The sequence below is a fragment of the Rosa chinensis genome, chromosome 5 (genome assembly GCF_002994745.2).
Source record: "Rosa chinensis cultivar Old Blush chromosome 5, RchiOBHm-V2, whole genome shotgun sequence".
Classification (NCBI taxonomy): domain Eukaryota; kingdom Viridiplantae; phylum Streptophyta; class Magnoliopsida; order Rosales; family Rosaceae; genus Rosa; species Rosa chinensis.
Window position 1 is genome coordinate 26,801,699 of NC_037092.1, and position 57,292 is coordinate 26,858,990.

Sequence of the window (57,292 nt, forward strand, 5' to 3'; positions counted from 1 at the left end):
TCTAGAAACAACCAATGAGGATTTTGGTTGAGCCATGAAGTCACAATGGACTTTAGAAGTCGAATTTTGAGTCAGAGGAGCAGAGGTGGCGTCAAAGCCACCCTTGAGCCGCAGGGGGATGGCGGCGCCGGCTAGTGGTGGCCGGACTTGAAGGGGGAAGGCGCCGTGAGGCGCAGGTGCTCCTCCTCGATCCAAATTTCGAGTTTTACTTCCTTTTGTTCTGAAAAAGGGATGTCCGTGTGAAGTCTTTAATATTCGGATCATCATGTCACGACCTGGGTGTCCCAAACGGTCGTGCCAAAGCCTATACGTGTCGGAATCCCATAAATCATCTCTCATGACATGGTTGGATTCAATGACTCGAATAGTGGTTGCATACAACCCACTAGAGCGACACATAAGTTTCTCTAATACTCGTTTATGTCCGTAGTCATTAGAGGTGATGCAAAGGAACTCTTGTCCATTCTCACAATGTGTTTCTACACGAAAACCATTGGCTCTTATATCTTTGAATCTCAATAGGTTTCTTCCTGCCCTAGGAGCATAAAGAGCTTCGGTGACATTCAAAGTAGTGCCATTAGGCAACATAAATTGAGCTGGTCCGCGACCATGAATCAATTGAGATGGTCCAGCCATCGTAGTCACAGAAGATCGAGTAGGCGCCATCCATAGGAATAGCTGTCTATTTCGAAGGATGGTATGTGTAGTGGCACTGTCCACGAGGCATTCGAGCTCTCCGGGAAACATACTGAAAAATAAAGTTCGAATTTAGAATATGTCCAAGACATTTGAATAAAATAAGTCGACACTTTATTAATGATAGCCAATGATTACATCAAAGTTTCTTGACTAAAATCTAATCCAATATAAAATCAAATAGTAGACAAATCGTAGTCACTTAATCCGTTCGGTAATTTCAATTTGGTTGTGACCAGGTAAGGTAAGGCGAGATTTTGGTGGAGCGTTGCTCACTTTTAAAACCGTTCTCTCAGATCAAACCTTGCCTAGACATCACAAGTACTCTTGAGTACGCCTAGAGGGAAAAAGTTAATACAATAAGTCATTTTATTGATTTAAGGCATAATTGCCATTACATGATTCTTGGAAAAGTAAAGGACTATACTAATCAAAATCTGCAGCATCCTTGTGCAATTCTTTGTCAGATTTGAAGTCCGCTATGGTGAGATTGGCGTGTGCATCATCACCTTCTTCTTCTACATCTTCGGCAAGATAGGTCTCATGTTCTCGAAATTCTCTATATGCCTTGTAATGTGCAGCCAATTGTTTGCTTGCATTGCATTGCTTGAACCAATGTTCAATAGATCCACATCTATGGCATGCATCATTACGATTTCCTCCCTTGAATTGAGATGCATCTTGTGCATGAGGACGAGATTAGCGTCCGTGTTGGACATTGGAGCCACCCCTACGGGCGGCGGCCTTGTGTCCCCCTCTCCCACGTTGGCTTTTGTTGCCACGTGTTCCTGCTCCATTGTGGCGGTTTCCTTCCTTTGTAGGGCGGTTATATGGACCAAAACGTCCGTTATGTCCCTTATCGTTAGGGTTCCGCTCCCTGCGCCCTCCTTTGGGTGCATGATTATAATTCGTCTCATGAACGCTCTTAGTTCCGATAGGTCTTGAATTATAATTTCTCACGAGGATATTATCATGTTTTTCAGCTACAGACATCACAGTAATGAGCTGATGAAATCTCGTGATCCGTCTAGTATCAAATTCCGTTCGATATTGCTTTGAGAGCAAAATTGCTGAGACGGGGAAGGTGGAGAGAGTTTTCTCAATTAGTTCTTGCTCTGTGACGGGTTGTCCACAGAACCCCAACATGGTTTTGAGGCGTAGAACTTCTGAATTATATTCAGCTACAGACTTGAAGTCGGCGAATCGTAGATTGCCCCATTGAACTATCAAGTCAGGGAGGAGGGTATCCTTGATATTACCAAATCGCTCTTCTAGCGCGACCCATAATTCTCTAGCATCCTTGATTGCCATGTACTCCAATCGGAGTGATTTATCCATGTGGCGCCTCATCAAGATGAGGGCGGTGGCATTATTCGTAGCCGTACGCTCAAATATGAGAGTAGGATTAGGAGCTTGAATTAAGGGTAGGATCCCTTTTGAAGTGAGATGGTGCTCAACATCCGTGGCCCAACTATGATATTCCGAGCCAGTTGAGGTAAGTGCAGGAAAGTCAAGTTTCGACATCCTGAAATAAGAAGAAGAAATATATTAGTTTCGGAGTTAAAACTTCCACGACAACTAAATATTAAGATTTCCGAGCTATGCTACCAAGAAATCGATTTCCAAGAAAATTGGATTAGACCGAAACAATGATGTTTGTATGGTCGTAAATCGATGCTTACGGACGCTCTTAGTCTGAAGTCTTACGAACGCTCTTAGTTCGTTAATTGCGTGAATCCCCACGATTCCGCTTTTCAATGATCGAACCCACGTTATAAGAAAGGTGGGATGTAGAAGAAGGGAGGTTTTCAAGTCCCCGAGAAAAGAAGAAGAAATATAAATTCCGAATTATAGGAACTTCAAAACTTACTCTTTTGAATACTTACTTGTATTTGGATCACGCGCGTGTCGATGCAGGCGTGATGGAGCAAAGCAATCCTAGTAGAGGCGTGCAGCGAATGCGGGGCAGCAGGGGCTGCGGTGGTAGTAGTGGTGCAGGAGCAGCGGAGGCAAACTGCAGGGGCAGCAGCAGTGGTGTAGGGCTGCAGGTGCACGGGTGCGTAGGCGGGGCAGCAGCGTGCGCAGGTGTGCGCAGGGAAGCAGGGTGCGCAGGTGTGCGCGGGGCAGCAGTAGGCGCAGGGGCGCGCAGACAAGCAGCAGGCGCAGGTGTGCGCGGGGCAGCAGCGAGCGCAGGGGCGAGCAGGTGGGCAGCAGGGGCTGCGGTGAAAGGCTCAGCCTAGAGGGCTGTAGGGGCAGGCGGGCTAGCAAGGGGCTAGGTGCTGCGGCAGTTTTGATGAAGAGGAATTCGGGTTTTGTTTTTGGTTTTTGCTTTGTGGCTAGAGTCGTGCTGATAACGTGTTTAAGTATATTGGTATTGAGAGAGATTGATGAGAGAAGTGTATTTCATTATAGAGAATAGGAGCCCTATATATATAGGGATTACAAAGTGCATAATCTAAGAGTACAAGGATTCCTATTCTAACATGGAGTAGGAAACCTCTCCTATTACAACTATAGAACTTATCCTAGTTTGACTAGGCACACTAAGTGTCAATATCCTTCAACAATATCCTTATTTTTTTTATTTTTAATAAATTAATGTAGTACAAACTTATTGAACTGGTTAACATGTTATCCAATTAAATATTGACATGTGTCATTTTAAAAAATAAAATTTACCATATTAACAACACATTCTATCTTGAATTGATATGTAATATTGTTCAGAAACATGTAATAAATATTGTCAAAATAATAAATTATACCTAGTAGAACTAAAATTATGACTTATGACCACACTTATTGTGGTTATGGTAATTGAGTAATGAAAGGTGTAAATATCATAGTTGGACAACTTTTATCAAATGGAGAACATCCTTACAATACTGAGTACTTACATATTTTTTGGTCTATATTAATTTTACCATGTTCACAACACAAATGTTATCGGAATTGTAAAATGTTTGATAATCTTGTAAATTAATGATATAGTTTTTGAAGTAATTACTACAAATATAACAAAAGTTGCCACTTTTACATCAATTGTTGGGGGTTGTGGTAAAATGTACGAGTAGTCAATGTAGTAATCATTTCATTAATGATAAAAACATAAAGATTTACCACTCTGACAATAAATTTGTTGTCACACTTGTTAAAACACTACACCAATAACCTCAACAAACAACACTTTTTGCACAACGAATTTTTGTTGTTGTTGTGTGATGAGTGAAATTGAATCATACAACACATTTAAAAAACTTTCGTTGTATAAGGCTGTTAAAATTTTGAAGTTTTTAGCTAGAAGGTAATTGCACAACACTTATAAGAATAGTTTGTTGTGTGAATGAAAAAAAAAGAGTGGCACATTTCCCTCCTAGCTCGACTCAAATATGGCTCTAAATTGGAACTACATAGCACAACAGAATAGTTATATCTGTTGTATGAGTGTAACTTACAAAATATCATACAACAGTTTTTTACTTTCTGTTGTATGATAAAGGAAGATATATTGGGAAGATTTGCCCCAAAATGGCACCCATTCCCTCCTAAAATCTCCAAATTTTGATCGAGATATATCTAGTGATTGCATGCTCCCACAACCAAATTATTTATTTGTGTTGTGTGAATGAGTAATGCCTAAGTGCCAAACTACATACTTTGATTGCATATAGCGGGAACTTTCTCTCTTTTTCCAAACTCAAGTTTAGCTTCAACACTTAGACGAAAGAGTCTTCTTCCCTTTTTTTGGAGCTGTCTCCTCAAGGGATCAGACCCATCTCATCAATCAACTTTTCCCCAATTGAATCAATTTGAAATCTCAAATCAGTAATCACCAAACAATTGATTCCTAACTGCGTCAGGGTTGCAACTGCCTCTCCGATCTATCGTCGTCTCCACCACCTTCTCCTTCGTCAACATCACTACGACGAGCCCAGACCAAAAGAGGGAGAGAGAGTTCCTCTCGTCTCTCTAGTCACCTAAATCTCTAATCTTTTCTTCCCCCAATTTTTCTTTCTTGGAGAATCAAGGGTTTCCTTGATGCTACAAAAGATCAAAAATTGCAAAATTGAAGAGGAAGAGGAGGAGTGAGTGTCCGTTATTGAATTGAAGTTTGGAAGTGTTTTGAGTTTCGTTTGATGGAAGGGGGGAGGAGGATATTGGCAAATCCTTGGCCGTGTAGTGGTCGGAGGGTAGCAGCTGTGAGGAAACGACCCCGTATTGGCGGTGTGAATGGGGTTTGTTAACAGCGTTAAGAAGCTTCAACGACGTGAAATCAGTTCCAAGCGTGACCGAGCTATCACTATGAGCGATGCCCGGGAGAGGTTTTACAATATTAATCTCCAGGTACAAATATATAGTTGCTTTTGATTTTAATGGAGGTGAAAATTTGGGGCGTTCGATGGTTTGGTGGTTGGAGTTTTATGAAGAGCTCTGGGGTTTGTGCTGGTTTGGATTTAATTCAGTAGAAAAAATAAGTGATGGGATTTTGTTGTTAATATGCTTATGTTACTTGTTAATTGTTAATTTTTATTCCTGTGCTGAATTCTTAGTGGTATTAACTTGTTACAGGCTCTACTTAGGATTTGTATTTGGAGCTTTTTTTGTGTGATATTGATACCAATACTTGGAAAGCATGTTATATAGTAAGGCTTAGGTGCTAGGTTGCAGTAGGAAGTTGTAAGTTTGAAGATTGAAGTTTGGAACTTGTATTTGGTTCTTTTAACAATCTTTGCTGAAAATCTTAATGCACTTAAGCTTCATTAGTCATAAAAATCATTGTAAACTTTGATAGATATAGACTACCTGTGCCATGGTTATGCCTTTTTTGCAAAAGATGTAAAAAATTATTGAAATTGTAGCAGCACATGACATTGTGTTTGCTCTTGTGCAGTCTAGTGTTTTTGCAGCATTTAGCCGAGGTAGTAGCTGTTCTATTTGGATTTTCAATGTTATATGGATCTACTGAAATAAGTTTTTACTTCCGGGAACTTCATGGAGGATATGCTTTTTGAATGTTAATCCCTGCGAAGTTATAAGAAGCTTGTTTTATAATAAAAACAATGACACTCCAATCACAATTTTAGTTCTTTGAAATGTAGAAACACTAGGATTGAGTACGTGAATACCTCCACCCCCTGCCACTAACAAACAAACACAGTCACGTGAATACCTCCAACCCCCTAATGATCAAAATTGAATCACTAGTTGTACACATAGGTGGGTGGGTGTGTGTGTGTGTGTGTGTGTGTGTGTGTGTGAACTTTGTATGTTGCTAAGTAGAAGAAATTTTTGTCTTTGCTTTTCTGATCTCATTGTGATTCCATTACTCTAATGGGTACGATTAGGCCTAACTACTTGCATATTTTTCTGGGATGGGTTTTATTCATATTTTTAGGGAGAGAACAATGACTCACTTTTGTAAAATTAAATTGATGATATTGTAGTTATCAGGATTGCAAATCTCATTTCGTCCTATATATAGCATGTGCTTGGTGAACTACTTTTGTTGTTGCCTCAAAAAAATAATTGGTTGAAAACTTGAAACAATTACCATATCTCATAGAAGTATATGGTGATACTTCCAGTTTTACATTGTCAACAGATTGTCGAGGTAGTTACTAGCACTGAGTTTAACTTTTTACTTGCTGTAAAATCATATTGGATCTCCAAAAAGAACAATTCTTAGGTTCACCCCTAGGGTGAATGAGCATATTCACCCCCTCTTGCGATTAATGCATACTAACTTTATAATTTTCTAATCCAATCATTCATGTTATATAACGTAATACAAATATTAGCTCTGTAAAAAATCAATCAAATTGAAGACCTTTTAGTTATTCATTTCTATGAAATACATGGACGGTTTATCATATTAGTAGTAAGTGTTGTTAGAACCATCCATTTGTTTGATTCAATTAGATAATTAAACGACTTCCGATTCGATTGATTTTTTACAGAGATGATCTTTAAAGGATAATTTAAGATATAAACCGTTGGATTATAAATTTATTAAGTAAAAATATGTTAATCAACAAGGGGGGTGAATATGCTCGTTCACCATAGGGGTGAACCTAAAAATTGTCCCTCCAAAAATGAATGGAATTGTGGTGATTTCTGTAGCTTTTTGTTTATCTTTGATGTGGAGTAGCATGTCCAGATCTGGCTTCCATAGCTGGCTCATTCTCCCTTCCAGTACTATCACAGGTACCACAAACTGTAATGTCTTTATCGATTTCGATCGGTTTTGAGTGAAATGGCTTTCTTGTTCATATAATTAATTTTCAATATCATGTTTATAAAGGTGTGTAGTTTCTTATGTAGTTTCATAGTTTTTTTTTTGTTTCAATGTGTAGTTTCATAGTTCAATTGGTCCATAATTTAGTACTGTTCACTTCCATCTACTAGTTTTGGCTTTCTTGGTTGCTTTCTCTTGTACTTGGCATACAAATTGTAATTTAGTGCAGTCCTAGAAACTAATTTTCACATGAGTTGATATTATTCTTGTGCTTCAATTCTTGTGAGTTAGAAGTTAGATCAAGTAATCTCTTTTTTTTTTTACAAATCTGGCTCCTCTATTCCATCGCTTGAAGAAGTTGAATTGAAGTGTCAACAATCACAATGTAGTAGTACTTGGCCTAACTTCTTTGTGACTAATAATAAGTTTTCTTTTTCTATACAGGGTCGAGTCACAAGAGAGGGGAAATATTGATCCTATGGGCGCACCATTTTCTGCTTCTGCTGGCATATAATATTCACATGCAACATCTGCTCATGTTTTTTTCATTAATCATATTATTTTTTGATGGTTTATGGATATATATTTATAATGGCATGGCACTAGAATGCTATCTTGTTTTGGAACAATATGTATTTGTATCAACTTTTGATGTCCCAAGTAGATGGGCATGTATTATAGAATGCTTTTCTTCTTTTAATGGCTTGGATGATTGGGGAATGCTCCCTTTTTACATTTGAAGTTTATAGTATGGGTTGGATTACTCATTTGATGGTTTGCAATCAGTTTTGTTCCCAATTAATCACTATTCATTAGGTACAATGGAGCTATATATGCACAAAATAGAGCAAATGAAAATGATCGTACAATACTATAAAAGTAGCAATCCAACGTTGTCTGAATACAAAAAATTGGGTCATTCACTCAATGCATTCTTTACATATCACACAATGGTTTTTTTTTTTAAAATGTCTTCTGATTTACAATTACACAACGATAAGAACTAAACAATGTTGTCCAAAATCAATTCACACAACAACCATTGTGTACAACTGAAGTGTGATGCTATATCAGATGGTGGTGAAATTATAGAACACGTTGTCTGACTAGGCTTTCCAACAACAGCTTGGAAACAAGTTCTGTTGTATGAATGATGCACTTGCCATGCTGTGCGGCAGCTGTTCCTGGCATCTGCGGAGAGAAGGCACAACGGTGATAACAAATAGATGTCGGGTGTTTGTATATCATACAACGGTGCAACACCGTTGTGCAAATTTTAATCACACAACGTGCCGATACACAATGGTTATCAGCCAAATCAGACAATGATTTTTACCCGTTGTGTGTTTCGTTTTTTGGTGTAGTGAATTGTCCATAAACTAGTACATTAGTTTAGGTGGAGTATTACTACAAATAGAACAAAAATTACCGCTTTTACATCAATTGACGTGGATTGTGGTAAAATGCATGGTCATTGAAGTAATCGTTTCATTAATGATAAAAACATAAAGATTTACCACTTCGAAAACAAATTGGTTGTCACACATGTTAAATTGTCCATAAACTAGTACATAGGTTGTAGGTGGAGTAATTACTACAATTAGAACAAAGATTATCATTTTTATATCAATTGTTGTAGTTTGTGGTAAATTACTTCGACTAAAATTAATTATGACTTTGGCGATGAAAATTACATAATATATTACTTTAGTTATGCAAGGGAGAACTTCATTACACAAATGAGGACATATGTGGTTTTAGTCAAAATATAATGGTTTACCTGTATGATAACTTAGCTCAGTGGTTAGAGCACCCAGTACTTAGGATTCAGGTCCTGGGTTCGAGTCACCATGGAGGTAGGAGTGAAATCCTTTGATCCTCTTTATTAAAAAAAAAAAAAAAAAAAAAAAAACACATTGTGGTAACATTTGTAAATTAGTTCAAAAAGCAGTAATAACAAGCTATACATGAGGTAGTTACTACATCTAAAACAAAGATTATCTATTTTTACATTAATTGTTGTGGTTGTCGTATTTAACAAATAGTAATTCGGTGAGCCTATGTTAGAAGTTTTTTAAATTTTTTTTTTAAAAAAAGGAAAAAAACGTAACGGTGAGTCTAGTTAGACCTCCCAATTTGCTATTTGGAACTCCTCTAATTTTTGTAAAAATTTAATTACTGTTTTACCCCTCTTCTTTTGGCCCTCATATATCCTAAAAAAAAGAAAATTACAAGTGAATATTGTAGCCCTGTGCAATCCCAACAGAGAAGTTCCGATGTGATATGTTTACACTATTTATTTACAGATCCAATATGTTTTTTCCGTCGTCTCTCTCTATCAAACTTAAGGAACTATAAATTATTTATATTTAATCTTTCATTCAGCAACTATAACAAAGACAATCTAATGGGTTATTTCTGAATAAATCTGAGGAGCAATAGAGGCAGCGAAAATCAGTATTCTACAATCCTTTATTAAAGAAATATAATTTCTTTTCTCATTATCAACATGCAAGCGTTGTTATGCAACCAAACAATTGACTCAAACCAATTCCTCTCTTTTTCTTTCTTTTCTCTGATAATATTTGTTTATGGGCTTTCGTAGCCGACCAAATCACGGAAGTTTTGCGGTGAACCTTGGTACCCGGCAACCAACTTGAGCTGAAGATATAAATAGATGGAATAGGAGGTTGATAAAATGGTATTCAAATATGTAAAATATAAATAAGGGTAAGTTAGGAAATTTGGTGGACAAAAATAAAGGAGGTATAAAAAGCAAATTGGGAGGTCTGAATAGAACCACCCGGAAATTGTCAATTTTTTTTTTTTTTTTTGAATCAATCAATCAATGATTGTAATATCCATCACAAGCCAGAATAGACCTTTACATACCCTTCCGCTGCCATTTAAGGGCATATGTAGACAAGAAGATAGTGGTAGTATACCCACAGTGGTACATAGAAATAGACCTATTCATTATACAGTCAAATACGTAGAGATAGCGGAATCCTCCTTTGGTACTACTCCAGAGGCACTAGAGGTACATAGAATGCATAGAAATGCATAGCTTCCTAATACAAGGAAATTATTGTAAATTGATAAACTAAAAACATAGGAAGGGCCTAGGGCAAAAACACCCCAGCCCAAATTAGAGCCAAGAGAGCAGCCCCAAGAACATGGGCCCAGCAGCAAAGGGATGACTTAAGCCCGCCACACCATCCCCAACCTCCAGCCGTCGACCAGGCCGCCCAATCAACAACTGCCATGACCTTTCCCACGGAACCGCGCAGAAACCCCTAGCCATGCCGCTACCACGATCCAAACAGATTCACCATAGCAATGCCGCCCCAGTCATCCCAGAACACCAAAGCCCCGTCGCTACACCAAACCGCCAGAAACCGCCATAGCCACGCCGCCACAGACGCTGGAAATTCCATGCTGAGGATGCCCACTGCTACGTCCTGGAAACTGTCGACAACCACAGTACCTGCATAATCAGACTCACCAGGACTACATCACCACCCATTCTGCTCAAAACCTCGAGCCACAAGCACCGCATTCATGAGACTGTAGGCATAGCTTTCAAATACCTGCCCGACAGCTACCCAATACCAGCACGGTGAACCAACGCCGATCTCGAGCGCCGCCGGACGAGAAGAAAATTGCAAAACTGAGGCGCCGAGTCCGAGTTTTTTGGAGAGAGAGAAAAAACCGTATTAGTCTGGACTGTCTAAGATTAATTGTCAATTTTCAATTGATAATCAAACAATAATTGGCTAAGAGCTAAAGAGGTTACCAAATTTTAAATATTTTAGATCATTGGATATATTACTAATCCAATGGTCCAAAATATTTAACAAAATGAGTGTATGGCAAACACCCGAGTACCTAAGAAAATTTCCATAAATATCACACATGCATCTGAATTATGAGTTAGAGAAGTTTTAAACATACACCCCAAATTACTTAATACACACTCCATACTAAATATGCCACCCATTTAATTTCTCATTCTAATTATTTATTAAATACACAATCCAAAGTACCTAAAATATCCTTAATCTCAAAAATCATGAAATATCCTATTATTTGACTATATTAAGCTACGATTTAATATGATTTGTATATTCTATTATATTAATTGACGTTTTATAAATAACCATATTGATTACTTGTGTTAGTTATTAAGAAATCCATAAAGATTTGTTATTGTTCCCTTTAAATAGATGCATATAAATAGGTTTTTGTTTTAGGGAATCAGAAATTGAGAGAAATTCGTTGTGTGTTCTCATTGATAATAGGGGCCTCTTTATATAGAGGATTACAATGCATAGAATCTCAATTATACAAGGAAAGTAATCGTACATTGATTAGGAATCTAGATCCTTCTAATTGAACCCTATTACCACTAAGTCAAGTAACCTAGAGTTTGGGCTAAACACAAATAGAGATATCCTTAAACACTCCCCCTTGTGTTGTCCAAACGCGGTGCTTCTCTCGTTGCCTCGTTAAAAACCTTGCCGAGTAACAAAAACCCAGTGGACAAAAATAACCTTGGTCGAAGTGGAAAAAGAGCACAACACACCCTTCACATTCTGAGACCATACATGTAGACATCTCCCCCTGATGTCTGCATCTCCCCCTGATGACAACGGTCATGGGAGTTCGGATGACTTCCGTAATCGATGCTACCAACATGTTCCTCGAAAGTGGAATTTAGGCAATGACTTAGTGAGCAAGCCTGCCACACTATCCTCAGATTGAACGTAGTTCACTTTGATCTTGAGAAGAGTCTGTTGTTGCTGATTATGCTTGGTGTTGTCGCTTTTGATGTAGCCTTTGCTTCTTTATTCAAAACAAGCAGCATTATCTTAAATGCTCATAGGCTCATATATGGTAGACTTCAAACCACAATTGTTCGAACATGCGTAATTATGGATCCAATCCATATACATTCACGAACCACTTCATGAAGAGCAATGATCTATGCATTGTTCGAAGATATAGCGACTAGGGTTTATTATGTAGACCTTCAAGATATCACGGTTTTTTCCCACGGTGAACACTTAACCGGATTGGGAATGACCTTTGTGTGGGTCAGAGAGATACCCAATATCAGCAAAACCTTCCAAAACACATGTTGTTTTGGGATGGGGATAATGGACGCAGCCAGTGTTGGCGGCGTTCCTGGTGTGTGATGGGTCCGAATCCATCATCTTTTTGTAGGGATAGAACAAGCCCATATCAATCATACATCTTAAGTATCGAAAGATATCTTTTACACCAATCCAATGGCGTCGCGTTGGCGCACAACTATATCTAGCTAACAAGTACATTGTAAATGAGATGTCCGGTCTTGTGCATTGAGCTAAGTACAATAATGCGCCTATTGTACTCAAGTAAGGCACTCCTGCCTCTAGCACATCTTCGTCATCATCCTTTGGACGAAGAGGATCCTTTTCAGGATCAAGACTACGGACGATCATGGGGGTGCTTGAAGGTTTGACTTTGTCAAAATGCCAAAGCATCTATCTAGATGATGCTCAAGTTCCAAACTGAGACATAATCGTTTTCTCCCATAATCCTTCATCTCAAAATCGGATTTCAAGTGTTCAGCGGTTTCCCTTAACTCTTTAAGGGCTTCTAATAAAGATCATGTCCAACATGAACCACGATGGAATCCGAAACTTGTTATGGAAACGCGTGGGCATATCCCTTCCCAATCAAGTAGTCATTTTAGTGAGCGTTTCAACCTCTTTGTAAACGCGCTCTGTGGTTTAGAGCCACTTGACTTGGGTAAATGAAGTTCACCATGAACCTTCATGTATATTCCGTATCTAGATCCCCATAGAGATACGTAGTGACCACATTTGTAAGCTGCATGTTCAGTTATTCGGAAACTACCAAACTGACAGGTAGTGGAGTGCAATGACATCCATTACGAGAGAATATGTCTCATCGTAGTCGATTCTAGGGCGTTTTATGAGAAACCCTGCGCCATAAGGCGAGAATGCCATCTCTTTTTCTCATCACGCTTTCTAACGAAGACCCATTAGTCAATAGATTTTATGTTAGGAGGTGTTGGCATCACTGGCTCGAAAATCTTCCTCTTCGTTAGAGAATCCATCTTAACCTGGATCACATCTTTCCATTTAGGCCAAATCTCTCTACATTGGGATTCATTCATCAACGGAGCGTGGTTCGATATAATCTGACTCAACAAACTCATGCGCAACGAAATGCGCAACTACATCATCAATTATGATGGAGTTTCTATCCCACGTCTCGTGTACACTAGTGTAATTTTCATAGAGCTCTATATTCTCAGGAATAGGTTCTGACGTTAAGGCGTCCCCCAATGATAACCATAACCCAGAAGATACTCATGAGATGGATTTTGAGTCTTGATGATCAAAGGATTGGAATGTGCCAAAGTATCATTCGAACCTTCAGTCCTCCCACGCATCCTAGCTGAGGTCATGGCCTGTAATGCTAGAGTGCCACTCTCTTTGACGTTGGCGTCATGCCTACCTCCTTGTAGGGTGGCGCTACGTCCTCTCGTAGGGACGTCCTTCCTTGCAGGCTTGTTTGCAGCATATTTGTGTGATCTCGTCACTTTAACAGGGATCGAGATGAGACATAGTGGGGACAGACTACGACAATTCCTGTCGTTCCTGTTGAACATTCATGTTCTTATCTCCCCCTAAAGACGGGAATGTCTCATCAAAGTGACATCCGCAAATCTAGCGGTAAGGAGATCGCCTTGCAAGGGCATTTAAGTGGCGGACGATTTGTTGGAATCTCAAATCCAACATAGTTGCCCATTCGTCTGTAAGGACCCATCATAGAGCGCTGTGGTGGCACAGTTGGCACATAAAGGCACACTCAAATATGCGTAAGTATGATACTTGTACCCAGTCACTAGCTGTAACGCAGAGGTAGATTGAGTGGCGGTGGATCGTAAACGAATTAGCATAGCTGCATGCGATATTGCATCACCCCAAGCGGATGTAAGAAGATTGGTGCGCATTACCAATGTTCGGACTACCATCGTAGTTGTTTCCGCGAGACCAATTGGGTGTGTTCATGGGAATATAATGTCCAACATTAGTCCTAATGCAATAACCATCGAAATTCTTCAATGTAAACTCTCTAGCACAGTCAAATCCAATTGACTGAATAGGATGATTCGGGGAGTGAGCCCGTTGTCATATGATATGCTCTAGGAGTGTAGCACAAGCAGTATTTACAGATGGATAATGGCACAACACGTGACCAGCGTGTTTGCATATCAACCAACCTCATGAGATATTTAAACGTCCGCAAGTTGGTTATATCAGTCCACAGAATCCCTACGGATTCTTTGTAAGAACAGAATGAGTATTGTCATATCCTTTGCATAGGACGGTCTCAGTCCTAATTACCTTAAGAAATGGGCTTTGTAAAACGAGCGAGAGGCTTTAGAAGCAACCAATGAGGATGCCGGTTGGGCCCGAGCGTCTGTAGCGCTATTAGAAGCAAAATGTGTGACTACATCTCCCATTATGGCGTTGGGGCCATAGGAATGAGTATGTATGGCGTCATTGCCATTGGGAGGAACAACCATGGCGTCATGCTCATGGTTGGCACCTTTTATGGCGACATCATGAGGGACTTGGGCGGCCCTATGGTGTCCCAAGACAGCTGCAGCGCCAGATGCTGCGGTGGATGCTGTCTTACTAAGTCCAAGAATCAATTTTCGATTCTTGCTTCTTCTCACTCTGAAGAATGGATGTCCGTGTGAAGTCTTTAGTATACGGATCATCATATCATGACTAGGATGACCTATCCTGTCGTGACAAAGCCAATCTGTGTCTAAATCCAAGAGATCTTCTCTCATAACTTCATTGGATTTAATAGCTCGAATAGTGACATAGAGTCCACTAGAGAGACACATAAACTTCTCTAAGATGTGCCTTTATTTGCAATCGTTAGAGGTATTTGCAAAGGAACCCGTTCTCTATATGCGTTTTCGCATGGAATCTGTTGGCTAGTCATAGATGCAATTTGCCCTAGAAGCGTAGAGAGTTTCTGTGACAATAATCAAGGTGCCATTTTAGTAAGGGGAACTTGGGCTATTCCATGTCCTTGAATTTATATCGATAGCCCAGATATCGTAGTCACAAAGAATAAAAATGGAATCATAATGAAAGGAACTTGAAATTTTATTCATAAGCCAACGGATTTACATCTTTATCTCTTTGTCCAAAGAAAATCTAACCCAAAAACTAGCTAATGCAAAACAATGGTAGTCTTCTAACTTCTTTCGGTAATTCCAATGCAAATGTGACCAGGTGAGTAGAGAGATGTTGGTGGAGCAAAGCTCTCTTAAGTACCACTAATCTCAAAACCTTCCTAGACATCACATTTGTATTGAGTACGCCTACTTTGAAGAAAAACTAATACCATTGGCATCTACTACAAAAATAATATGGCAATTGCATATTACATCTCTTGGAAAATAAAAAGACTTAATCAAAATCACCAGTCTCTGGATCTTGGCCTTTGAAGTCTTCAACCCTTAGAGCGAGATCGTCATCTTGATCTTCTTGCTCCATGTAATTTGCTTCCCTTGCTTCACGATACGTCTTGTATGCGTTAGCAACATTCTGGGGTGCATTACATGATTTAGCCCAATGTCCGGACGCTCCATACCGAAGTCAAGCATCATTGTGGTCATATTCCCTTGATCGAGGCGCTTTAGGAGTGCTTTGGGGATGGCTATTCCATTTGGTGGCGTCACCACCATAGCCAGAGGCTTGGCCTCTCTCTCCCTTCACACGTTTACCTCTACGGTTCCGTGCACGCCTATCTTGGCGATTTCCTTCCTCTTTAGGGCGAGAATATGGACTAGAACGTCCAGAATAATCCCTTTCCTTAGGGTTTCGCTCCTAGAGCCCGCCTTTAGGGGCGCGACTATAATTAGACTCCAGAATTGGCTTTTCTCCCACGGGTCTAGAGTTATAGTTCTTCACAAGTATGTTGTCGTGCTTTTCAGCTACGTTCAAGGCCCCAATAAGCTCATGAAATCTTGTGAAGCGTCTAGCATTGACATCAATCCGATAGTTTTTGGCTACCATCAATGCAGAGACGGGGAAGGTGGAGAGAGTTTTCTCGATCAACATCGTATCAGTGATTTTCTGTCCACAGAATTCCATCAAAGACTTGATACGAAGTGCTTCTGAATTGTAGTCAAGTACAGACTTGAAATCACAGAAGTGGAGGCTATGCTATCTCACTTCTAAGTCTGGAAGCAGGGAATCACGGATGTTGCCAAAACGCTGCTCGAGTTCTCCCCATAGTTTTCTTGGGTCTTCCTTATTGAGGTACTCATTTTGGAGCGCGTCATTCATGTGCCTTGTCATGAGAATGATGGTTTTTACTTCATTAGCCTCTCTCGTAGCTCTATTTGCTTCAAAAGCAGCAGCTTGTTGAGGAGTAAGCACGTCATGACTTGGCTCTTGGATCGTACTCAGGATCCCATCAGCCTTAAGATGCTGACGCACATCACGGACCCACTTGTGGTATCCTGCGTTTGTTGTCTCTAGTGGAGCGAAGCTCAACTTGTTCAGGTTACTCATCCTGAAAAACAACAAGAAAGTAGGGTTAGTTTCGGAGCAAAATAAGCTACCACGAAAGCAATAAAAATCTCTGAGCGTAATCGCTTCCAAGAAATTCAATTCCAAGAGGGGTTGGATTAGATCGAAACAATGATGTTTGTGGTCGATCATATTCTTCTCAACAAACTCTAAGTTTGGAGGACTCTACAAGCTCTAAGCTTGGAGTGAGAACGAACCCCCACAGTTCGGCTTTTGGTCTCCCCTATGAAGAAGAAAGGGGGGGGGGGGGTAGAAGAAGGGAGGTTGCAAGTCCCCGAGAAAAGAATAAAAGAATGAAAAAAAATTCAAAAACGGGAACTTTTAGAAAAGTTTACCTTGAAAATTGGCCGGAAATTTTGACATGAAAAAGTTACTGTAGATGACAGGAAAACTTTGCCAGAGGTCACCGATGGCCGGAGCTGAGCTGGTGGTGACTGCAGGCGGAGGTGGCAAAGCCCTACAAGGCTTGTGCGGAGCTGCTGCAGGGCTGCTGCGCTGCTCTTGCAGGTGCTAGGCAGGGGCTGTCGGCAGCTGTCGATGGTGTGCAGGGGATCTGTCGGCAGATGTTGACAGATGCTCGGCAGGTGTGCGCGGGGGCTCGGCAGGTGTCTCGGCAGGTGTGTGCAGGGCTATCGGCAGGGGCAGGCATGCACATGTCTCGGCAGGTGAGCGCTGGGCTTCTCGGCAGATGTCGGCAGCACTCAGCAGATCTTGGCAGGAAGCGTGCAGGGCTCTCAGCAGATGCTTGCAGGGCTGTCAACAGAGGGTCGGCAGCACTCGGCAGATCTCAGCAGGAAGCGTGCAGGGCCCTCTGCAGGACTCGGCAGGTGCTTGCAGGGGCAGGGGCCGGTCCGATTTTTCAGATGGCCGGTTCAGGGGCTTTCCGGCAGGTTCCGGTGGTTCCGCCGCAGTTCTAGGTTCCTTGAGGCTAGGGCTTCAATATGTGGGGCGGTGGATGTTGGAATTTGAGGGCTACGAAATTAGGGTTTCAGGGTTAGAGCTTCGTTCTGATAACGTGTTTTAGGGAATCAGAAATTGAGAGAAATTCATTGTGTGTTCTCATTGATAATAGGGGCCTCTTTATATAGAGGATTACAATGCATAGAATCTCAATCATACAAGGAAAATATTAGTACATTGATTAGGAATCTAGATCCTTCTAATTGAACCCTATTACCACTAGGTCAAGTAACCTAGAGTTTGGGCTAAACACAAATAGAGATATCCTTAAACAGTTTTGTATTATTTGAGTTCTCCACTACACCAATAACTTAAACACACAACACTTTTTGCACAACGAAAAAAAAAAAGTGTTGTGTGATGAAGAAAAGTGAATCACACAACACGTTTACAAAACTTGCGTTGTATAAGGTGGTTAAAATTCTGAACTTTTTAGCTACTAGATCATTGGACAACAGTTATAAGAATAGTTCGTTGTGTGAATGAAAAAAAAAATAGCGGCAGATTTCCCTCTTAGCCTAACTCAAATTTGGCTCTAAATTGGTACTCCAAAGGACAACAGAATAGTTATATCTGTTGTATGAGTGTAGCTTGCAAAATATCATACAATAGTTTTTTACTTTGTGTTGTCCAAGTAATGAAGATATATACTGGCAAGATTTCAATGCATCCAAAATGTCATTCATTGCCCCAAAATGAACAAACTTTGATCAAAATGTAGGTTACATATATGTACTCCTACAATGTAATTTCTTATTTGTGTTGTCAAAATGAGAGATACCTATCCCTAGCACCAAAACTGGTACTAGGATTGCACATAGGTGGGAACTATATATCCCTCCTTGCTCCCTCAGCTCAAATTTAAACTATGTATAATCAGACAACATAACTTCATATATGTGTTGTCTGATTCAAATAATCTATTGTGACTGGGCGGCAACATTTTGAGCCAAAATGCTGTAGGTGCCATGTTTCCCTCCATAATTTCACATTTTGATTTTTAGTGCTGCATTCAGACGACAGTCGATGAGATGTCAGTTGTGTGAATAACTTTGAGAATTTTTAGTTAGGTTTAATTTTGCCACATCGTGTCCAAAAGAAAGGGAAAAGGAAAAAAACATAGCCTGGCCTCCTCTCTATACTCGACACTCATGAGCTTTCTCTCGACCTTAGACCTACAAACCCATCTCTTTCGAACCCTTTTCCAGCGAATGGCTTCGATTTCATATAAGCCTATTCCTTCCCCTTCCTCACACCCTCTTCTCCCTCGTTGTCACCGTCCTGAACAGCCTTAGCCTCCTCCTGGTTTTGGTTTTTCTCCGCCTCCCACTCCATCTCTCTCTCCCACGGCTCGCATTCCGCCGTCAAAGCTTCCGTCAGTCCTCTTCAGCTTCGTCATCGGTACCTGAAGCTCGTCGGTTATCGGTGCCGAACAACCTGTTAGCAACTTCTCTTCGCTTTCTCAGATTTCCTTTTCGTTGCTCCGGTTGTTGCTTCAACCAGATTCGAAGCCTAAACGTTAAATCCTTGAAAGATCTAAGCGCCTAAACTTGAATTTTCAATGAATTAGTGTTTTCTTCGTGTCATTGTAGGGTTAGACAAGTGTAGAGAATCAATCAATTGTTACATACTAGAATTGGATGGGTCGTGATTGTTAGGGTTTTACCAATTGTTGATTTTTTCGTTCTCTGCCTATTTGATATAGTTAGGTGGTTCTCGTTTTATGTTCACATTGATTTGGAGCTGATTATATCATCAATTGAGCAGTTTCTGAAATTTATACCATGTTTAGTTGGCCAGGAAACTAAGAATCAGCTTATCATTTATTAATATTCTATCGGATGCTTCATGTTGTGTGTTTGTTTTCTGGGTGTTTTGGGTCAGAAGTGAATTATCATGATATTGAGTTTCTATTGGTTTCATATCACACATTTGTTTTTCAGCACATAAATACAGATTTAGCCCCTTACTTTCTATAGCTCTCTTTGTTTCTTTAACTAAATTGTTCAAGTTACAATTGTGACTGTTCAATTTGCTTCTGTGTTCTCTAGGTGGAGGTTGGAAGACAAAAATATATGCGAGATGTAAGCATTCACAACTTTGAAATCTTGTAGTTGTATAGCTAATTGTATAATGTGTAGAAGCTTTCCTGTTACACTTTTGCCTTTTCTTTTCTTATTTGTTGGATGGTCCATAATTTGTAACTCTTTCCAATTGCACTTTTGGACTTTTGGTGTTCCTTTTTCGTTAGATGGTACGTGGTTTTTCTTGCTTTGTTTTATGGTTATAGCGAGTTATTAATTTATAATGGAACATTAACAGAGATTAATTTGATTTACTGAACCTTGCTTTTGAAGTATCTAATTAACGGTGATAATCTTGGCAGTGGTATGAAATGTGTAAAAAATGATGTAGAATTTGGTGATGCTGATGGTAATTATCATAAGGGTACTGATCTGGATACTGTAAAAGATAGTGTATAATGTATTCATGATAACAATATTGTTTGTAGGTGTAGGCAGAGATATACATTTGATCGAATTCTATCTGTTTTTCTCAAGGATATTGGTCATAGATATGTTGTTATACCCATGTCTGCAGTTTTTAGTAATAGGCAACATGTAGATTTGTTCAGATTTTTCTCTGTTGTGAGACATAAAGATTAGTATGATTTAGTTTCGAAGAAGAGGCTATGGTGTTTTGTGTCCAAAGAATTGGACTTGATTGGTGGAGCAACAATGACTTCTATAAAGTTGATCTACTTTAACTATTTGAATGACTTGGAGATATGATTTAGGGAGAGTTTAATCCATAATTGACAGAAACCTGATTGTTGATAGTGTGGAGCAGTTTCTATATTGTATTTCTTTATGTAATGTTTCATTGAAATTGTATTCAACAGAATACAGTGGATGATCATGACACAGGCTTTTCTAATAAGGAAGCCACGCTGTTGAAATCACAGAAATTCACCCCTGAATTTGGTTTGTTTTTTATTCCTATTTGTTCTTCAATTTAGTTTCCGCTAACCTCCTTATATGGATTCATTAGTTTACGCTGTTCTCCTTATCAAAAATTAAAAAAATCTTACTAATAGTTCACTAAATAACCATCTGAAAATTGTTTAGTTGCTTACCCTATGAAAGAGCTATTGAGAATAATATCCTTATTTGTGTTATATTGTTTGTCTGTTAATGGCATAGATATGTCCATAATGGATCTATAGGCTGCAAAAGTACTTGTATAAATTAGGATCTTACTTTCATTTCAATTTATATGCATTATCCAGACTATTGCATAACATAGGGTTGTTGGTTAGTTGAGCTTTTCTTTTTTTAAGAGATTTCTGTATCTTCATTTTTTTTCTTTTTCATTGCAGATTTCACAAACCTTATATTTTCCAAACATTGTAAATGTTCCTCTCTTCAAGGGATGCTCAACGGAATTCATCAATCAGATTGTATGTCCTTTGTTTTTTTTCTCTTCCATTTATATAATTAATGTTCAAATGAAAAAGGATGGTTGACTGCTACTTTGTACAAAGTTGAATTTGTTTGTAGGCCAGCTGGTAGTTCATCATAGACAATAAAAATAAAATAAAATAAAATTTGTAATTAATTGCACTTATGGAAACATTGTAAATAGTGTTTACTATCTTGCATGGAAATGACTGTGACCTGGAACCTTATCTCAAAGTCAATAACGAATGTATAAGTGTGTACTGTAATGTCCCTGTTTGTGTGTCATGTCAATTAGTCCACCTTAAAGAAGCACCTGGTGGTGTAATTGTGTCAAACATTCAGGAGTTTTCATGTGTAACGCCACATATATTGTCAAATAAAATCTTCCTTGGTTCATGGATATCTCTGCATAATGTGTACTAATGAATTTGGTATTCTTATTCTTTTCATTTTGCAGGTTATTAAACTACACGAGGAATTTTTTCTCCCTGGAGAAGTGATAATGGAACCTGGAAATGTGGTAGATCAAATTTATTTTGTCTGTCACGGTGTACTGGTATGTTTCAGTTTCTAGACTCACCGGTGGATCTAATTTAGTTAGTTCAGTAAACTTATGTCAGTTTGCTTTTGAATTGATCTTTGGGTTTGCTTACATTGCCTTCATGTTGGTTTGTTAAGTCGACCAATTCCACAGTGGTAGACTGGCTGCAATCAGTGTTAGGCTAGCTCAGCTTGGTCTCTAGCTAGTTTATGCTTTCATGGCATGGAGCTTGTCTACTAGTGTAGGGGGCTGGTCTACTATTGATGTATGGATACGTTAGTGTACCGTAAATATTTCCCTAATTGTTTTACCCCCAAAAGTTTAATTTATTTTCAAGGGTTTACCAAACAACTAAATTTTTAATTATTGATTTATTTATTATTTTAAGAACCTGGCTTTTGGAAACCATCTCCACTGCATCAGCCTTTGTGGGTTATGGGACTGAATTGGGTTTTGATCAGGTGGGCATGCTCCAGGATGGCAAGATGTGCAGCCTCATGATCCTCAAGTTCAAGATGCAGCCAACCATGTTGTGAAGAGCCTTCAACAAAAGTCCAATTCATTGTTCCCTTATGAGCTTCAAGAGACTGTCCATGTTAAGGCAGAGGTCAGTAGTGATTTCCTTCAATGTGTTTTTTTTTTGTTTTTTGCTTATCTATCATTGATATGTTGAGCTCGATAGTTGGGGTAGCTATTGGTTATGTTTAATTAGCTGTTAGCTCCATCGAGTATTGGGTGATATTTTGTACACTTGTTCCTTTCTCTTCTCCCAGGTATTTATTTCCTCTATCTATAATATCTGCTTTTCGTATAATTCAACCATGTTTTTTTGAGGGTTTAATCTTGTAAGAGGGTGATCCTAGGGGCCTGGTCATTTCTATTTTCTGCATGATTTTAGGAATTGTTAATTTGCTGAGCATTTTTCTTCTAGTATTACCGATATTGGCTTATTGTCTCTAGGTTCAAGTATCTACAAGCATTTGATATGAGTGGCTAAGCCTGTTTTGATATTTTGACTCTTCCCGCATTTGACACCCAAGCTGAACCAGTGGGGCATTTCATGATTTTCAAAAAACCTATACTTCTTGTTTTACTCTCAGTTTTTGATATCTTAAAGGAGACTCTTCAATGATCATTTTGAACATGGTTTTGTGAAAAAAGGAGTTAAAATGAGATACTTATGCTATTTTGAAGTTACTGCACTGTTTCAGGATTCTGCAGAATTCAGCATTTCCGTCACTTTGGATTCTTGTTTGACCATCCATTTGAACTGCGAATAGCATGAAACTATGCAAAATAGTAGCCTTGCATGTCTACTTGAAATCTGGAAAGTTGTGATTAAAATCACTGAAAAAATAGTTGTTGGTGAATTTTTCTTTCTTGTTACCAGTTTTCTGAAACTGTCTCAAGCTTGCAGCTTATTGTTACTCTTAGAATGCTTATGAGTATGTTTGTAGGATTTTGGGTATTTCCGGCAATTTTTATGGTTTAAGTTCATGTTTTTTTTTGACTTGGAAATCAAACCCTTTTGATTATTTTCTGTATAATTGTTTTAGATTTGAAAGTGGTTTTCTTGGTCTTCATAGATGCATATAAACACGGTGCATTTTTAGCTGTTCTGGTGCTATACTATGGGAGTTCAGTTTGTTTTCCAAATTATCCTTTGTACTATAAATGAAATTTTAATCATTCATGCTCTTGTTTTCCTAATGAAATTACCTTCTACTAATGTTTACCTTTTAATATCTTTTGGTGCATTTTTAGGCTATGGATTCATTTGAGCCATATGGAAATGGAACAAATGGATCAAATGGAGAGAATGGCGCAAATGTAGAAAACGATGCAACTGGAGAAACCAGGGCAGATGGAAAGGGGGCAGAGCATGCATTGCTACCCCCCACCCCCTGTTATCCCACCAGATGTTGTTCCATTGCATGCTCAAGTAGATATTACACCTGAACCTTTAAAGAAGAAGATTGTGCACCTACCAATTGCTAGGCGAGGCCTTGGAACAAAAGGGCAAAAGATTCCTCTGCTGACTAATAGATTTAAATCTCTTACTATTTGAACATATATAGGCAACAACTATAAATCTTGTGGGGTGAGGATGCATTCAAAGATGGGCATACAATCAGCTTCTACATGAAGCCTAAAGTGTTTAGATTACTCATTTGATGGTTTACAATGTTTGTATTTGATGAACTACTATTCATTTCGTAAATGGACCAAATGAATGCACAATCTAATTCCAGAATATGCATGCACAATCTAATTCTAGAATGGGATGTTCAAATGATCACACAACAGATTAGATATAATGATCACTAACTGTTGTCTGAATGGCTAAAAATGGGACAGAAACACATTGTAATCAATCATATCACACATCGGTTTTTAACAAATTAGTGTCTTCTAATTTATACTCAGACAACAGAATTAATTGAACTATGTTGTCCTAAAAGTTAATCACACAACAGAATTAATTGAACTCTGTTGTCCTAAAGTTAATCACACAACAGATATAGTCCAAGAACTGAAGTTTGAAGATCAAACAGACAACAGACAAAATAAAAAAATATTGTCTGACATGCTTAACATACAACAGCTTAAAACTGGCACTGTTGTTTGAAGACAGCGCCTCAACTGTTGCGCAGCTGCGCTTGGCATCTGCCGAGCTATCACACAATAGTTATAACACATACCTGTTGTCTGTGTGTTTGTCACACAACTGTGTTCCACCGTTGTCTGATTTTTCATCAGACAACGGCTCACTCTACAACAGTGGGTCTCCAAATCCCACAACGGTTTTCTGTCGTTGTCTGATAAGATTTTTGATGTAGTGCTCATCTACCAAACACCATGTTGATCAAGTATATATATATTTTTTGAGTTCAAATGAATTCCATTGATTGAACAGCCAGAACGGCACTTACAAACTGTCCATATGGACACCCAGTATCATTTACTGTTACAAATCATGCTCAATTATTCAAAGAGCTTGCCAAGACTAAACTTAAACTAGGCTTACAAAAAATACTTTTGACTTGAGCCTTCCTTTGCCAATGCACGCAAATGTGGTGCTCCAGAAGGATCAAATATCTAGTGCAAAAACATAGCAGAGTTTAGAGAGTAAGCTAAAAACCAACTTACAAATTACTCAATCTCTTTCCCCTTACCCTTACTCGAAGGGCTAGAGGAACATGGTGAATAAGTGAAACTCAATGGAGGAGCAGGTTCTTTGTCATTCTTGGTCTTTGGTGGATTTTGATTTCAGGCTCCAAGAGGACGCCCCATTTTCTTCTTCATCTCTGCAGCTACAACTGGCACCATTAGACCTCCTGGAGTTTCCTGAAGCCCCAAAGATTTTGCAGTAAATTTGGTGATGAATTTAGGCATCTTGAGCTTCTTTGGTTGAGCTAGGCCTCGTCATATGGCCCTTGGACCCAAAGCCCGCCCGGCCTGACCCTTCCAATAGGTTGAGCCGGCCCGACCCTTTCTAATATAAGGTAGGGTATGGGTCATACAAATGAAGCCTGACTTGATTGAGCCCGTAAGGGCTAGGCCAGGCCCGATCCTAACCCGGCCCTAAAATTTAATATTATATTTTTGTTATTTTTTTCTTACATGTGTATAAAACTATAGAAGTATAGAACTTGTATTAAATTATTTGAATATATAGATTAGAAAATGGGTTTTTTACATTGTGTCTGTCCGTTTGAGGCCCAAACTTATTATCAGGTATGAAGCCCAACTCGAAGAGTCCAAACATCCAAGTCCTAGTCTCCAAGATGGCAAAACCTAGACGCTAGACGTCGTAGTCTTCAGAAGCAAATGGACTATAGCCGCCTCTCTCTCAAAATACTATCTTCCTTCTCAGCACACCAGCGACACCGCCAGTGCCATCATGCCTTTCTTTCTGTGCCAAACGGCAGCACAGGCATAGCAGGCAGGCACAACAAGCCAGCGCCAAGCTCATCAGCTCCGGCAAGCCCCATCATGGTCGGCGTCGTGATCTGGACACAAGGCTTGGTTGTTGGCTCCTAGTTAGCATATCTGGGCACCCATAAATTCGATTTGGACACCCAAAACACTCCTTAGCTTAACTCGCGCGAGAAGTTTACCCTCCGACGGTACAATCACCCCCAAGCCGTCGTCGTCGACCTCGTCTGGGCTCAACTCGCCGGATCTTACTCAGTCGTCGTCGACCTCACCTGGGCTCATCGACCTTGGTTGGTTCAGACCCTCAAACACATCCTACTCTGTCGTCATCTACCATCTCGGATTCTTTGAAATCAAATTCGTTCAGACCTTGCAAGTATATGGTCTTATCCTTCAATAGTAACCGAAGCTAATAGTCGATCTGAACGTTGGGACAGTAACGACACGACGGAGACAGTGACGACACAATGGTAAAGGTGACAGTGACGTCACGAAATCTGAACGTTGGGACGACACGACGATGACGGCTCTGGAGTCTGGAGCTAATAACCGAAGCCTTGATGTAAAAAGTTGCAAGAGCTTTGCAAAGTCTCTCCCTTCTCTCAGTTTCTGAAGTGTAGAATATGGTATGAAATTTTTACTTATTGTTGAGTGTTGAGTCATTTGAGTGTTGTGTTGAAATATCTAACATATAATATGCATTGAGAATTATATAGAGAGATTTGGCCGTTGTTCACAGACTCCCAAATATTTAGTTACTGCTACAACAAAAGTAGATCCATTTAGACTATAATTGTTGATGTGTCTGGCATATAAACAAACCTAAACATCACTTTATTTTGATCTTGAAACTCAGTTTTGAACTAAATGCTGGTGAGGGTATGAATATCAGTTTCAATATATGCTTCCTTGATTGCATTACAAATTTACAATTCAGCAAGTGTTAAATTTCTTTTGTTTGTGTTATAACAGTGGAAGAGATGGGAGCGGTAATCAGTGGAAGAAATGGGAGCAGTAACAGATTACTAGGAGGAGGAGATGTGTTTTGTGTGAGTTAAACAAAGGCCCGGCCCGACGACCCTATTCAAAAAGGCTAGCCCGGCTCGGCCCTTGCGGAATGGGCCTTAAGGGCGGGTAAGGGCTTACGTATTGAAACCTCGACCCGGCCCTAAGTTTTGTTGACTTGGTCAAAGCCCAGCCCGGCCCTACCCTAAGCGCTAAAATTTAGGGTAGGGCTGGCCCTAGCCCGACCCATGATGAGGCCTAGGTTGAGCCACTTGTTCTCTGTTTTCATCAATCAGAACTGGGGTTTGGACTTTCTAAGGTGAAGGGGTAGGAGTGCGCCTATGTCTCTTGCTGGGCATCCAATAGTATAGCAGGTTTAGAGGGATCTTTTCAATTGGTGTCACAACATCATATTCCATCAACACCATTGGAGCTCAAGCAAAGTTCCAAGGCCCTCCTCTAATCACCTTGCGCAAGTCGCCACAGTGATCAAAAGAGAAGAGGAAAAGGGAGTTTGATCTCTCTTGGATTTTGAAGTTTTTTTCCAACACCCAAATCTGACGAAAGTGACAGCGAAGATCATTGATCTCCACAGGCTTCGGTGAGAGGGATCTTCCCAACAAGTATGCTTGAGAATTTCGTCGAGTTTTTCCATGGGACAACATCGTGATATCAATCACATCATCTCCTGCAAGTCCAAGAGATGCTTGAAAGCTTGCAGTAACTTCCTCAAGAGAAGCCATTTGAGAACAAAGATGGATGAGATGAGGGGGAGGGTCGCTAGATGGCTGCGGGGTGGTGCACAAGGCACTAATATGGCGGCTTTGGAAGCTTGGAGGTGCGGCTTAGAGAGCACGCTTAGGGTTTTTGTTATTAGCTTACCTACTAGGTACGTATATCATGTTGATCGATCAAGTATAAAATTATGAGTTAAACATTTAACCAAAATTATATAAGTAGTTTCTCGACAATGGTGGAACTACAAAGTTGCCATTAGAGGGGTCAAACAAATTAACAATTATAAAGTTTTTTCACCCGTGATGTTTTATATTAGAAAATAAATGGATTAATCATATCTCTTAGGAAAAAAAAAGGAAATTAACTAAAAAATGGGAGTAAAGCGATCCATTTTAACAACATCTAATGCCATTGATTTTGAAATTCTGAATATCATGGTTTCTAACCTCACTTAATTACAATGTATTTAAGGAAAAATTAAATTAGATAATTTCTAACTTTATTCTTGTATTAAATTAGGAGGCCATGTATAGAAATTTATTGTGTTTATCTAACTATTTATACATAAATAGTGTTATAAAATATTGACTTACTTTGTAGAGAGTAAGGAATGTATAAAGAGAGATGAGGGGAAAATAGAGAAGTATGTTATTCAGTCTCAGAGGCCTCCCTTATATAGAGCTAGGGTTTACATGATAAGTGTTCAGACTATTAAGATATTACATGTAGGTCCCTAACTAATAACGTGGACAACCACATAAAAATTAATATTTACAACACTCCCCCTTGGATGTCCACCAATTGATGATGGTGTTGGACGCGCTTACTGTTGCCTCGTTAAAAACCCAGTGAGATAAAAATAACCCTGGTCGAAGGACAAAAAGAGCACAACGCTCATATGTCCTAGGTAGCATGTTTCTTGATGCTCCCCCTGATTGAAATCTCCCCCTGATCTTTGCATGCATCGCTTGATAGCTTCGAGAGTCGTCTCAATCCGATCCCTTCCACTAACTTCTGGAAAGTACACTGAGGTAGAGATTTGGTGAATAAATCAGCCAAGTTTTCATTGGATCGAATTTGCTTCGCTGCATGCAATTTCTTGATTCTTTTGAAGCTCATGAGTGTGAAAGAACTTTGGTGAGATATGCTTAGTCTTGTCACCTTTGATGAATCCTTCTTTAATCTGAGCAATACAAGCAGCATTGTCTTCATACATGACTGTTGGTTTGTCAGTTACTAAAGGTAAATCACAAGTGCTTCGAATGTGGCAAATCATGGATCTTAACCAAAAACAATCTCGGCCAGTCTCATATAATGCAATTATTTCTGAATGATTAGAGGAAGTTGCCACGAGTGTTTGCTTAGATGATCACCATGAAATTACAGTGTCTCCACAAGTAAAAACATATCCTGTTTGAGAGCGACCTCTATGCGGATCAGAGAGATATGATCAGAGAGATATCCTGCATCAGCATATCCAACAATTGTGGGATTATCAACAAATTTATTTGTATAGAATAAACCCATATCTGTTGTACCACGAAGGTAGCGTAAAATGTCTTGTACGCCTTTCCAATGTCGTGATGTTGGAGCAGAGCTATATCTTGCCAATACACTAACTGCAAATGCAATGTCTGGTCTTGTACATTGTGCCAAATAAAGTAGGGCACCAATAGCACTAAGATATGGTACTTCGGGACCGAGGATAATTTTGTCATCTTGTCTGGGACGAAATGGATCTTTCATAGTGTCAAGAGTCCGAACAACTATTGGGGTACTCAGTGGGTGAGCCTTTTCCATACCAAATCTCTTCATAATTTTTTTTTTGTATAAGCAGATTGGTGGACAAGAATCCCACTATCCAAATGCTCAATCTGCAGCCCAAGGCAATACCTTGTTTTTCCAAGGTCCTTCATTTCAAATTCTTTCTTTAAATATTCAGCAGTTTTTCCAAGTTCTGAAGAACTTCCAATCAGATTCATGTCATCGACATAAACTGTGACTATTGCAAAACCAGAATTTGATTTCTTAATGAACACGCAAGGACATATAGGATCATTGACATATTCTTCCTTAAGTAGATACTCACTGAGGCGGTTGTACCACATTCGTCCAGATTGCTTCAATCCATATAAGGATCGTCTCAGTTTGATTGAGTACATATTGCGTGGTTTTGTAGTTGCTTCAGGCAACCTAAGTCCTTCTGGGACTTTCATGTAGATATCAGTATCTAACTCACCGTATAGGTATGCAGTAACAACATCCATAAGTCGCATATCAAGTTTTTCCGAAACTACTAAACTTATTAGATAGCGGAATGTGATAGCATCCATTACAGGAGAATATGTTTCCTCATAATCTATCCCAGGCCTTTGTGAAAAACCTTGTGCAACAAGTCATGCCTTATATCTTGCAATCTCATTTTTCTCATTACGCTTTCTTACAAATACCCATTTATATCCAACCGGTTTGACATTGGGTGGTGTTTGGACAATAGGTTCGAAAACACTGCATTTTTCTAGAGAATTTAATTCAGTTTGGATTGCGTCTTTCCATTTGAGCCAATCATGTCTCTGTCTACATTCATTAACAGAGCGAGGTTCAGTGTCATCGCCTTTTATTATTTCAGTAGCTACTGCGAATGAGAATATATTGTCTATGATCATATGTCGACGATCCCACAACTCATTGGTGTACACATATTTTACGGAAATTTCCTTATTTTCAGGTACCTGAGCCTCTTCATGGGCTAGTGTCTCACTGATGTCATTTTCCTCTTCTGTAGTCACAGAATCATGAATTGTGGATCGGACATTAATGTCTTGCCCAATATTCTCTTCAGGGGCGATTTCATTTAGATTCAGATGTGCCTTTGATTTCCTCTTTTTGGGAACTGAATCTTTTGAACCTATAGGTCTACCATGCTTCAGGCGTGCAACAGATGGCTCATTGGCCGCCACATTAGTTTGTCCAATTTGGACATTAATTCTTGCCGGTGCATTTATTGCTGGGATATGTGATCTTGTCACTTTTGCTGTGTCAGTGAATGCATCAGGCATTGTGTTAGCAATATTTTAAAGGTGCAGAATCCTTCGTACTTCAATTTCACTTTCTTTAGTACGAGGATCAAGATGAGATATAGTGGGTACAGTCCACATTAATTCACGACGTTCATTTGGAACAGTCTTATCTCCCCCTAACGACGGGAATATTGTCTCATCAAAATGGCAATCTGCAAACCGTGCAGTGAAGGTATCACCCGTCATGGGTTCTAAATACCGAATAATGGATGGTGAATCAAAACCAATGTAGATTCCCAATCGACGTTGAGGGCCCATTTTTATACATTGTGGCGGTGCAACAGGCACATAAACAGCACAACCAAATGTTCGAAGATGGGAGATATTGGGCTGGCTCCCAGAAACAAGTTGTAATGGGGAATATTGATGGTTGGCTATGGGCCTCAACCGAATTAAAGCTGCTGCATGAAAAATTGCATGTCCCCATACAGAAACTGGCATCTTTGTTTTCATTAGCAAAGTGCGAGCTATTATTTGAAGTCTCTTAATAAAAGCTTCTACCAAATCATTTTGTGTATGAACATGAGGAACCAAATGTTCAATTTCAATTCCCATAGACATGCAATAATCATCAAACGTTTGAGATGTAAATTCACCAGCATTGTCTAAACGAATGGACTTGATAGAGTAGTCCGGGAATTGAGCTCGTAATTTAATTATCTGAGCAAATAGTTTGGCAAATGCCACATTACGGGTAGCAAGAGGCAAACATGTGACCATCTTGTAGAGGCATCAACTAGGACCATAAAATATCGAAATGGTCTACAAGATGGGTTAATTGGTCCACAAATGTCCCATTGAATTCTTTTTAGAAAAGATGGGGATTCGATATCTATCTTTGCATAAGATGGTTTAACCACCAATTTCCCTTGTGAGCAGGCTTTGCAAGTGTTGCTTGGCAAAATAATATGTTTAGTCATCAATGGATGTCCATTGGAATTTGTAATGATCCTACGCATCATGGTGGATCTAGGGTGACCCAAACGGTCATGCCAAAGCATAAATGTATGTTGATTTTTGAACTGCTGGTTCACAACATGGTATGCCTCAATTGGTTGAATGGTTGTGTAATACAACCCAGATGATAGGGCAACCAATTTTTCCAATATCTGCTTTTGACAGTTTTTATTGGACGTAATGCAAAGATATTCCACATGGTTATCATTTGTGGTCTCAATGTGGTATCCATTTAAACGGATATCTCTAAAACTGAGGAGATTTCTTCTGGATCTCGAAGAGTATAAAGCCTATTGAATGAACAATTGAGTTCCATTTGGTAGCCTAATGTGGGCTCTTCCAGAGCCTTCAATCAGGTCTGCAGGACCTGAGATAGTAGTCACATTGGCTTTAGAAGGTGTTAAACTGGAGAAATAAACCCGATCGCAAAGGATCGATCGTATGTGTAGTGGCACTGTCAGCAAGACATATTGCTTCTCCATCCTTCATAAGTTGAGAGCATCCAAAATCCATTTTCATGCCTTCATAAAAAAAAAAATTAATTATCTGACTAAGGCAGTAAGGCATGATATTATAGATCATTTATAGATAACACAATTTAGTCATTAATTTTGGACGAAAATAAAAAAAATATAGTTCTCCTTTTCGCAAACTGACATAAAAAAAAATAAGGAGACTAGTTATAAGTAGTTTCGTATATAATTTCCTACTAATAGATAAGTATAGTCTCAAAAGTCAAAGTTAACTTGAAGTAATCCAAATATATAGTTTGATAACTAATGATGATGACATGGACAAAGACCACATTGAGATGTTTATCCATGTAGATATAAAAAATAAGAGCATATCATATTGAATAACTAGTTATATACCCATCATAATTACGAATGAGTAATTATCCGTGAAGTAATTAAGTTACTTAGACACGTGAGTTATATACATGAGTAGTTAAAACATATGCAATTTAATTAGTCGCAGCATAGACCACATGATATAGCAAAAAAATATCCAGCAAAAAAAAAAAAAAAAAAAAAAAAAAAACTTCTTTTTATTGCCTTTCAAACTAGCTAGGAACAAACCAAACTAAAAAAATTTAGAGGCCGAAACAAAAGGTGACTAATGTAGAGAAAAAAAATGCCTAAACATAGGCTGACAACTAGATGTCGTCAAGAATTCCACCACTGGTCATATCATCAAAATTGCTTCCATTGTTCGCAAAAAAATCTGAGACATCGAGCGGTGTAATGTCCATAGGCTCAGATGAATCCCAAGGGTCAGAGTGGTCAATGTAGTTTGTCTCCACATGTTTCTTTTTCAAGGGAGCTTTGTAAAGTGCCACCAAATGGTCTTCTGCACGACAGGTGCGAGCCCAATGGCCTTTACCACCACATCTAAGACAAACACTGTCTTCATTTTTATGAGGTTTGATCATCTGACCATTTCCTTTAGTAATCTTGGCATTGTTCGTTGGGCCCAACTGTTGGTTGTAGCCCCCACGAGCTTGACCATTTTGTCGACCCTGACCACATCTATGACCACGGTTACGGGCTTTGCCATGACCACTAGTAAAAGTAGCATTCGCTTTAAGGAATGGTTGTGATCCTGTAGGGCGAGACTGATGGTTCTTCATTAAGAGCTCATTGTTTTGCTCAGCCACCAGAAGACAAGAGATGAGATCAGAATATTTGGTGAATCCTCTTTCTCTGTATTGCTGTTGTAAGACCATATTTGAGGCATGAAAAGTGGAGAAGGTCTTTTTAAGCATCATGGCCTGAGTTACAGTTTCTCCATAAAGATTCATTTGGGAGGTGATCCTGAACATGGCAGAAGTATAATCTATCACAGAACTGTAATCTTGAAGGCGCAGATGCGTCCATTCATAACGTGCTCTAGGGAGCACAACAGTCTTTTGGTGAGCGAACCTAAGTGGGTCTTTGATAGTTAAGTACTCGTCCTTCAATCCCTGATGGAAATGGTGGTGCAGAAAAATCATAGCCTTAGCTTTATTCTGCGGGGACGCTGAGTTTCCTTCCTTGATTGTAGGCCTAAGGTTTTGGGCTTCGAGATGAATCTCGGCATCAAGGGCCCAAGACAGGTAGTTCTTACCAGAGATGTCAAGGGCGACAAAATCCAATTTTGCCAAATTCGTCATCTTCCTGCCACAATGAAGATGAGGTATGTTAGGATCCATATATAGTGTTAGAACCACATGTTCTTAACAAATAAGTAATTAATATCAAAACTTCAGGTTCGAAAAAATTAAAGTTAACATTGGATTGCAATTATATGCACGAAGCTTCAGGTTCGTGTTCTTATGATTAGAACTTCAGGTTCTAAAATTCTGTATTTTTGAACTTCGGGTTCAAACGGATATGTACTCGAAACTTCTGGCTCGAGTAGCAGTAGTGAAACTTCAGGTTCACTTATATTATGAATATTAAGTATGCTTAATTGATAAAACATATAAGATAAATTTAATTAAATAAATATCAGATATGCGATAAGGAATGAAACAGCAAAAATATATCCATTATGTTAACAACATATACCTCATATATATATATATATATATATATATATGTATATATAAAGGAACGTGTTAAAGCAACATATGAAACCATATCTATATATATATATATTAAACTATATATATACATATATATATATATATATATAAAGGAACGTGTTAAAGCATCATATGAAACCCTACCTATCTATCTATATATATATATATATATATATATATATATATATATATATTAAAGTGCGATCAGAGATCATATTAAACTATATATATATATATATATATATATATATAAAAGTTTGCTCAGGTGCGGATATCCGCACCGAAGAAAAAGATACGGATTTCCAGTTTTGACCCACTTTCTGATCACATTTTTACATCTTAGCCGTTCAGTTTTTAGATCCTAATGTATAGATCATCTCTACAAAATTTCAGCCAATTTGATGATCGTTAAGGCATCCAAAATAGCAATTTACACGAACGGACAGAATCTGTCGAACCGGAACCGTTCGTATTTATAATGGTAAATTGCAGTTTTGGATGCCTTAACGATCACCAAATTGGCTGAAATTTTGTAGAGGTGATCTATACATTATGACCTAAAAACTGAACGGCTAAGATGTGAAAATGTGATCGGAAAGTGGGTCAAAACCGGAAATCCGCACCTAAGCAAAAAGTGCGGACGTCCGCACCGGAGAAGCTCTGTATATATATATATATATATATATATATATGTATATATATATATAGAAGCAAAGTGCAGTTGGAGATCATGGCCCATAGTTAGCAAACAGAAGAGAAACCATTGACGCATGCTTGCCAATACAAAAATTGCTGCAAAAAGTAAATTGAAGTATAAGACTCATAGATCTTGAGTAATGGTTAGAAGCAACAGAGTTGCACCATAAGGACTCATGGATCATCATAGCGTTTTAAAGAAAAGAATAGAGCATGCTGATAACGTGTTATAAAATATTGACTTACTTTGTAGAGAGTAAGGAATGTATAAAGAGAGATGAGGGGAAAATAGAGAAGTATGTTATTCAGTCTCAGAGGCCTCCCTTATATAGAGATAGGGTTTACATGATAAGTGTTCAGACTATTAAGATATTACATGTAGGTCCCTAACTAATAATGTGGACAGCCACATAAGAATTAATATTTACAACAAATAGAATAATATAAGGAAAATATGACTATTTTTTTTGTCTTCTAATGCATGGATGTCTGTTTTGGTCATTTAACTTACTTACAAAATTTAATTTGAAACATAAAATAATAGGAATGTGTATTAAGTGATTAGGGGTGTGTATTTAAAATTTCTCTATGAGTTATCAAGTCCTCTATCTAAAATGGAAAATGGGAGTGGTATGACTTTCGTCCTGAATTTAATGCTTCTATATAGCTTGTTTGAATCCAGGACAAGAGTCATTCAGCCTCTGGTATGGGAGTGGTAGCTTGTAATTTACTTTATTAATCCCTCAACCTAAAATGGAAAATGGGGCAACTGATGATAAGAAAAAGGCTACACAAGGAGAAAGCTAGCTTTCCCTCTCTTAAATCTCATTCCTTGATTTCTCATTGTCTGCACTTTAATTTGAGAAAAACAAGAAAAAAGAAACTGAGACTTGGAATCCATGAATACTACTACCACTACTAATAGTAGTAGTACTGTAGTACTATACCATTACTACGGGAAGGTAGTGGTTGTCATGGCCATGGAGAAGAAGGAAAGTGGTGGAAGAAAGTATTGGGCGTGGAGGAGGCCAAGAATCACGTCTTGTTTTCATTGCCGCTACTCTTGTGCATGTGGATTGATGTTCCAACTTCCAACTACCTTATACTTGTTATTAATTTATGTATAGTAAACTCACTTAGAGCACTTGAATTAATTTATGTCTGCTTATTCAAACCCACTTGCTATTAAATTCCCAACCAGTTTGAATTTAAGTGATGAGTCCAGGTGCGATAAGTCCATGGCAGAGAAACCAAGTTGAATTTGCATTTCCCAAAGAAGCTGACTTTGTTGTGTTCAGTTTGGTCATGTCTGACCAATTTTCGTCCACAAACAAAAGATTAGTTTTGACTCGTAACTGTCTACGTGCTTGCTGCACGGATGGAAGAATAAGACCGAGAAATTAATGTTGGTACCCTAGCATTGAATTGTATTCAATCTTTACCTGTAAACTTACCCAGTAAGAGCAGCACTTCCCAAAACTAAGCTTAGTTTGAAGCATAAATAGAAGGTTCAACATTGGAAATGCAGTTTTCAATTTAAAGTAGCAAAAGGTTGAAATGGGTAGGAACTAGGAAGCCAACTAAGCGTTCTCCAAAGAAACAATCATTTTTCAAGATTCTGCTTGGTGACTTTTCTAAGCATCTGGTAATAAATTAACATCGATCCTGCTTTTTTATTTTTTATTTTTTTTATTTGCATAGTATTCTTAGTTTTCTCTGGATGTTGATCTGTAAGTTAAATCAATCAATATTCATATATTCATGTTTGATTTATTGTTCTTAATAAGTATATCTGCAAAATTGTGGTTATAAGTCGAAGAAAAAGTAAAAACTCTATTAGTTTCACTGACATTTGAGAGGTGTTTCCAAAGATTTGATTCAATTGTTTCCAACTTAATTTGAAAGTATTTGCTCCTAGCTAGTTATGTCGATCTATAAGTACGTCTATGTATTGAAGATTAAATACCGTGTTCAAGGTTAATGCATGTTTGGATGTAATCCGCTAGTTTTTCAGAGAAAACTGGGGTTTGGTTTGTTCTTAGAAGTACATATGTTTGTGGAAAGTTTATTGATCTTCCACCAACAAGTAATGGGAAATAAAATCACCTAATCCTCTATTTATTAAAATAATAATAATAATAAATAAATAAATAAAACTAAAATACTTGTTTTAAAAAAATGAATTGCAAGTGCTATTTTTTTTTTAAATGAATTGCAAGTGTTAAATCTTGTACTCTGATATATATATATACACACACACACATATATAATATAAAGCATGCATTTAGACAATCTAAAATCTGTACATTATTGAACAATGTTATAGAGGATACCACCTAAGTTTTCCAAGAACCACATTCGACCATCACTTGGAAAATGTGGTCTTAGAGGCCCTAGTGGAAAATGCTGGAATGTGGAACTGGAAAGAACAGAGAATGGCTTGTTCTTTCACAATGATGGTTGGCAGACTTTTGTGAAGGATCACCTTTTACAAGTTGGGGACTTTTTGGTTTTCCGTTACGACGGTGAATCAAATTTTGAGGTTACATTATATGATAGAACTTGTTGTGAGAAAGATGTTAAAGTACCCAAGAGGAGAAGGGGCCGTCCTGCGGCGAATGAAAGAAACTCAGCTCAAGTTATTAACCTTGAAACCGAAAACTACAACAAAAAAGCTGAAAAGAAAACCAGCATTGATGGCAGAAGAAGTCGTAAGTCACCAAGTTGTACTAAATACGTTTTGGCTTGTTAATTTGCTCTTTTCTTCTTAAATTATGTCTAATGTATTTGGCACTTCATAGGAAATTATGTCATGCCAGGGAAGGGGATTAGATGTGAGGGTGTGAATCAAACATCAAATGGATCCATCTTGTTCAAATCGGAGAATTCATATTTGAAACTAACTTTGAAGAGAAAGGCTCAACAATATGTGGTGGTAAGGACTTGGTTACCCATAATTACTTACTTTCTTAGAGTTAAACCAATTATGTTTGAAATTCTTTTCTTACTTCACCGAGGAATATGTAAATGACATATTTCCAATACCTATGGATGCCTGAAGAATATAAAACGTAATAGGGAGTGAACTGTAAGTACGTTAAACTTCGTTTTACTCTAGGCAATTGAGTACATGTTTTGGATTTATTCATGTGAAATAAATATATATGATTATCTTAGATTTTGCTCAGTTTCGTCCTCTTGATATACTTGATGGTCCAAATCGCAGGCAATTGAAGTAGCCATAACTGAAGGTCTTATGCATAAGAAGACTGTAGAAATTCAAGACCCAACTGGCAGATCATGGCCTACTAAACTTGTGACAGTTACAAGTAAACAACAGAACCGTTGGAGTAATGATCGCTTGGACATGTCAACTGGTTGGAGTGAATGTTGTAAAGCTAACAAGATTTCCGCTGGGGACAACTGTCATTTTTGAGTTTGTCAAGCAAGGTGTGATGCGACTTCATATTTTCAGAAAAGGCCTGGGAAGAAGGTAATAGGCCTTCTATGGTAATTGATGCCCCCAACATCAAGAATTAAGGCTAGACCACTCTATAGTTTTAGGCTCGATCACAGATCAGGCGTTTGATGAAGATGGTGTGGCGGTAAAACCACTTTTGCCCCTTACTTCTTGCGTAAGTTCTCGAGAAGTCAAAAATAGTGGCTGTTTTTCCTGCATATGATAGTTGTAATGCTGCAATTAACACTCACCTATAGCTAAGATTCTTAGGCTTTAAGAATCTAGTTGTGACCGCCTCTATCTAGTATAAATAGAGGGCCTATGTTATAGAGTGGTGATTCCATGTTGTGAGTGAAAACAGAGAAAGAGAGAGAGGAGTTTAGAGAGAAAATAGAGATTTCTCCTAAAACTCAATTGTGTTTCCTTTGTTAGAGTGTATTTCCTCCTGTTATAATAGAGAGGGTATTCTCAATTGTGCTCTTCTTATTGCAGAAGAGAAATTGTTGTATCATTTTGCTATAGTAAAATCCTTCTACAATTTGCCTATCATCTTGTGCTCCACTCATTTTCATAGTTTCTACTTCAGTTGAGATTAGGTGCCCCATACCACAACATACTAACAGTGGTATCAAAGCGCCGGATTTATAGCCGGTTTTTGTGCTACAGTCAGATCCAATTAGTGGAAAGGAGACATCTTCAACAATGGTGACGAAGTATGAAATAGAAAAGTTCAATGGGAACGATTTCTCATTGTGGAAAATGAGAGTAAAAATAGTTTTGAGAAAAGATAACTGCTTGGCAGCAATTGGGGATAGGCCTGAGGAGATCACTGACGATGGCAAGTGGAACAAGAAGGATGGTAATGTTATTGCTAATCTACACCTAGCACTAGCCAATGAAGTATTGTCCAGTGTGGCGAAGAGAAGACGGCAAAAGAGATATGAGATACACTAACAAAATTGTACGAGGCCAAATCACTACACAACAAAATCTTCTTGAAGAGAAAGCTTTACACCCTTCAGATGATGGAGTCGACTACGATGACAGACCACATCAACACCCTCCACACTTTATTTTCATAGCTCACAGCAATGGGGCATAACATAGAGACGAGTGAACGTGATGAAATTCTACTTCAAAATCTACCTGATTTGTATGATCAACTCATCATCAACTTAACCAACAATTTAGAAATACTAGTCTTCGATGATATTGCAGTTGCGGTTCTTGAAGAAGAAAGTCGGTGCAAGAGCAAAGAAGATAGATTGGAAGGCTCACAGCACGCTGAAGCTTTGATGATAACGAGAGGGAGATCAATAGAACGTGGCCCCAGTGGGAGTCAAAATCAGAGTAGACCAAAATCCAGAAGTAAGACAAATGTCAAGTGTCATCACTGTGGCAAGAAAGGGCACTATAAACTGGAGTGTTGGCATCTCAAGAAGAACGAAGAAAACAAAGGAAAAGGTCCTGAGTCGTCAAAAGCTCAGGGTTGTGTAGCAATTATTGCAAGCACCTCAGATGATGGTGAAATTTTATACAGCGAGGCAACAATAGTTACTGAAGGCAGGAGAAAATTTAATGATACCTGGCTTATGGACTCAGGAGTAACATGACATATGACCCCCCGGAGAGAATGGTTCCACCAATATGAACCTATCTCAAGAGGATCTGTGTTCATGGGAGATGATTATCCTTATGAGATTGCTGGTATTGGTACCATCAAAGTGAAGATGTATGATGATACAGTTTCCACTAATCAGGAGGTATGGCATGTGAAAGGCCTGAAGAAAAATCTATTGTCTTTGGGAAAATTAGATAGTGGTGGGTAAAAAATCGATGGTCAACATGGGATCATGAAAATAGTTAAAGGTGTGCTTGTGGTGATGAAAGCGGAAAAGTAGTTGCAAATCTGTACATGCTTAAAGGAGAAACACAACAAGAAGGAGAAGTGTCTATTGCGTCAATAAGTTCTTTAGAAGAATCAATGATTATGTGGCACCGTAAGCTTGGCCACATGTCAAAACGGGGTTTGAAGATTCTCACTGAACAAAAAGCTTCTTCTAGGGCTCAAAAAGGTTTCATTACCCTTTTGTGATCAGCACAGATTAAAGTTCAACAGTTCTATTGCTAGAAGCAAACCTATCTTAGAACTGATCCATTTCGATGTTTGGCAAGCACCAGTTCTATCCCTAAGAGGTGCAAGATACTTTGTGTCTTTTATTGATGATTACTTCAGGAGATGTTGGGTATATCCAATCAAGAGGAAGACAGACGTGTTCCCAGTTTTCAAAATATTCAAAGCACTTGCGGAGCTTGAATCTGAAAAGAACAAGTGTTTAAGGATGGATAATGGAGGAGAATATAACTGTAATAAATCTGATAACTTCTGTCAACAAGAAGATATCTAGAGGCAGTTCACAGTGGCATACACTCCATAACAAAATGGAGTAGCAGAGCGGATGAACAGAATCTTGTTAGAATGTACAAGAGCGATGTTGAGAATTGCGGGGATGGCCAAGTCATTTTGGGCAGAAGCAGTAAAGACCGCCTGTTATGTGATCAATCGATCACCATCAATCGCAATTGATCTAAAGACGCTGATGGAGAAGTGGACTGGTAAGCCAGCTGATTATTCTCGCTTACATACATTTGGAAGTCCTGTATATGTTATGTACAATGCCAAGAAACATAAAAACTGGATTCAAAATCCAGAAAATGCATTTTCTTAGGGTATGTTGATGGAGTTAAGGGGTACCGCATGTGGGATCTCACTACCCACAAGGTGATAATCAGCAAAGATGTAATATTTATAGAAGACAAGGTACAAGGAAAAGAACATGATAACACTGTAAAAGAGAAACTATAGATGTTACACCCCATATCTGAGATACCCTTTTTACTGAGTTGCATGAAATTCCTTATGGTTACCGTTCGCGGTTATAATTTTAACGTTTAAGGGGTGGTTAAAAATTGACTTTTTGTGAGTTAATAATTTGAGAAAATTTCCTTCATGAAAGTTGTAGAGGGCGTAAACCGAGCGCGTGCATATGTGGTACGTAAAAATCGGAGTTCGTATGCAAAAGTTATGAGTGAATTACGAAAATTACTGTTCATGGTAAATTTTTGATAAATAGGGAAAGTTACCCGGGTAGGTTTCCAAAACCGGAAACCCACCCCTCTTTCTCTCTCCTCTCCCCCGACTCTCCCCCTTTCTCCTTCGGGTTTTCTTCCTCCCTCCGATTCCTCACTTTCCGGCCACCATCCGGCGTGCAACCGGTCACCACAGGGGCGCCTCAACCCGCTCGTGATACCAGTGACCTGGGATTGGGGAGTTTTGGCCGTGAAAGCCCGGATCGAAGCAAGAAGTGCTCCGGTTGCAGTTTTGGGATTTTGCCGATTCCCGGCCATTCCGGCCACCATATTCCCATCGAAGGTTCGGTTTTTGATGGAGATTATTTCCCCTAAGGTGGTTCATTCCAATTTGTATTGTAGAAGTCGAATTGACAATTTTTCATTTCTAGGGTTCTTGAAGCTTCGGGGCTTTCCTTCACCGGCTTGATTCGGCCACTTCAAGGTAAAATTGGATGATGTTGTAGTTTGGAAGTTGATTGGGCTTGTTGTGTAGATGCTAGTGCCGGAGTTTGGTGGTCATCGGATGAGGTTGCCGCCGGCGCGTGGGCCACTGTAGGTAGCTCGTGGAGGCGCGTAAAGCAGTGTTTTAATTGTCGTTTTAACCCCATATACTCTATAACGATTGTAGAATGTAATGTATGAAGTTTGGTGGAAATTGGAGGAATTACGAATTGTGTTTAATTGATTATTTAACGATTTATGTGAATTCGATCGCCGGAATTCTTTCGAATTCACTCTAGAATTTATTTATCGATGATTGAATATGGATGGAGTATTAAGGATGGAAATTGTAGAGGGTTGAGGAGTCGGATGTTAGGAAGGGGGATGTTTTAAATTTCCAATTAAGTATCGTAAAGTTAAAGTTCCGTCCTGTGAATTATATATTTATGATTGTTATTCGTACAGGACGAGAGGAGTCTCCATACGAGGAGAATCACGAGCGACGTCAGGATTGACCGCATATTGTGAGTGGACCTTTGATTTTAATTGATGCATGCAAATTATATTCCGCAAGTTTTGAGTTTATCGATTTATCAATTTAATTATCGAGCATTTTATTTTGGTTTGGATTATTGAATGATTTATTGGTTTGAACTTTTGAATTTAGATTCATTATGCTCGATTTGAGGATTTTGATTTATGCGGATTCGGAAATCTATACTTATTTATACCCTATTTATATTTGAACCTGAGATGAGCTTGGCGTGAGGGGTCACGTCTTTATTCATTGGATTCCGATTTTTCGAGATAAGTGGGGAAATTATACAGATTTACTGGCTTTTGACGATCTTCTTCCTCACCATACGCGGGTCATGTGAATAGGTCTCCTCCTCACTTACTTTGTGTTTGTGAGTGGCAGTGAGGTAGCTTTCTCCTCCTCACGTGGGTGGTAGTCGAGGTGATATTCTCCTCCTCGCACAATCTATGTGTGAGTGGTAGTTGAGGTTATTAGTTCTCCTCCTCGCACAATCTATGTGTGAGTGGCAGTCGAGGGTAGGTTGAGCCTGAGGGGCTCCATTCCCGTATGGTGAACCCATTTTCCCCATGTTCTTTTGTTGTTGTTCTTGACTAGCGGGGCTAGTCGGTCTTTTTTTAATTATTGCATGCATCGGGAGTTTTATTGAGATAAATGTGGAAAAGTATAAAACCCTTTTTCTTTCAATTATTTATTTTTGTCCACTCACGCTAACGTTTTTATATACTTTTCCCTGGGCCCTTCTGTTTCAAATGCCCATATTGCAGTATTGTTGCTCGGTGTACGAGTGTGAGCCATAGTGACCGCACCTGCTTCCGCCATCACCTTCCGTAGGTTACCTGTTTAACCTACTGCACTCCTTGTCTATTTATATTCCTAGAATGCTCTGATTACTAAGGGATATGTAACCCAAACTTGTATGTATTATATTTGAGGTCTATGACCTAACTTTGGTGATTGTAGTAACTTGTACCCTTTGGAGATTATGTATGATGATATTAGCTTTGGGATGATTGTTTGAATTTGGGAGCAGGGTGGCTCCAGGAGTTGTGGTTGGATAATTAGAAGTGAATTTTGGTTTTCCGCAGGTTTTTGGGTTAACCATTTTTAAGGGAGGTTATGCCGAAATTTTTGGTAAATCTCCTTTAAAGGTGGGTCCCGCAAGGCCACTTCGGATTCCAGGGTGGAATTCGGGGTGGGTCTTGTCAATAGACTATTACAGTTCAAGTTGAAGATAAACAAGAACAAAAAGTTTCAGATTCTTTTGAAGCTTAAGATCGACGTTTGGTCTCCGTCCGGCAAAAGCCGCGCAGCAGTCGGCACCTAATCACGGCAGAAGCATGGACGTCCGCACTTTTTATAACGTCCCGAACCTAAATTCACCGGTTTACTAGTTGTTGGACAGTGAACGACAATTTGTTTTACCTTTACTCTTTTTCGGTAACTTTAGTGGCCCTAAATTGTTGACTTTTGTTCGGGTCAAAATTTGAGAAAGTTTTCTTCATGAAAGTTGTAGAGGGCGTTAAACCGAGCGCGTGCATATGTGGTACGTAAAAATCAGAGTTCGTATGCGAAAGTTATCAGAGAAAAGGTAAAGTTACTGTTCATGGTAGAAATTGGTATAAATAATGAAAATTTACTGTGGTAGGTTTCCAAATCCGGAAACCCACCTTTCTCTCTCCTCTCCCCCGATCTCTCCCCTTTTCTCTTCGGGTGATTTCTTCTCCCCTTCGATTCGCCGCCGTCCGGCCATTAACCGGTGGGCAACCGGCCACCACGTGATCGCCTCTTCCTCCTCTTGACGCTAGTGCCCTTGTGTTTCGGCGATTTGGCCGGAAAACTCCGGATCGAAGCAAGTAACCTCACGGGGGCAGTTTGAGCTTTTCCGGCGATTCAGCCATTTTCGGCCGTCTCCGGCCACCAAACCGGCGTCGAAGGTGGGGTTTTTGCCAAGGATCATTTCCCCCCAGCCTTGAGCCGCGATTTGCTGCGTGGAAGGAGAATCAAGGAAAGCCCGATCCTAGGGTTTGGGATTTTTCTGGAAATTTTTCACCGGCCGAATTGGAGCTCTTAAAGGTAAAATTGGATTGTGTTGTGGTTGAGAAAAATGTTGGGTCTGATGAGTAGGAGGCGCTGCTGAAATTTGGTGACCATTGGAGGTGGTGGCCACCGGCGCGTGAGCCCCACGCGCCGCCACTGTGGGTGGCGCGTGAAGGCGCGTAAGGCAGTGTTTTAATTCCGGTTTTTAGCCCATTAAATCCTATAAATTGTGTAGAGCTTGTATGTGAAATTTGGTAATTTTTGGAGAAACTTGGAATTATTTATGAATTTTGAAGTTTAGGGTTTCGATTATCGAATTACGAGAATCCGACCGTCGGATATCACTCGGTTCTGCCTTGGAACCTTTAAATTAACGAATTGGTATTAGTGGTATAATTTGGGCTAAATCCGAGGAGAATTGGGAGGTGAAATTATGAGGAATTGTATTAAATTATTGAAGAATTATTCACGGAATATAATTGTGTACAGGACGACGTACCGAGCTATTGCTCGATGACGGAACACGAATGCGTGATCGTCGGAATAGTACTGTGAGTGGACTTTTGTTTTAAATAATGATGCATGCGCTTATTTTCTTGAATTAATGCTTTATTTATTTATCATATTACTTTCGAGCATATTATTTGTTCCGGAATTTCAGTTTGGTTTATCTCATGGATTTGCTTTCAATAATGATTTTTTGAGATGGATTATGATTTACCTCGGTCATGAATTTCGGATATTAATTTCCGTTATGCTCGGTTTCGAAATTATAATTTTTGCTGACTTTCGACGAATTATTTTCCGAGGTGATTCCGGAATTTCATATTTATTTTCATTCATCGATTTGAGATTTCTGAAAGATTTTTCAAAATGGGATTTCGATGGAATTATTTCTTGTTTATTTAATCGATCTTTGGTTTTGGCATTGAGAATGCCTTAGTAATAAATTCGGTTTGAGAATTATGACTATTTGAAGATTTTATGGCGTGCGAGGTCACGTCATTGGAATATGCTTATTTCTCTCCTATTTATTTTGGAATTTGAGATTATCTTGGCGTGTGGGACACGTCGTTGGAAATTCATTTACGAGAGATGGGGAAGCTTTATGTACTTATGGATTTACTTGGTTTTCGGGTTTCTTTTGCCATACTTTGGGTGACTTATCATTGCTAGCATTGATTTTCCGCCTTTGTGGCGTGGTGATGGGATCACCGTAGCCCTCCACCTTTGTGGCGCAGGTTACTGTCTCTGTGACAGTAATTATGTAGCCCGGTATCCTATCGCTACACTTAGTGGCGTAAGGGTATATTACGGGAGTAATGGGAGTATTTTAGCCTGGGAGGCTATCACCCGAGCCTGGGAGGCTCACTCGTATGGCTATCGTCTTCCCCTACTCATTATACTATTTTCGACTAGCGGGGCTAGTCCCATTTATTTTAGCCAGCGGGGCTGGTTTTATATCCTTGAGTATCAGAGTTTCAACCTTTTCTTTTAATCGTTTGTGACTAGCGGGGCTAGTCGGTTTTCATGAGCGGAACTCCTCTTGTTTTATTTTCATTACTCATTGCATGCATCGGGAATTTTTAAAGAAATAAATGTGGGAAAGTATAAAATCCCTTTTGTTTGAAATTGTTTATTTTTGTCCACTCACGCTAACGTTTTTATGTACTTTCCCCTGGGCCCTTTGGTTTCAAATGCCCAGTTTGCAGGCGAATTAGTGGAGGTCGGGCGTACATGACATTTGAGGCATAATTGTCACCACTTCCGCATTGTAGGATCCCTTGATCCTTTACTCTACTTTTTATTTCCTTGTGTATTAGTATTGCTCTGATAACCTCTGGGATTGGTATTGTTAAGTTAAGTTTTGCGTTTTACGAATGGGGGAATGTTGTGAAATTGGGAGCAGGGTGGCTCCAGGAGTATAAGGTTGGTTTGCTTGAAGTGCTTTGTGTGTTTCTACAGGTTTTGGGTAGTCCATTTTTAGGGGAAGTTCTGCCAAATTTTTGGTAGAATTTCTTCTAAGGTGGGCCCCGCAGGACTACTTCGGATTTCGGGGTGAAATTCGGGGCGGACCCTATCACTTTTACGGCACTACAAACGTCTGCTTCTAATCCTCTCCACACACACACACACACACACACAGAGATCTTATCCAGAGCTAGGTCTTGCTCTAAAATTAAAGTGCGCTTTTAGAGTTTAGGGTCACTTTTCGGTCACATATCCACATCTCAACCTTTCAATTTTTAGGTACTAATGTATAGATCATCTCTGCAAAATTTCAGCCAAATTGATGGTCGTTAAGGCATTGATAACTGCCTTAAAGCTAGTACGTTTCAGGTTGGACAACTTCAGTTTGTCCATTGGTTTAAACGAGTTAGATACCTTAACGATCATCAATTTGGCCGAAATTTTGCAGAGATGATCTATACATTAGTACCTAAAAACTGAACTGTCAAGATATGGAATGAGACTGAAAAGTTACCCTAAACTCTAACCTCGCTCTGGATAACTATTATATATATATATATATATATATTATCCAAAGCGGAGCTCCAAAATTAAAGTGTGGATTTAGAGTTTAGGGTAATCACTTTTCGATCGCATATCCACATCTCGACCGTTTAGTTTTTAGGTATTAATGTATAGATCATCTCTGCAAATTTTCAGCCAAATTGATGATCGTTAATGTATCTAACTCGCTTAAACCAATGGACGAACTCAGTGGCGGAACGTTATTGGGGCCAGAGGTGGCCCTGCCCCCCCCCCCAAAAAAAAACTCATTTAAAATATGATGTGGCCATATGTGATTGGCTGAAAATTATTTCAGAAAATATAAAATAATTAAGTTAAGGCCCTCTATTTTCCTAAAGTGTTGTGTTTCCTATGTTTTGTGAAAGGAAACTATTAATTAATTCTTTAATGTTGAGTGTAATTACTTCTAACCTAGTTATTGGTGTTTTGGAGAAAGAAATTTTTTAAAGGAAAACATTAAAACAGATTTTAATATGTACATTTATAGAAAAATAGTAAAAATATTTTTTATTTATTTTTAAAAATAATAATTATATTTTTTTTTTTGACCCCTCCAAAGATAACTTTCAAGTTCCTCCACTCACGAACTGAATTTGTCCAACCTGAATCTTTTTAGCTTTAAGACAGTTATCAATGCCTTAATGATCATCAATTTGGCTGAAAATTTGTAGAGATGATCTATCTATATGTCGTTAACTCATCTGGTGTGGTGGGATGTGCCTCCTTTTATTTTGTCCTATTGTAATAGTGACATTATGGGTCTTACTCAGTTTCGGTTTTGCTAGGTTTGTTTAATTGTTAGTTTGCTTCGAGAGGTTTTGGTTTTGTCCCCCTTTCTTGTTATCTACTTTTTCTTTGATTAATTCATTATAGTGTTAGGGAGGTTACTCCTCTCTTTCACTCATCTTTCAGCCAAAAAAAAAAAAAAAATCTATACATTAGTATCTAAAAACTGAACGGTCAAGATGTGGATATGCGACTGAAAAGTGACTCTAAACTCATCCGCACTCTAATTTTAAAGTAGAGCTCCGCTAATATGTGTGTGTGTATTAATAAAAAAACTTATTCATATATATATTTTTGGTCAGAACTGGAATTTATGGTTTTCTTCTCAAACTGGCTTAAGCATTAACTCTATAATTCATTAATGGATGTTATACCACATGGCAGACAAACCAAGCTGAATTTGTATTCCCAAACTAGCTGACTTTATTACGTTCTCTTTGCTTTAGTCAAATGAAGTCAGACGATTTCATTTTCTCACAGAAAAGCTGACCTGGACTTGTAAGTTCCTGCATGTAACACAGATGGAAGCATTTAACTGAGAAAAGTAGAAAGACTAGCATTGAATTCTGTTCATTGTTTCCCCTACCCCTAAACTTACAAAGGTTCGACTTTGGACATTATTCAAGTTAAGCAGAAGGTTGCAATGGGTAGGAAGCCAACTAAGAAAAAATCCTTTTTCAAGGTCCTGCTTGGTGACTTCTCTAATCATCTGGTAACACCACCCCATTTTGACAACTGTATAAGATCTTAATTTTCTGCCTGTCAATCTATAATTGAAGTACTACGGTTCATCTCAGTTGAGGGCTAGTAATACTCCTGTTCATCGTTCATGCGTGTTTGAATACTTAATTTTTTATTTGACAACAACTGCTTTGATTCAATTAGTTTCAAATTTCAAGTGTTGGATCGATATATTTTCTCATTTTCTGTAAGTTGTATTATGATGCATGCATGTTATAGAAGCTAAATTTTGTATGTTGAATACTTTTTGTAGCGTATACCGCCCAAGTTTACCAAGAACCACATCCAACCATCACTTTGCAAATGTGTTCTTAGAGGCCTTAGTGGACAACGATGTGATGTGGAACTGGAAAGGAGAGAGAATGGCTTGTTCTTCCACAATCATGGTTGGCATCGCTTTGTGAACGATCATCGTCTACAATTTGGGGACTTTCTGGTTTTCTGTTATGATGGTCAATCGAAGTTTAAGGTTAAAATATATGATAGAACTTGTTGTGAGATAGATGTTGAAGTAGCCAAGAGGAGAAATGGCCTTCCTGCTGCTCCCTCGGCGAATGAAGGCTACCAATTAGCTTGGGTAAAAGATGAAATTGTTGACCTGAAAACCGAATACTACAACAGAGACGATACTGAAAATGCTGACAAGAGAAGGCGTAAGTAGTACTCGATTTTTACTTGTTTAGTTGTTTCTTCTAAAATTGTGTCTCATCTATATGGCAATGTATAGGAAATAATCATATGTCTGGAAAGCCGCCGAGAGTTGAGGATGGTAAAGAAACATCAACTGGATCCATCATCTTCAAATCGGAGTATTCATGTTTTAAAGCAACTTTGACGACAAGGTGTTCACGATATAGGATGGTGAGTACTTGCTTAATTGATTAATCAGCAGTTAATGAAGCCAATTATGACATGCATTCGATCGGATACCTTTGGATGACTCAAATTGAGGGACTCGGTCGACTGAGAATCAATTTACCATGAATGCATGTCTTACCCTTTAAAAGAAAATGTAATCAGTCTTCTAATCATTATAGATGTTTTTCTTTGAATTGATTAATTTTTTGTCAGTTTTTGCTCTCTTGATGTACTTGATGTTCCAAAATACAGACGATTCCAAAGGATCTAGCCGTGACCAAAGGTCTTATGAGTAAGAAGACTATAGAAATTGAAGACTCAACTGGGAGATTGTGGCCTGCTAAACTTGTGAGTCTCACGTCTAAAGAGAACAATAAGACTTGCGGCTTGGCCATGTCAACAGGTTGGGGAGAATGTTCTAAAGCCAACAAGATTGCAGTTGGGGACACCGTTGTTTTTGAGTTTGTTAAACAAAGTGTAATTCGACTTCATATTTTTAGAAAAGGTCTAGGAACAAGAGGAGGCAATAATAGGCCTAACTCTGTGGTACTTGATGCCCCCAACATCAAGAACTAAAGCTAGCTTGGCGACTCTAATGCATATTTTGAGAGTCGATTCGATCTAATTAAAGCTAGGCGTTCTGTATTGGCACTACCATCTTCTTGAAGATATTTTGACTAGTTCTCCTTCATTTTGGGTAAATATATGGTCCTCTTGTACAATATAATGTTACTTTTCAGTCTCCTGCAGCCGCTCCTGTGTTAATTACTGTTTAGCGCTAGTGCAATGTTTACTACCGTTTTGCAGTAGCTTGACTATTATGTGATTCTGATGACTTGAACTGAGAGACTGAGTTTATTGAAGTTGACTCAACATATAGAGCTTTTTTCACAAACAATTCTTGAAGTTTGGGTAATACTCATTTTAGTAAATTTTCCTCTCTCTCTCTCTCTCTCATGTTAGTCAATTAGTAGTTGTTCTAATTATTTCTCATTTATTTACATATACTAGTAATATTTAGAGTAAATTACATATAAGTGCATCTTTGAATGTTTTTTTAGCCATAAAGCTACCAACTAATTTTTTTCCTCATAAGGCCACTAAATTTAAAATAGTATTATATTTTGGATATAAAAACTAACATATTTACATAAATGCCATTACAGTAAAAAGTCAATAACCATTCTCTCTCTCCTCTCAGACGAGGTCTCCGGTCAACTCCGGCCGACCTCCGGCGGGACTCTGACCAACTTTCGGCAAACTCCGGCGACTACAAAATCTACTATCACTAACACCAAAAGCTACTGTGGCTAGCAACAAAAGCTACTCTGATGAGATTTTCGGCAACCTCCGGTGAGGTCACAAAAGCTACTGTCACCAACAACAAAAGCTACTGTTACCAATAAAAAATACGCTCCCAAAAATCAAAAGCTACTAACACCATTAACAAAAGCTACTGTCAAGGACATAAAAAGATACTCTCACAAATAACAAATGGCTACTGTCACTATCACCATCACCAGTAACAAAAGCTACTTTCACCATCACCAAAAACTACTATCAAGCAAAACAAAAACTACACTAACCAACACCAAAACCTGCTCTCACAAAAACCAAATACTACTACCAAGTAGAAAAAAAGCTACTCCCATAAATTGAGAAAGTTATTCTCAAAGTCTAACAAAACTATGAAAATAAAAAGCTACTTCTACAGTTTTAAAAATCTACTATCATTGTTGTGAAAATCTATTACAATAAATGTAGAAACCTACTGGCAATGTGCTAAAAAGCCATTATAACAAAAGCTACTAACATCAGCTTAAAAAGATACTAACAGAGACATAGAAAGTTACTATCACCTTGTTGAAAAACCACTATAACAGTTATAAAGAGCTACTAACGTAAAATCTATCAAAATGAAAATAGAAGCTATTAACATTAGTTTGAAAATATACTAGCATAAGAAAATAGAAAGCTACTATCTCCATCGCAGCGCCTGCAATCAGATTTGATTAAGGAGGATAGAAAAGGAGCAAACGCTAGCGATCCATTTAGCTTTTACTTTTCTAATTTCTCAGTAAGGCCCAAATTGCACCTCTGCTTCCTGCAAACGCAGTCTCTCCCTCTCTCTATATCTCAGTGGTGGTTGTTGTTGGCCTAGGTCTCTCAGAGCTTCGAACAATCGTGAGAGGATTACTCAAGCACCTCACTTCTTGCTCTCTCTCCATTGCTGGAAAATGGCAGCAGTAACAGCTCCGCCGCCTCAACATCCACGAATACCAGATCTCTCCCTCTCTCCTTCTCTCCCTCTCTCTCTCTCACTTGCGCTTTGACTCTCATATCTAGCCAATCTGATTCTGCTTTGACCTTAACTTGCATACCAGATCCATGACCCGCTCTCGCATACCTGATCTTGTGGACGACAAGAATGACAATCTAGTCAGGGCGGAAGATGGAGGAGACTCTGACCGTGGTCGATGAAGCCATTCCCTTCGGTGACTGATTTGATTTCTCTGATCTGCTTTGAATTGGCGTCGAGATCGGAGAAAACGTGGAAGAAAGATGAGGAGATGGTGAAACAATGCAGTCTCGTTTCGCTCGGATCTGCAACAAGGCTTGTCTCTCCGTCGACATCATCCAGCCAGCGCTGAGCTTCACTACGCAATAGTCAATTGCCGCTGAGGGAGAGCTTCCGACGTCAGAGAGGTTATTCGACGGTGAGAAGCGAACGAGCTCGTCGGAGAGAGAGAGAGAGATTTTGATCTGATTTGGGGCTAAGGGCAAAATTGGTGTAGTAAAATAAAAATCTGCTGTATTGTAGCCTCAAGTGGCCCTATGTGTACAAAAAAATTTAAGTGGCCTTATGACGAATTAAAGTTTCAGAATGACACTTGTGTGTAATTTTCTATAATATTTATGCTTTGCATTTTTCTTATTTTTCATTAGTGATTAGTGACTAATTATTTTGATCAAGACGATGATGAGTATTGTGGTGAAAAAAAAAAAAAAAAAGATGAAAAGATGAAAATACTCTTAAAAAATGGAGTAGTTAACAGTATTATTAAGGGAAGGTACTAAAATTATGTCACTGATATGATAGTTTTAGAATATTGATAACCAAAATGACAAATAGTGCAAATTTCAAAGACTGTTCGTGAGATTTACTTGTTTATATATCAGGGCTAGTTTATGCATTCCCTAGTAGTAGATGATTGATTGAAATGAAATTCATGTGCTCTAATCGCGACAAGCATGAAGTAGATAATTAAAAAAAAAAAAACCTATTGTATGCTACACTATGTTGTTGTTGATGCGATTTAAATATATATTTCAAGAAGCAAACTTCACCGCACACTGTTTGGTCAAGACTGTCTTGGGATTGCCTTTGGTTTGGCTGGAAACTTATGTTAATTCTTCAAACTACGTACTCAAAAAGCTTAATTTGTTCCTTTCCGAAAGAAAAAAAAATGCTAGCTTTGTGTTTCCGGTTTCTCAAACATAACATATCCAAAGTCCTAATGCATGCACTATACACAAAACAAGCTGAACTAACCTGTTAACTAATTTGTATTTCCCAAACAATATATTTTATGCTCTTTGTTCTGGTCAAATGAATGCATGCATGCTATTGAGAAAGCTTACTATTGACTATTGACTATTGACTATTGACTATTGACTATTGACTATTGACTTTAAGGTGCATGTTATGCAGATGGAAGCATAAGACTGAGAAAAGTAGAAAGAGCACTCACTCCTTTAAAGCTCTGAAGCATAAACAGAAGGTCCATGCAAGTTTAGATTTTTTTTTTTTTCCTCAAGTTAATTAACACAAGGTTCATATGGGTTGGAAGCCAATAAAGCGTTTTCCAAAGAAACAATCATTTTTCAAGGTTCTGCTCGGTGACTTCTCTAAGCACGTGGTAAAATCCTATCATGTTTTGGACTTTGATTGCATTGCTTCATTCTGTTTAGGTCATATGGTTGAGTAAGATCGTATTTGATCAATACATAAGATTCTGATTGATGCCCAAGAATTTCATGAGCTGACAGTGAATAATACCCTCTTCACAGTTTATGCACGTCTATTAATTAGGGCTGGCTGCGGCACGGTTGCCGACATTTTTGGGGTCAGCCGAATACCGACCGAAAATCTTCGGTTTCGTCAGAATTGAAACCGGTACCGTGCCGGAATTTCGGTTACCGAAACCTCAGTTTACCGAGGTAAACAGTCGGTATCGGTTGGTATATTGGCACACCAATCGTCGGAGGTCAGTGAGGTTGGTGATGGTGGAGGTGAGTCACGGTGGTGACCGGAAGTGGGTGTCGAAGGAGAGAGAAAACAGATCTAGTTCCTCTGTCCTCCATTAGACCAAAACAATTTGGAGATGAGAGAGGGAGGCAGAGAAGAGGAGCTGGGATATGAGAGAGAGGGAGAGCAGTGGGCGGAGGAGCAGAGAGAGGAGGAGGCGGAGAAGAGGGTGGGGGGCGGCAGTGGGTGGAGGAGATGAGAGTGAGTGAGACAGAGGAGAAGAGGAGCTGGAGACTTGAGACCCAGTCGAAGAAGAAGGCAATGAGTCAACAAGAAAAGAGAAAAAGAAAAAGTAAAGAAGTTGTGGTTCTCGAGGAGGCATCTCAAAGTATTCTTTTCAGTTAAACTAGTATAAAAATAAAATTCTCACTTGTAAGACAATAGGTAACGTTGTAGCCCAGTGGAAAGTGGCGTAACTTACAATCTGGGCTTGAAAAGGTGAGGGTTCAGTCTTGCAAATGGAGAGATATAATCCATTTTTTGAATAACTCTCCTTCTCTCAGCCGGTTCGGTTTGAACCGAAGATTTGGTTTGCTTAAACCGCTACCGAGCCGAAAATGTCCATACGGTTCGGTTTAGCCATACCGCACCTCCGACTACCACTTCCGTCGGCGCCGACAACGGTGGTTTGGCCGGTTTCAGGCCGGTTTCGGCAGGTCTGGCATTTTCAGCCACCCCTACTATTAATGGTCTAATCAATATGCCTAATTAGTATTTCTTGTTCTTAAGAGAAAAGCGGATGATTCTGAAGGCAAGATGTGATCATCATATTAGTCTTAATCTTACATTTGTATTAAACAAACTAAGTAGTTAATTTTTTTTTTTTAAATAAAGGGTGCAGCTGCCCTCAAGTCTTGATTAATGAAACTATCGAATACAAAGGGGGGGACATTGAGCCTAAACCCTTTATTACAATAAGCATATAGAGATCGTCCCAAAATAATCTCATGAGACATAAGTCTCTACAAAATACATGTATTCTAACAAGTACCAATTAGCAAAGAGTGCACTACTGGCTACTCCATTTGCTTTGACATAACGATGACATACCGGAAAGATAACTCGATTACAACGAAAGATAATTACCAAAATCATAGCTTTTCTAGTCTGTTGCTACCAGAAAGTAATTCCGACGACACTCGGTTTCACCCTGCCACCAGGAAGTTGTGACCATTTAACAATGGATTGACTCCTCTTTAGACCAAACAAAGCACTTAGAGTGCATACACAAGCATTTAGCCCGACTAGCCCTACAAGATATATGTAGGGACTTATTAGTTATTACACGCCAAAAGCATGACAATACTAACCAGCTAAAATAAATAAAAACAACCAGCCCAGGCAGGGCCCAAGCCCAAGCCTCATAGGTGGTCTCTTCCTTAATTTATGAAGGATGCAATTTTTACGGCTCTTTCAGAATTCGGCTAACAAAGTGAGTTATGTGAAAATCATGTTGATCGATCAGTCAATACAGTTAGAGCACTAACACGTTTGTTTGAATAGTTCTCAGCTTTCATTGAATTATTTTTCGATTGTTTTCTTGATACATGCAACTAACGATTGATCTAAAATAACTTCTATACATGATAGTGTATACCACCTAAGTTTACAAAGAACATCCACTACAACAAATCTAGGCTTTTACTGCCTAAAATTTACGGCGTGCATACATGTGTACCGTAAAAATTGGTCATTTACGGCGTGCATTGAAAGCATGCGGTAAATGTAGTGTTATATAGTGTTATTTACGGTGTGCTTTAGAAGCACGCTGTAAATGGAATTTTGTCTTGGGTTATTTATGGCTTGCGTTGATAGCACGCTGTAAATGTAGTATTATGAAGAGGCATTTACGGCATTCTTTGATTGCGTGCCGTAAATGAGGATAAAGTATTTACTGCATGCAATATTTGTGTGCTGTAAATGGGGGTGAGCATTCCTCAGACTGTTGCCTGCTCAATTTTTTTACCAAAAGTTAAACTTCCCACATGTTTTTTTGAAAGGAAATAAAAATAAAACCTCTTTCTTCTCCCCAACACCCACAGCTCGCCATCTATCTCCCTCTTCATCCTTACCCACATGGCCAAAAACACTTGTTGATATTGAAACAAAGCCTATCCTCCAGCATCTGTAGTGGGTAAATTTCTCCGTCATCTCTCCCTCATCTGCATACCACAATTTGGTACCGCAATTCACTTTTTAGGGTTTCTTTGAGATTCGAGATGAACATGCATCCTTTGCTATTCCAATTCTCTTTTTGGGCTTTTGATATTCATAATTTTATGCTGGTTTTTTAGCAGCTCAGGTCTAAGTTTTCAAATGCTCTCAAACATCCCCACACCTCCTCTCTCTATTTCTCTCTCGGTGACGACGGCAAGGTGAGATTTGTGAACTATGTCAATTGCTGATTTGAACTACATTCTTTATTGTCTGTACTAAACTTATATCTCTGAAAATTCGAAGAGATAAAAAACTGACCTGCGAGGAGAGAGAAACGGTGAGCTATGGTGAGCAAAATAGAGGAAGCGCAATTAAACAAGCTCGAGAGCCAGATCGATAATGGAGGAGGAGGAGGAGTGTGGGAGTACCTGTGCTTGGTCCAAAATCTCAAGATCAAGTCTTGGATGGAAGGTGAGTTTTGAGCTCCGGATTAGAAATTTGAGTTTGGATTGGAATTGCTTGATTAGGTGAACCATTGCAATTTGAATTTATGTTAGTTCAATTTAGGCCATTTGATTATGGATCATGGTAGCTTAGGGAATGGAGCGGAATTACTTGATGATGAATCGGGCCAGGTTGTGTGCAATTTTGTGTGTTTGAATTTGTGTAAATTCTATTGAGTTGTGTTAGATTGCTGTTGATTGTCATATTGATATGTTGTTTGAAAAATGTAGTGTTTCGACATCCAAGTATCCGAGTATAGTAAAAATTGTTTGAGTTGAAAGACCTTAACTTAGTGATGCAAGTAATATTTTCAGCCAGTAAGAGGTTTGTTTGGTGTTTTAACTAGTAAATGAAAGAAGTTTCACACGACCAAATTGGTAATGAAGGGGGGAAGTAGAAAAATTCATTTGAGTCCTAGCTATATTCAATCATGATAAGCTTATATCCTGTCATTATTATGTCTCCAATTTAAAGTTTCTTTTTGTATTTCTCGATGCAGAACGGACTCTATAGGAGCAAGTTGCACTTGTAGCCATGGACTGCCAGTGTCTTGATGTTGCAAAGGTATAATACTTACTTCTTTAGCTTATACTTCTAAAGTACTTTGAACTAGCAACTTTAGGCTATGATGATTTCAAATAGTTTACTTTGTATACTATGGTGAATTGAGACTACTATTGTGTAATCTACTGTGTGTGAAGACTAATCTGATGAGATCCTAAAATTGGTGCTCATGGAGACTCCTCCACAAGGGGTCATTTCCAAACAAGAAGTTATTGAATACTATATTAAAACCGTTCAAAGAGTTTTGGGCAAGTGGGTAAGCTTTAATTTTGTTTGCCATTGTGGAATTGCTTAGGCTCTCAAGATGAACTATGCTTCAATGTTGGTTTCTATAGTGACAAGGATGCTCAGATGTGTATATACAATGCTTCTTGGGATACTCATTTTGGCTTTTGCTGTGATGTTAATGATGAAACTTCCCAGAAGCTTGCATGTAAAATTCTATCATTTTTACCCATGTTCAGTTCAATTGCTTGTTGCTAGACACTAAATCTGTAGGTGTGCTATTTTGTGGTTGTCACAAAATGAGTGCTTCAGAGATTTTCTGTTTGAACAGACGATGAAGTTTCTATGAGGTTTGGTTGTTCATTAATGTCAATTTTGAATTGTTTAATTCTTTGCATGTCTTTGTTTTAAGTTTACTGGGGTTTTTATCGGTTAGGCCTGACCCAGATTTTGTTTATGTGAAAAAGGATTACAGTTTTTCAAACGTTCAAAA

The 57,292-nt window shown here is 38.8% G+C and overlaps 2 protein-coding genes across 2 annotated transcripts; one reads left to right on the forward strand and one right to left on the reverse strand.

Annotated features, from left to right (window-relative positions):
• Positions 1 to 32,406: 32,406 nt before the first annotated feature.
• LOC112203542 lies at positions 32,407 to 33,402 on the reverse strand. Its single transcript, XM_024344499.1, has one exon. It carries the CDS (start codon positions 33,400 to 33,402, stop codon positions 32,407 to 32,409), a length of 996 nt encoding a protein of 331 aa, XP_024200267.1.
• Positions 33,403 to 48,915: 15,513 nt separating this feature from the next.
• LOC112203543 lies at positions 48,916 to 49,616 on the forward strand. Its single transcript, XM_024344500.2, has 2 exons — positions 48,916 to 49,043; positions 49,293 to 49,616. The coding sequence occupies exons 1-2, from the start codon at positions 48,921 to 48,923 to the stop codon at positions 49,614 to 49,616; spliced, it is 447 nt and encodes a 148-aa protein (XP_024200268.2). The 5' UTR covers positions 48,916 to 48,920.
• Positions 49,617 to 57,292: the final 7,676 nt, after the last annotated feature.

Excerpts from the sequence above, each read along its gene's own strand:
- LOC112203542 (XM_024344499.1), bottom strand. The coding sequence starts at position 33,402 with ATGACGAATTTGGCAAAATTGGATTTTGTCGCCCTTGACATCTCTGGT.
- LOC112203543 (XM_024344500.2), top strand. The coding sequence starts at position 48,921 with ATGTCTGGAAAGCCGCCGAGAGTTGAGGATGGTAAAGAAACATCAACT. Across the intron at positions 49,044-49,292 it reads GGTGTTCACGATATAGGATG|ACGATTCCAAAGGATCTAGC; the intron begins GTGAGTACTTGC and ends TCCAAAATACAG.